Consider the following 72,089-nt stretch of genomic DNA (forward strand, 5'->3'; position numbering starts at 1 on the left):
TGCCGACATGCCTGATGATTCGAGGTTGTCATTTGTTATAGGTCTTGAAAGTTCATGTTAACAATTACATCACGATTCAACTGCATATCTAAAACGTGGTCTCTTAAATGGACAAGCAATAGGAATATTTACCTGTCTACAAACGCATAAACTGTGCCCTTCTAGCAACGCAAGTTTAGGTGATTGCTCGCACTACAACTTCACTAGTTTATCTATGCCAAAATGAGCGTAAAACTTGGAGTGGATTGTACAATTTATTGAGTTTTCATTTTATCTCACATAAGACTTTGCTGGTGTCCTTGATTTCTTTGAAAAGTGACAAAGCAGGCCCATAGCCAAGAAACGAAAGTAGTGCCCAAGACCCCCTTCCCCCTAATCGTTTGAATTCTTGTTGAAAGGGTGTTCTTTTACCAAAAAAAAAAGCATTTCTCTAGTAATGTAGAGACCTCCATCAAGACACCCAGAAAATATTTCTAACTACGGGCTTCAGACAAAGCGACATAAATCAAAAGATAAAGCCATAAGGCAACCAGTTTGAACCCTTTGGGCTGCTGTGCACTGCGTAAAAACGGGATCAGTGAACTTGTTTAACAATAAAACAGGCCACCGATTTATTAATTCAAGTTTGAAGTTCACGAAATCTTGTTTAAATGAATTCGCCAAACTGTTTGTACGCAGCTGTTAAACAATTCAAATAAATGGTTCTAATAGTTTATTGAAGTAGTTATTTTTATATCACTGTCAATTCTTATGGCATCTGATTTACCAAATATTTGGATCACAACAGTTCTGTTACACTTTTGGCAACGAAGTTATATCTTATTCTCCTTTTAGCAACGTTCTATGAAAGCTATCTTGCCAAAGCCTTCAGACTTTATCCCTATACCAATACAGTTCTGTTTCTGCGCTTCGGAGAAAATTTGATATAAGGGTGACACGTTCGTCGTATGCAATGCATGGCTTAGTACAACTTCTTTCCCTACAATGCTACGTGATAAACTGATAACTCAGCAGTGAACGTTGTTCTTTGTTTATGGATTATAACATTTATGCTATCTTCATTTTCCTGTTATAATGCCTCATTTTTTAGGAGAAAATAAACAAATTGATAATTTACCGGGGGGTCGTTTGCCTGTGAGACAATAAGTTTATTTCTTGTGAAGGAGACATGTGTTCAAATTATCAAGTAATATTCTTTGAAAAAAAAAACAACCTTATAACTTTACGCGGCTGAGAAAACATAACTGCAACTGCTTTCACGATATTTACAGGTACTAAGCCATGGCACACAACGTACATTGGTGAAGTCTTTTTTTTTTACATTTTCTGGCCACTCGAACAATTTGTCTTACCCGAATCATAATATACCCTGCCACACTTATGAGAATATGTTATAGTAGAACAATTTGATCTCCAGAGAGAAATTAAGCCACATGTGACCTTCAATAGGGGAGCAGCTCTGCTGAGGTCTTTACTGTAACGAAAATGCAAGTGCGTGTAATATATACCGCTAGCCTACCACCTCTAAAAGAAAGGCTAGACATGAAAGGCTGAACTGGTTTGTAAAATCTATTTATGCGTGCATTTAAAATGAACGCATTAAGGATCACGCATATTTAAGGGGGTATGGAATAGCATAACTATAGTTCAAAAAAGTAATTATTTGGTTTCATTACCAAAAAGTAACAGAAGTTCTGATGAACATAACGATGTATTCACAAGCTTGTACGAGCACGGGGAGCCATTTGAAAGTAGCACCAAAAATCATCTTGGTAATATACGTGGAGAGACTGGATAAATGTGTTTATTTCCTGTCCTTTTTACGCTTTGGTTGAAAACTTTCCCGCTAAGTATGTTTTGGTAGCATAGCTATTGGATTTACATTGTTTCTATAAGAAACTGTGTGTTTTTCTCACAGTTAATTTTCTGAAGAGAACACAAACTTGATGTACTTTTTCTGTAAAAGTCTGCCTCTGATTCTAATCACACGTTTTGAGATTCTACTTAAATATATCGAAAATAGAAAGAATTTGAAATGTTTAATAACTGTGCGACCTCTCATTAGGAGAAATACAAATTTATTTGTAAAGCCCTCTGGTAACACGGGGCAAATAAATGCAATTATAACTTAAATCGTAAATATAGGTAACTTATACTTTAGGCAGTAATTAAAGCGCTATTATGGGAAATAAGCAAGCAAAATTTCATGGTCATGTACACTGCTTTTGCTTTATGTGAAAGCATACATTATTTTTGGCACGCATGCTAAATCTTTGCTACTCAAGTGCTAAATATATATATAAAAAGCTACGAGAAATAATACTACGCCAAGTGAAGTCTGAATTCTTTTTTATGAGACATGTGAATTTTTTCCATACAATAAAAAGTTGTTGATGAGAGACCAAGCTGACACCGCAAGAACCCATTTACTCTGCCATACCCCCTGAAGTGTGGTCCGGTGACTCTAACTTGTAGAGCTTATGATGGCAGTTACGCAATAATACTGTCTTAGAAAAAAGTTTTCAGTGCATTTATTTGCTCTTTGCAGGTTATTGGCGAGATCGTTTGGGATCATACGATGGCCTTCTTCATTTCATGGCAGCACTGAATGCTGCACTAGCCATTATCTGGGCTGCAAAGCTTTGTTTACAAAGACGACAAAAGCCACTTTTACAGCATAAATAAATGTAATCTAGACAAAACTGCAATTTCTCGCTTTTTAGGGCGGAACCACACCCTTTCACTTCCATTGATGAGGCATAAAATGCAGAGTGGGACTTGAACATTCTTCCCGAGTAGTTTAGATAACTTGCAGGAATCTAAATCTATAGTCCTCTCCCGTATTGCATGGCGATTGAGTTAAGCTGAAGAGATCACGCACGTTCCATAGCTTAGCTAAGCGTTGCACTGCAATGGTAAGTGTATAAAATTCTCTGTGCTTACAACGCCAGACATTTGCGTACAATACTATGTCTGAAATGAAGTTAGCATCACCTTCCTAATAACAGCAAAAACTTTGTAACCCTTGGACAACACATAAAAAAGCCAAATATCGAAATAAATCCTATGGTTTATTAGAAGAATATTTTTCGGTACATGTATCAAGAGATACCGTCGATGACAGCGAAAAAAACAACAACAAATCGCTGGGCTATACTCAAAACTTTTATTCATATTCTTGAAACTAAGCGGTCAGGACAATCTACGAAAGTGGACATAAAAGGTGGTCGTTACTTGAATTGAGTTACGCAAAGGGTAAAGAAGTGAAGCTGTATGCTATTAAAGCCTAATTTGCTTGCTTCCCCGCTGTTGCTGAGCTTTAGCTAAGTGATGCTAAGTCGTTTCTTAGTTGCTTCGCAGCACAGGGAGAGTCCCGTTTTAACACTTGCAGTCACACACGCTGCAGGGATGTCGAAACTCCAGAAATAAAACTCGTGCTAAAACCGAGTGTTCTCACCTTCCAACAGATGTAGAGGCACGTCATTGTTCGCATGGTGCTGCTATCGCATCGGGGTCTCTTAGCAGACATCAATGTCTTTTCCATCTCCGAATCTTCACTCGTTGTACTCACCGCCAAAGCATTAAATACAGAAGCTTTAAAGATTTTTTTACACCAGCTCAAGGTCTTTTTTTTACAACCAGACTAACCATACGGCTTTGAAAAGACTTGTTATATCATTTTAACGCCTACTGAAAACAGTAATTGCATCTTTATTTACCATCAATGCTTTCCGCATGCATTTTCAAATGTATCCGAATGGTTGGTACCAGTATGGTGGTTTTTGTTTTCAATTCGTTAGCGTTATTCCAGGTCATAGCCAAACTCACTGCAGTATATAGAGTCAGATCACCTCTTGCCACACGTATGACCGCTTAGTCATGAAAAATGAGATGAAATGGAAAAAGCGCCTGACAGATTGCCGCAACGGAGAGCACTGTGCAGAAGGCTGTTGTCATGTTTTTTTTTTTCTTATCCCACTTTGAACCAATTGTTCCATTCCGTGTAAGAAGTGAGTGCCCTCCGAGTCTGTCGGTCATCGCTGAGTAACTTAGTCGCTAAATGCAGCACAATATTTCCAACCCATGCTTTGCGTCTACTGTATGGCTACTGCGAAACTCCAAGGACTTCAATGTTTGATCGTTGTAGATAGTGCAGCCGGAAACCTCTCAATGAAGTGTTAAACCACTGCTTGCAGCTTAGAACCAAAAGCATTGGATAACAATGTTCTTGTCTCCTCCTGCGGCGTCACCCTTTCTTCCGCCTCCACCATTTATGCACTAGTCAGCGGGAAGGCACAAATGAGGTTCGGCAGTTGTTTTTTATTTTGGCATTTTGTTGCTACAAAGAGGTAAGTTATGTTTCTCTTGTGTTGTCTTGCTATTTTTAGTCAGATTTCTTATTTCGCTTTTAAGGCTTTGACATGCACTGCTGGTCTATTCATTGTGCATGGTGTGTTTCGATTTACAAGTATTTCAAAGGCTGTTGTTGCCTACACCTTCCTGAAACTTTTGTATGTACAGTGCTCGGCATTATAAACACTGCGCTCCGGGAGCGTAGACACAGCCAGTGACGGGTTAGATGAAGGTGAGAGCATTCATGATACAAGGTGTCTATTTCTGACAGGCAGCCATTCATTTTTATTCTCAGAGGCACCAGCGAATGCATCATTCAATGGCTGATCCATCGATGGCTCAACCCTTCTTGCCGCCGCATATTATGCGCCACCTAGACGCTTCAAAAACTCGGATACAATGCCTCGTTGAAGGCGAAGAGGTCCTGAATGCCTAACATGGTGGTGGTGGTGGTGATGGTGGTCGTGGTGGTGGTGGTCGTGGTGGTGGTGGTGGTGGTGTTGCAGCAGGCGGGGTTAGCCTGGCCTGCAGCATGCATGGCCGGCTACTGCTCCGCCTGAGCATCTCCTGAATTTGGAAATTATTACCACGTGTCAGACAGTCCAGTGTCTCACAGGAAGACCAACGAAATTCGTTGCACGTTCCTCCTAGTTTCAGGAAAGATGACGTCGTCAATTGTCCGGGGCCTATGACTGCCTTTTTGAAAGCTGCGGATCATTGCTGCTTTGCACATCAAACTGTAGGCAAAGCCAAATGAAACGTTCAATACCCTCGATGTCACCGCAGAAGGCAGAGAACGGGGAAGCGTATCTCCCAGTCTTGAATGACCAGGCCGGAGTGTATGCAGAGCCGGTTCTTATGCGGTACAACAGCGTCGCTTGTTCACGAGAAAGTCCATGAATTACACATGCTTGGTGTGGAAACTTGTATATCGCCTTGAAATGATTGCGTGTCACATCTTTGTTGTTCTGGTAAGTTTTGGGAGTTCTTACTTTTGGAACACATGTCCGTGCTTCGCATGCAGGGGCATGCGAAGCACGGACAGGCCTTTTCATTGGCTTCAATGTCAACGTGGGATGGGATCCACTGACACTTTATATTAAAACTCTTGCAAATTAGTTGTTTAATTGGTGCCAGAAATTGTCTGGTGAACTTTTCTTGAGATAGGCCACGATGCAGTTATTGTAGCGCTGATTTGGAGTCCGTCAGCACTACAACATCTCGTGCAGAAAAGGATCGCAATTTGCGCAAAGCCGCCGTGATTGCAGTGCTTTCTACCGTTGTGGAAGGTACCACGGGATCCAAGCGGCTCGATTATGACACGCCAAGGCAGGGTATATAGCCGCTGCGCAGCTATCCGTTTGTGTGAACACTGATCCGTCGGTGTACCCTTGTAGGTGGCCGCGGTACATGGTGCTCAAGTGGTCTAGCGCAACAAATTTTGCTTCCGCGGCTGGAAAGGTGCGCTTCTCTGGTAACTTTGGTAGGCTGAAGTTACACGCAACATCCACACAGGACTATGGCGGGTCCATAAGGCACTGTTTAGGGAGTTTCAAGCCTAAATATTGAACTGTGTTCAGTGCCGCGTTGAAATGTGAGCCAGTTCTTGCTCTTAGCCGCTGGAGAAGCGCGGTGCCTGTGAAGGACTCGCCCAGTCTTGACAGCTGTGTCAATAAGGCCTGAGACGCCAAAAGGCGGAGCGGAAGAGACTCGGCTTCATTGGTGACCTTCGTGTTTTAAGCCGCCTGAGGAACTCCCATCGCCAAGCGAAGACCCTTTCTGTGCACTGCGTCTAGCTCGGAACTGGCTCGGTGATGGTCATATCAGGGGCAGCTGATAAAGAATGCAGCTTGTTATAAGCACAATATTCAATTTAGGCATGGACATAGGATTCTTGCCCCAACGTACCCCTTCCATGTGACGAAGAGCGTTGATCCTTTGCACTGATGCAGTGACTATACCATCATCGCACGTCGCCATAATAGTTTGTTGTCGATAGTAATGCCCAGGAAACGGACACTTGTTGCACAACGAATTGAGTGGCCTCGAATATTCAGCGACAGACGTATTAACTTCCATCTCGCTCCCGGGAAGAGCATGAAGGCCGATTTTGCGCTGATATAGATAGTCAAAATGTCAGCAAGTAGCGCTCAATGATTGAAATAGCGCTCTGTGCTATCCGGGCCAAACGTTTGTGCTGGTACCCTAAGATCAAAATGCAAATGTCAGCAACGTAGATGGATATTTTAACTGCTTTCAGAGCTTAGTGCAGAGTGTCAGGAAGGCTGGCCATGGCAGCATTAAAAAGCAAGGAAGACAGAACACTTCCTTGTGGGACGCCGAGGGAAAGGCGTCTTTCTTCGCTCGTTACAGTTCCAAGCTTCTCCCGAACACAGCGGTGGTCTCTGAGAAATTCATGTATGAGCCGAGGAGCATTTTTCGACACACCCATGGCTTGGAGCCCGTTCACGATGCCTGCCTGAAGCACACAATCATATGCCTTGGCAACGTCCATGAAGACGGCGAGTGTCGAGAGTCCGCTGACGTGGTGGTGCTCGATGTGGCTTAATAGGCCCAAAACACTGTCCTGGGCACTCAGTCGTGGGCGAAATTCCGTCATACACGATAGTCATCGTCTTCCTTGTTCAAGGTACCAAGTTAATCTTGTACGTATTATTCTTTGCATCAACTTAGATATGCATGATGTAAGAGATACCAGTCAATATGATGCGAGGCTCGCAGGATACTTTCCGGACTTTAGGACTGGCACTACCCATGCTGTCTTCCAATCAACTGGGATCTCTCCCGTGCTCCAGACATGATTAAGTATGTCCAAAAGGTCCCTTTTTGGCTCATATTGCAGATTTGTCAGAATTTGATTGCTGATCAGATCGGGAGCCACGGCACAGCGTCTTCCTAATTTGCTAAGTGGCATATCCAGCTCTCGAAAGATGAATGGCGTATCCATCGTGTGAAAAAACTTTGGTAAAAGAGGAATCACTGCTCCTGCTAGTCTGCCACATGTGTACACGTCTGCGAAATCCTCTGCAAGGGTTTGCAAATGTTTCCCTTGTTTCAAAGCGAGTGCTTCGAATGGCCTGCGTGAGCGGATGTTCCCAAAAAGACTATTTATTACTGTCCATATCCTTGTCAAGGGCATAAAGGTTGATAAACTGTCACAGAAAGTGGTCCACTAAATTCGTCCTAATTTTTGTGTATGGCGACGGATCGCAGCGTTTATCCTCCTATATTCGGTTTTAGCAGACGGATTTCCTTTTGTTCTCATCAGTTTCCGCTCCGCTCGTCTACGTGCTGCGCAGAGGTTCTTCAATTTCAAGTCAGGAGCAGGAAAATTATCGGGCAGTTTCAGCAACGAAGTTGCCGCTCGCTTGCTTTGCAACATATCTGAGAACAGCTCACCAGTGGATTTGTCCAACGCTTCTCTGTAGGTGTCCCAGCGTGTTACATTGCAGAATTGTCAACCAGCAGTTCGAAATCGCAGGATATTGGTGAAGATGGGGAAATGGTTACTGCCCATCTTGTCTTGAGCCATGGTCGATGATACCAGAAGGTCCGTGGAGTGAAGTATAAGGTCTATTGCACTCCGTGAATCTGGTGGCCTGAAAATTGTAGGTTTGTCATCGTTCGCCACACACAAGTCGGTAGCATCCGTAGCTGCAAGAAGTTCCTTGCCTCGAAAATCTACACTGTTATCTCCCCACAGTGGGAGATGCGCGTTAAAGTCACCACAGATTATTCGAGGAGCGGTACATAGAGTGCAAACGTCCTTTAGGAAAGCCTCCATGGAGACCTTCTTTCATGGGCTTATGTACACCGATACCACACTAAGTTTTCGGTTTCCCAGGAACACTTGCACAACAGCGACTTCCAGTAAATTGGAACAGAGGTCTTGCACTGGTAAGTTGACGTGAGGTATTTCCCACCTTATGTATATTGTTGCGCTTCCATTTGCAAATGACGATATGCTCGGGTTGCCATGTTGGGTGTACCCTGGGAGCGTCCTTGCATTCGATGCAAGTTGCCCTCCACTAAAGGCGTGCCTCGCGATAATTACGTGGCTTGTCACTGAAAACCCCAAGTAGTGTTATAACATTCGGTATTTCCTTTCATGCCCTCAGTTTTGAGCGGTTACTTGCCAATGTAAGATTTCGCTAAGTTATCACATCGCCAGTATTTTGGACGCATTTATGGAAAAAAGTCAAAGCTTTGCCACAAAGGCGAAGCAATGAACGCGAAAGTAACAAATCAGAAGGTCACTAGCCGCATGGCAAACAAAGGGAAACGTGCTCCATGTTTCTCAAGTGGAAATGACGCACAAAACGTACTCACATGTACAGATGAACGCGAATAAGCGCCTCAGTTGTTACTTCATTGTGTCTGAAAAGAGCACCCTTTTTGCAAACGGAGATTGTGCAGCTATCGCAAAGACCTTTGTGCGCCCAGTAACTACAACAAAAACCTTTTAAAAAAGACCCAACAGTAGCCAAGACGTACATGCACATGCTATGAGCACCGCTGCCCCACCGGTGCTCCGATACTCTTTGAAAATTCAAGCTGGTGGACGCCGGGCAGCGTGAAAGTCTACGGAACTTGCGAATATGTGGAGCTAGCGAACCGACCGTGAGTGCACCTTGAGCGTGGAGTGCAGTTGTGACTCATGACTTACATGACATGCATGCCATCACTTCTACGTTAGGGTCTGTCACTTATGTTCGCAATTATATATATATATATATATATATATATATATATATATATATATATATATATATATATATATATATATATATATATATATATATATATATATATATATATATATATATATATATATATATATATATATATAAGGGAAAAAAGTGTATACCTAAGGGCTCGTTTTTCCGTGTTTTAACACAATATTATTGAGATCTAACAAACAGTAATGCCAAAGAATGTACAGGGGAAGTTATTAGAACCAATGGAATGTAAATAAGAAGAAAGAAAAGTGGATGAAAAAATAACCAGCCGTGAGCAGGAATATATATATATACATATATATATATATATATATATATATATATATATATATATATATAAAGAGAGAGAGAGAGAGATACGCTCAAAGTCGCCGAAGTTCGTTAAGAAATGCTTCGTTCGCATTTAAAACTGGGACACTGCACTTCCCTTCGTCACGTTCGCATATAACGCTGCCTCACAATGTACGATGAATTGCTGCCCATATTTTCTTATGTATGGCCGCACACTGACTTTTGTCCCCGACACCAACCTATTGTCCACGTCTTCTGTTTTGTCGTCATCCCTCCCAGAAAAGTTCGTTGCTCGCGTCGCCCGTGGCCACGATATTGCCCGCGCCAACGCAGCTATTATTCCAGAAAGGGAAAGTCGATAGTGATGCGAAACGTAGAGTTCGCACAGCTCTATGGATCTTACATACTGCACTTAAGATGCACTGGTACATTCGACTGTACATTTAATTGACTATTATTGATTGATTGACATGCTGGGTTTAATGCCCCAAAACCAGCAAATGATTATAAGAGACGCTGTAGTGGAGGGCTGCGGAAATTTCTACCACCTGGGGCTCTTTAACGTGCACTTCAATCCAAGAACACAGTATTTAAGCGTTTCGCCTTTATCTAAAATGCCGCCACCGCCACCGGGATTCATTACCGCAACCTGCGAGTCAACAGTCGAGTGCCTTAGCCATATAGACCACTATTCACAACTCTAGCAATTCATGCGGCACCTTGGGGGAATACAGGAAAGCTGCGTACTGAGGTCCAAACAGTCTAAGCGCCAGTCGTATACGGTAGGAGCTTGGTAGGATGGTGCCACCCATGAAGAAAAAACGAACGGCCACACATATTTATTCTTTCCAGGTGAGAAACCAGTGTTACATGCTAACTGGAACCTATTAAATGACCATTGTATCCAGTGACTACATGTCGCTGCGGTGCCCGAAGTACGTAAACGAATTTCGCACAGAGGCAGTGCGCCATGTGCATTACACAAACAACCTGAACACTTCAAGAACGCCGCTCGTGCTTGTGGGCCCACTGGTGCCGACTCGAATTAGATGCTCCGCGTCAATAACCACGTCCCCTTCTACAAAGCAGCGAGAACTGCAATCACGCTGCAGAAAACTTAACATTTGTGTTAGCGACAGCGGACGTGGATATTTCCGTGAATCCGCCAGGCTGCGAATTTGCAGTGCCCTCTCATGTTCATTTCAGTTGCGAATAGCGTGCTAGGTGCGATAGGTGGCGGGCTAAGAAAATGCAGACGGGGGTTGACGTTTTTCACATTCTGCTCCGGTAACCTGGCGCTCATCTGACTTAACAGTCAAATGTACCACTAAGCTAAACTGCGAACGCTTTAAATATGCTAAGATATACTAAGTTAGACTACCACAGTGAACCCACCGAGAGGTCATTGCAGTATTAAATAACACAGTTCTCGATCACATGAGCTGACACCACGAAGGCTTTGCAGTTACTACTGCAACTGCTTGTGTGGTCAAAACATTTCCTCAAGTAAACATGAAACATGTATTATACAAGTTCCATCAGCCAGGTTCATGGTAAGGGAACAATTGTTCTTTAGTGGCTATGACTTGTCATCATATCAAATACATAGTGTTCTCCGAATTCCTCATTTAATCTTTGTTTTTGCAAAATGCACTGGCGTACTACATGAAAGGCGTGAGATATCTTGTTTTGTTTTCGACCGGAATATGACGAAAGGATGTGCATAGACAGAGTATAAATGTTTTTATTAGTCGCAATATTTATGCCTGACTAGTAAGGCAAGTTTTGCACAGCTTGGTAGGGTGGTGTACGGAACACTGCATTTTTTTGCCAGCTTTAATACAGGAGCTTTTTGTGCTTACTATTACTATGAGCGAACCTTTCCACTGAAACCTGTGCTGAACAAAATGACCGCCTTTTCAACAAAGAGTATACAAGCTCTTTCTTTATTTCTTCACACAGTTTTGTAGGGTGGCGTTAAAACATAGCAATCTGTTTAATGCATCTCATAAGGAAGCGCAGGAAAATACGCCGTGTTGAAACAAGTGCTCCTAATTCTGGCCATATGACAGCCGCTGAGGAGTCAGAAGAGAGCAACATTAGGCAACGAACTGAAGCATAACTGCTAGCCGGCCTAACTGGAACGGCTTCATCTTTTAGCCACTTTGCGCGAAAAAAGCAAGGACGAAGAAATGAACTGTAAACACGTTGCCGCTTGTACGCCAATCATTGGTTGGTTGTTCCTCAGAGTCCTGGCGCAACCCACCACGGGGGATCAGCCATGAAACGGACGGTGCCTCATTTGTGAGATGAAATTGTTTTACGAGCTGGATTGTTTAGATAAGAATGTTTAAACAAAGAGCTAATTGGCAAACGATAGATTAGAAATACAATTAATAGAGGTAATACAAAAAAACGAACAAGTGAATATGGTTTGAAATAAAGTAAATTTATGCCTCAGCTTAACATTCTATTCGCTTTGTTGCCTTTAGAAAATTGCATACGGCCTCGCAAACGTTCCTGTGGCTAAATCCCTTTTCAGTTGCTCCAAACCAAAGGACCACCGGAAGGGATAAATTTAGAGCCGACCTACGGAGAACCTTCCTCTAACAGTCTCTTCCTTTATTTTGTATATAAGCTGCATGTTAGGAGGAAATAGTGAAGAGATTCACTCTCGTTGCAGTGGAGGCAAAGGGGAGACTGTGCCAGACCAGACCTGTTTAGATAAAAGTTCAGGGGGAGGGGGGGAACTCGGCATCTTAGTCTCGTACTTGATATGTCCGCCTTTCTACAGGAGCACTATCGATTTTTTCTGGTGTACTTAAAATGAGAAATATCAGATGTTGTCAAGCGAGAACTGATCTGACATGACAAATTTTTCAAAGCGTGCCACGGCGATAAATGCTAGCGTCGGCAATATAGAAATTATGGGATTATTATGTGAGGCCACTGCGAGTGCATCTGCATATTCATTGAAGGTTAAAAATTTATGCCCTGGTATCCACACCAAGCGAATGAGTCGTAAATATCTTAGGGCAAGGGCTTAAAATACTTTTAAAGCATTGGACATGTTAGGCGCAGTGAATGAACTACACACAGGCAAGCAGTCTGAAAGAATAATAGCATATGTTAATGATTGCAGTTTTTTCGTAACGCTAAGAGAATTGCAAGTAATTCCGCTTGATAAATAGGTGTAAAATCGGGTAAACGAATTGAAAAAGACCAATCCAACACTGAAGATGCAATTACAATGTCTGCCTTCTCTTCACGAACTGAAGCATCAGTTGCTATTACAATCTTTATGTCTAATTTTGCCAAGTGGTGTTTCAAAAGTCATTTAGGTATCTACTGGGAAGAGTTTTGCAATTATTATTAATTGTGTTATATAATATAAAGAACATTGTGTTTGTTCACAATGTTCTTCCTCGTCCGTTTTTGTCCCACGCAATGTGGCTATACTCGGCAACGAAAAGCTACGGAAGCAAAGCTGCTGCACATGTAGCACTACGCCAAGTAGTCCGTTTTGGCGCGCGTCTCGTAACGTTGTGGAAAGTGAGGGGGGTGCACAATCAGCGTTTTATGTAGACGCAGAAGCCGCTCAGCGTTTGAGGTGAGCGTGAAAAGGCGGGACTTCATAACGTGTTCAAAAACGCGATGTAACAAGAAATAAACTAAATGGAAAACAAATATCTAACTGATGTGAGCTGCGTCCTGTCTCAAATAGGTCCACGTGGAAAATAAAGAGGGGATATTTATATTTCACGTTGAAAATAGGGGCGCTACTTTGGAACTACCTACACTGACGGCTAGATACATGCGATTTGGCTTTGTAGCTTTGCCTTTAGTGCCAAGAAAAGTTGCCGCTGCGTATAGAAGATGACTTTGAAAAAGTCAATACGTCACGCGCAGGCACTTGAATGTGTATATCAATTTCAGGAGTGGTCAAACCTGAACAATGAATGGGTGTGGCCCTACTCCCCATATACTGGCCACTGCGTCTTGGTGTGAAGATATCTGATTTTTTTTCTTTCATGTAGTGCAGGTTTCTTGGTATAGCTGATGGGGTAAGCTAGCAGTGCTTTATGGCATAACGCACCAAAAACGTCCAGCACTATACATCTTCTCCCAAATTATTTTTCGCTTCTCCACAATCTTCACTGCTTATACTTGTACTGCTAAAGCTACGTATTGGCAAAAATGTTACATTACCCAGTGAAAATATGTTGTGACAATATAAATTCAAAAGAACTTGCGAATAAAAAAAACTCAGTCCAGCGCTTCAAGAAACAGCGGAGTTCACATGCGCGGTAAAGGGGCGCCTTCGAACACATCAGTCAAAACATTCTTTTATCGCACGCCACCTTGCCACTTAGAGTTGCACAAAAATAGCACAATGGGTTGACGCTAGCAAAAACACGAGCCATCGTCTTGGTAGTGTCCGCCTCGATGCATCAGCGATACAGTGTACATGCGAAAAAGCAGCCGCCAAGAGGTGATTGTATGCCACAGACGACAACAAAGCACCTTTTTGAACTCAGCCACTTCACGTATATATGAGAGCTCGCCCGCCAGCAAGAGCGCACAAACGCTGCTTCTGCCTCCATCGAAAAGCCGATCACTGTCGTTGACAAAGATGCCGATGCTCAGGCTAAGCCTCTTTGTTTTATTGGGATGGGCAGGACCTTGTCTGGCCCATGGTTCAAGGTGTGGTACAATGTTTTTCTTCTTTCTATTATGGATATGCTGTACATGTGTATATTGCTTATATCAGTACAATGACTGCTTGGGTTGCAGGCGTTATGTGGTTATCAGCGTAAATACCGTAATCATCACCCAGAACTTGTAGCCGTATCATGTAAGGCGAGTAACCAAGCAAGAATCTGCAGCATTTTATGAATACATTTACACGTATATCTCTACCACGGTCTTTGAGTCTTGTTAAACTTTCATAAACATTATTCACGATTCTGTACGACTTGGACCGGCAAAATACACGGAAGGTTGCCCAGTATTCTGAAAGCTGTTTGACCCACCACTGGAAAAAAGTCATAGAGAGCTAAACACACAGTAATCAAGGGGTCTCATTTCATGAAAGTTGTTTGTAGGTCAGATGCTACTATACGGTGAATTAAAAATTCATACTAGCAGTTTAATACCTTTCGTTGTCGGCGACTACTTGTAAAACGGTCAGAAATGCGTCTGTTAAATTTGATATTGCATTGTTGAACCTGTTACTGGATCCGCTATGTGACTCCTACGCTTACCTAAAGTATTATTGGTCTCATGAACCTTGAACAGACGCTTATCTTCGTTTTATGAGTTGTTGTTACAAATATCTGACCCTATTTCTTCATTTACCTTTTGAAACTATCTTCTTTATAAGAAGATACAGTAACCTATATGTCTGTGTCCATTCTTTTTGTCGACATGTTTATGAGTGAGTTAAAAAAAACTGTTGAATACAAAAATTGTTCACGGGCAGCATACTTTTTTTTTCTTCCTAGCAATGGCCCTGCCCGTCAAGCACCCAGAACGGTGTCGGTACCATTGGTCAACTACAACAATGTAAGCGTACACTAACAACCCTTCTGATCAGCGATGACTCTCATAACGCTTTGTTAAGCAATGAGTCGAGGTGGTCCTTGGTTTCTCTTTTTTAAGGGCCTTAATATGACTGCGTTATTACCCTTCGTAGAGAAGAAGTCGTGAAAGCTGTGTTGCGATTTCTCTCAATCATTAAGCTATCTAACGTCCGAATGCAGCTGTAATTTTGCTGGCACTCACTACATACAATCGGCAATTCAAATGCAAGGCAAGGCGGGGAAGATGGAAGCTTGCAATGAGGAATTCTAAAGCAGGGGGTGGGTGTGCTGGAGCACAGGTTTTGACAAGGGCACACATGTCAAAACGCACCGACTTCCTGATTTCGGATTTATCATACAATCGGGAACTGAGTCCATCACTCTTTTGATTGTACAAGTTTTCAATTGGTGCATAGACACGGGAAACACGAGCCAAAAGCGTATGGTTCATTGCCAATCAAAGACGTTGTCAGCGGACCGAATTCGGCCCAACGGACCTTTCGCTACAGAAGCCTGTGGCTTCACACAAAACGTAGTTTCGGGGCTTTGCTAATTCGGGACTGCGGATTATTTTTTCCGAATTTTTCAATGATTACCGCTTTGCACGGGTAAGTTACCAAGATGAGACTGGTGCTGAGTATTTTTTTTTTGTGAGGAATCGCACGCGATCACTATCAGTTGAAACCTTACCTTGGAACCAAAACTCTCTGTTGAAGAATCGCCATCTAGATTTCAGTCATAGCGAAAATAAATATCGACAATTTCAGCGCCATCTGAAGTCAAGTCTCACTCAGAGAGGACTATTGTAAAAGACGTCCTTTGACATGGCAGCATTGGGTGACATTTTTGTGAAACGCCCGTCCGTCCATCCGTCCGTCTGTGATTTCGTGCGTGCGTCCGTCTGTTCGTGCATCCGTCAACTATATGAAATCGTCAAGTATATGAAAACCACTAACGCCCTCTAGTGATACGATTTTCGTGGACATATACACACAACGCCATCTATATTGAGGAATTTATAAACTACAGGTGGCTACATAATTCTACTACTAATAATAATACTTTTAGTAATAATTAAACTACTACTACTACAACAGAGGAGGGAATGACCCAGGGTCTAAGAAGCTTCGCCCCTCAAAAGGCGAAGCTGGGTGTTCTGAGGGGCTAAACGAAACCTTCTTGGCTTATGCTAGTTTTTTCCTTGTAGACAAAATACAGTGTAACCACACACCATCACAGACCATGCAAGAATGTCCAAATTCCAGTCCCAGAAAGTAACATGCAAACCTAGCTGTAGCGGTAGGTGAACTGGCCTTTCATCACTCGTACTCGAATAGGGCCACATCGGGCCAACTCGGCATGGCGGCTGTGACATCTGCCTCGTCGCTAGGCGGTGGCTGCTCCTGACGGCATGCGCGGCTACGTGGTGGGCATGGAGGTATTTTATTTTGGCAGGGGATAGACGTATTTCGTTTTGCTTTAACATCTTAGCCCTTAAAAGTGTTTAATGTCAAGTTCTCTTGAGCAGCATTATGTTGGAAAATGAGTCATGCCTATTGCCCACCTTTTTAGTGTCCCATAGTATATATTCGTTAAAAAACAAGTGACTTGACACTCTATATAATCTACAACCGTTTCCTCAATCCCGAAAATGCCGCTGTAAATAGAAACCTACTGTTCGCCTAACGGCAATGACGTAGTTAACCAGAAAGTTGTTGTGGCCCGTCCCACTAACGCTATTGTAGTTTGAATATTGTAGTGTAGGACATTTTATTTATAAAAAATGAAAACTAGCTTTAGATGCTTTTTTGGCCTACATTGCAGCTCACATACCTCACAAAGCTCAAGCTGGGTACGCCACCACAGGAATTCTTGGTCATGCTTGATCCGGCGGGTACAACGTGGGTTCCTGCCTACTTCTGCACGCAAGGGGAGCCCTGCTGTATGTATTTCAGAGCCGCATTGTACCGAAGCTTACTCAATCTTTCTCACAGCATATAAACAAGTAAATTTTCAGAACTACATTATTTTTCCAGAATGAGTTAGTGAATGTTTTCTGTACAACGCACAACGTTATTTGCGTAAAGAAATTCTACATTGCACAGACGTCCGCCGTGATGGAGCAGTGGTTAAATCTCTTGGCTGCTGACTCTAAACATTTCGGGTTCGATCCCAGGAACAGCAGTCGCATTTAGATGTAGGCGGAATTGTAGAGGCCCATACGTTGCGCGATGTTAATGCATGTTAACCTTAACGCCATATGGTTCAACATTCCGGAGCCTTGCACCACTATATTATATTATCATTAATATTATTATAATATTACTATTGCTAAATAAGCACACGATGCTGAATCAATTAAACTGCTTCTCATCTGTGTTAAAGAACACTATTAGGCCTGCATGTGGCCACTGGAATGCCACAAGAAGTGTGCTTATAGCAAGTGAAAACAGTGCTTTTCCTCAAAATACGTCTATCTAAGCAGATGATTAACTTGAGAGTTAAAAATCGTTATCACAGAAATACAAAGAGAAGCAGCAACTGACACGGAATTACATGACATGACTATCACATGACATGGCAACACCGTCTACGAGAAATTCGCGTTAATGCACGATAACACAACTTACGGGAAGTCCGCTGAGCGCGCGTTCATGTACACCGGAAAAAAAAAACGAAATAAGAAAGTACACTATACACCATAGCTTTGAAAAAGGTCGCTACGGTGAAGGTAAAGGAGAACCCCTCATCACCCCTCCACAATAATCTTTGCTGAAACCTATAGTTCCTTAAGGGGGTGGTGAACTGCTCCAGTATGGTTTTATCTGGTGTCTCCTCCCAGATTGCTACATGGTAATGCACTCAATGAAGCACGACATGGTGCACGTTTGACTGTATTATTTCTATATAGGATATATATTTTGTGTGTAAGAGAGCAATTCTCTATCGTAAAAGATACATATACAATAAACAAAACGAAACGTTATTATATAACATGTTTTTACCACAAACGTACTATTTGTAGGCATCCCCCCTAATGTTTTCTTCGATGTTTCACAGTTTTAGTGAGCGTATATGCCTAATTATTTGTGCAAAACATCCGTTTCTGGTTTGGTCCGTGTCGCTGTCTCTTCTGCTATTCTAAACCGGGAAGGCGGCTCAGACATGTGTGTATAGTAGTACATATTTCGAACAAAATACTCCTAGAAATCATACCTAAAATAAGGTCACAGAGCGTTGCATGAACAGCTGGGGTAGATGGATGGATGATGGATGAAAAACTTTTATCGGGGTCCTGAAGGATTCCACCCCCCTTTTGTAGGGGCAGGATCGCGGGCCGCTCCCACGTTGGGACGGGGAGGCCCAGCCTCACCGCCGCATCGTAAGCCTTCTGGACAGCCTTGAGTTGTTGTATGAGAACCGGACTCGTGAGCATTGAATGAAAGGAGTTCTCAGAAAAATCTTCATTTTTGCTTTGTAAAGAGGGGCACCTCCAGAGCATGTGTTTAAAATTACTGCGATTTTGGCACCCCGGACAAAGTTCTGAAATATCGAAGTAATGGCTATAGGTTACGAGGCTAGGGTATGTTCCCGTCTGAAGCATGCGAATAGAGATTGCGTGTGTAGAAATAAAAAAAAATATCACTGACAAAACTATTGCTCAATATTTTTATTGTGAAGCGTGCTCTAACAATAACATATCTAGAATATCATAAACAAAATGGACAAACTTGAGCAGCTATTTCGCGTCAGTATCGCATATGGGAATGAGGGAAGAAACGGTAAAGGGAAAAGCAGCAGCTGTAAAAAAAAACATACCGTATAATACTATACATTAGCGGCGAGATGGATCGAGGCTAAATGAGGGTGATAATATAGGAAGTATAAGCTCATCATCACAGATTGCAAGTGTTACGAGTGCCTGTAACAGTGGAATCATGCTGCTCCAAGGTGCGAAAACATACCTGATACATTAGGTACGTCTTGAAATAATCACAAGTCTTATCTAACTTCACCTATTGCACTGCTTCAGTTGGACACAAGATGTATGACTGGAGTGAGTCGACGACGCACAGTAGTGACTGGGAAGATGGTGCCACACCCTTTGGAAGGTGAGTGTACCCACGTATTCCTAAATGAGGCCTGACGTGATATTTTAGTGGCGAAGCTTCTTAAGGTGGCACCCGTTTGTCCCTCACCATAGTACGTAACATGTCTTACGCTTTGACCTGCAAGGTGGTGCCGGTGGGAGATTTCTCCTGTGCGTTGTTGAACAATGAAAAATTCACAGCGTGCGCGTTAACTAAAAGCCGAATTCTCCTGTCTCTCATTCTCCATTAGCAGCCATTGGCGTGTAGATTGAGCACTATCTGACAAGAAAGCGTTGCAACGTTATACTAGCTGGACGTAACCTCCTTGACATTAGAAAGGTTTAGCGAGCGTTGGGCCACAGTGCCATGAATACAGTGAACTAGTATATACCATGAACTCAAGGTGGTTAAAGGTGGGAAGTAGACCCGAAGCGCAAGCCGTAAGAAAGTGTGCGTGTGCCACCTCTCGTTTAGTCCTTGGAATGTCCGCTAGATGGCGGTGCTTTTATACGCGGAATATATGATGAAAAGATGCGAGATGGTGGTACTTGGAGTGTTGAATAGATGGATGAACAGACACACAGACAGATACATGGACGGACTCACGGATGGCTGCACCGACGGATGGACGCTTGGACGGACGCAGGGGTGGATGCATGAACGAACGCAGGGACGGACGTACAGATGGACGTGCGGACGCACGAACAGACGCACGCACGGACGGGCGAATGGACGCATGGATGGTCACACAGACGGATGCATGGACGGATGGAAGCAAGAACGAATGAACGAACGAATGCTTCGCCCCACTCTCCATCATTCACCCCGTGGATATGCTGCCATTTTTTTTTCAGCTAAAAGAGCTTTGCTCATGTTTGAGAAAGCTGCTATTACAATTACACAGGGATGGTGAAAACATTCTGAACACGTAGATATAGAAGCAGGACACAAGTTCATTCATAAAATGACGAACGAAGCACTTATATACAAGGCACAAAAATAAAGAGCAATGAGGGACATTCTGTTACTTTTTTTCATTTGGAGAATAAAACGAATGGCCAGGCTAACCTGCAAATAAAGGGGAATCAGGAAGTGTCACAACGAAAATAATCATGATATGAATATAGGCGGGTAATATCAAATCGGCGATGTCACTAAATGATAACTAAGAGATAACTAAGTATACATCAGTTGCAAGAAGATTCACGTTTTCGCAAACTTTCAAGCATTGATATTAAATTGAACGCGAATGCAGGACTGCTGACATGTGCTCTTCTTCACCACCGGCGAAAGTGCAGACAATAAAAGAAAAGGTGTCGCTTGCGAAATGTGTTCTGTTCTCTTCTTTTCTATCTGTTTTACTGTGCAGAGGTAAAGACCCATAGTGCCTCGGCTACTCCATATCAATGAGTTCTGCAGTGGATAAAAATGAAAGAAAAATTCCGAATGGTACTCAATAATGAACAAACAAAAAAACATAATATAGCACTGAAATCAGTTAAAATATCATGCGAATGTACACTTTTCTTGCAGCAGTTCACACAGTCATATTATGTTCACACGCACATCTTTTTTTTTCTACTGTCGGTATATGCACGAACACATAATTTCATATATTTAAACCCCTTGCTGTTTGTCACAGGCGCTTGTCTAGCCCGTGATCTCTACGAATAAGTCTGTTAGGAAGATGTTCGCCTTTTTCTGACGATGCTTGCAAGGCCATGGTCCGAGTAATTTTTTTAATGTAAGGGCCATCTGTCCAGACTTGCAAAATTAGTTTTTTTTTCCTTTCATTCGCGTACTTGACGCACTCCAAAAGAATATAATGAACATTTTCTTCTGCATGACCACAATGGCATTCCGGGAGTTATATTGATGTATTTTGTGCAGGAAGCTGTTTGTGTTTGCTACTTCAGGTCAAAGTCTGTGGACTAATGTCTCTAAGTGGTGTGGGAGATCTGTCGCTATTGAACATTATGTATCTTACTTCGAAAATTTCCACAATTTCCACAAAAAGACGCAAAAAATGGGCGTCCCGAAATAGGCTCATCACCTATGAATACTGTAAGAACACCTCTGCGAAATGCTACTCATTCCTTTGATTGTTTTGAATATTCGTAAATAACTGTCAAAGACAATTTCTATAGGATTTGTTTCCAGTAGGTCGTACGAAAGAATAATGTGTGATTTTACAAGCAGATGGGCTTCATGCACTTAAAGCATGCGTGCGTTCCTCAGCATCGTTTGCTCCTGCATGTGCAGTAGCCACTCAAGTTAACAACTGGTACTGAATAGAGGAATATGGGTCGAAGAAATTGGGACAAAGATGCAAGTTTACAGGGACAATGTGTAGTTTCCTGCTATGCCGTTTGCTCAAGAAGTTACGTACAGGATTATGAAGAACGTAGTGATGGCGTAAAAAAAACGTATAAATCGAGGGCTGTCATCCCCTATACCACGTAAAATATTTGGAACGCAGTGTAAGCTACGAATGAACAACAAAACATTTTCGTTTGCGTATAAGTACGCACTGTTGTGTTGAGAAAGCAAAAGTGCTCATTTGTCAATGACTAAACATACCATGTCCCGTCATATAATGCGGTAGCCGTTAACATTAACTGGTCTCATGCCACACTTCAAAAAAAAAAAAAGAGTGGCAGGCAGTGAACGGGCTTCATTTTTTCGGTAGACGGTCGCTTGCCACAACAGCCACGCTTTCGGTGAAACTGCTAAACTGCCTTTGTTTTTCGTTCAAAGAGTTCAAGTTTGCTCGAAATAAAGTATATATATTTTTTCTTTGTCATCTATGAGAACACATTCTCCCAGCCTCAACTCAGACACACTTTTGTTTTTCTGCAGGGGCAACGTAACCGGCTACGTATTTCGGGATGCTCATGAACTCGGCGGCGTGTCCCTCGGAAATCTTCAGTTTGTGAATGGAATAGGCTTCCACGGGGTGCCCAGCTTTGTGGACAAGCCATTCGACGGCGTCTTCGGGCTGCGTCTCAGCGCAAACTCTACGCTTTACGAAATGGCCAAGTCGGGTGTAATCAGCAGTCCAAAGGTGGGACTTTACTTTAGCACCGACGTGACCGCTCCAGGGGAAGCCCTCTTCGGAGGTGCAAATGAGCAGCACTACCAAGGATCAATGACCTTCATGGATGCTCTCGACAGTGCCTTTCAGATTCATCTAAATGGGTAAGTACTTCAAGAAAGGCTATCTATAGTTCTCCTGCAAGATATTGCCCGGATAGAACGAGCGTTACAAAAATTCCAGCTGCATTGACATCAGTTGTCACAATCATGCTGATCACTCTCAGTTGTTGTGTGTGTGTGCGTAAAACCATGCACTCATTTCGAAGTCAAATACACACATATTCCAAGTGCGGAACACTTTAGGTGGCTGACTTGTCATGCATCGCACACACATGAGGTGTTCAATACAAGCTACAACAGGACTACCTACGCTCAAACCCGAATTATAATGACCGAACAAGGCTTAAGATAACTACCAGAAATAGCTAGAAAAGTCGCAGTGACTGAACTAAAATTGCACTTTTCTTTCTAACCAAGTATCAATAAAAACGCAGATATAAAGTGGCTGGTCGGAGAGAAGGGCTACGAGCATCGTGGGCTCGGCTAGCTCCAACAGAGCCCTTCATTGGAGGACCCGCCAGCGAAATAAACAAAATCAACAGACTGCTCGGTGCCAGGAAGATCGAGGATGGAAAAGTAAGTAGCTGTGCATCAGCGTGATGTAAGTGAGCAAGAAGGCGAGAAAGCGAAGAGAATTTGTCCAGATATTGAAGAACGTAAAGTTTCGAAAAAATGTTACTTTTGAGCACCGCTGAGCTTCATTTTAGGCAAAGAACAACTTCGAAAAACCTAGACTTGCGATACTTGCAAAAATTGAGTGCCGTCAGTATGTAAAAGTCATATCATGGGAAGTGTGCTGTAAACGCAGGTGCATACATTATGCGCTGACACGTACGGTTTCCCATGCACTCTTTATCTAGCACGATAATATTTTACCTAGACCAAAACGTATTCGTTAATTCAACAAAAGCCTGGAATTAATTGAAGGCATTCACCAAGAAGTGTTTTAACTTTTATGGTGTATTTTAACTTGTATGACGTATCTGCTGAACATTTAGGAGTAAGTACTCTTAGATATATTGTCGTAACGTACCTGATGCTGAGATGTTGATTCCTATGACATGTTTCGTGGCCACGCAGCATTCTCACTACCTCTTCATTAGCCAAACTAGTAAAGTCAAGATTTAAAGTACCTTTCTCAAAAATAGTTCTGATGAAGCATTACAGAGAGTTCAATATTGATCTTTATCGATTGTCTTCAGATGCACACCAAGTTACAATAAAATATTGTTGCTTTTCGGTGTGGCGTCTGGTGCTAGCGGGATCGTTTTAAAACGTTCTCAAAACCATCCTTTAGGTAATCGATATAAAACAGGTGTAATTTCATTCGATAAACGAAAAGTGGTAAGAGTGTTTAATTTATGCTAGGTCACCTGTACATTCCGTTCACCATCGGGCCTTCCTGTGTATCTTTATTATCTCTACTTGTAATATTAACCTTACTATGCAACATAATATAATCCTAACAATTACACTGAAAACTTGCCTAATCGTACTATGTAATTTGCAACAGTGCAAAAACGTTAAACTCAAAATTGTTTTGTTCTCCACTGACAACGACCAACCGCAGTACGAGCTCCGCTGCAACGTGAGGCCCTCTGACGTCACCTTCATATTTGGCGGACTGGAGATCGTCCTGAGGCCTGAAGACTACGTTTTAAAGGTATGTTTCAACTTCTCTACCTAAAGAACCGCAGAAAGTACCTACTAGACTCAAATTTAGAGAGAGAGAGAGATAAAGATACAAGGAAAGGCAGGGAGGTTAACCAGACGCACATCCGGTTTGCTACCCTGCGCTGGGGAAGGGATAAAGGGGAGAAAAGAGGTTGCAGAAAGATGAGAAGGTACCCACAATCACGAGCACACTCAGGGAGCACACATAGTCTACAGGTGGTCGCTCAGGTTTGTTGACTTTAGGTAAAGTAGCAGTGCTTTAATTGCTTTCTGCGCAACTGAGGCAGATGCCCAAGGTCCTAGTATCTTTTGCACACAAAATGGTCCGGGGTCAAGTCGATTCAAAACCATCCGTAGCTGGCATCGCTGTGTGTCGTAGCAAGCGCAGCTGCACAGGACGTGTTCGATGGTCTCTTCATCTCCGCAGTAGTCGCATGTAGGAGTGTCTGCCATACCAATGCGAAAGGAGTACACTTTTGTGAATGCAACACCCAACCAAAGGTTGCATAACAGTGTCGCATCGGAGCGGGAAAGTTGTGATGGTAGCTTTAGCTTGAGCGAAGGGTCAAGTTCATAAAATTGACAACTTTTGGAAGCTGGTAGACGACCAGAACGTGCGTGGGAGATCTCGAGCCAGCAGGTAAAGTTGTCTTGCTGCATCATTCCTTGATAGAGGAATCGGGACTACACGGGTTTCTTCATGGGCTGAGCGGGCTGCATCATCGGCTAACTGATTTCCGGTAATACCGATATGTCCAGGCAGCCATTGATATATAATATCATGCTCTCTTGCTAGAGCTTCATGATGGCAATGTCTTATTTCTTGTACCAGTTGGTCATGGCTCCTCCTACGCATGGCAGACTGCAAACTCAAATTTAAGCAGACGATAAAGCAGGAGCGTAAATGCCGATTTGAATCTCATAATTTTCAAGTTCTCCGATGTTCACAAATGTTCAAGTCATCAGCATTCGACAGCAGGCTAAGCCGTACCTGTTACTATATGAGCGAATTAAACAGCTACATTAAACTCCAATGTATAAGCCATGCAATTTCAAATCACATTGAATGTTTAGAGCCAGAAAATTCAGACTGTTTTATTTAATGGCGTTTTAATGTTCATGTAGACTTACTATCAGTGTAACCAATTGGTCTGAGTTGCTAAACGCACAGCAGAATTACGCGCACGTTGCTACCAAGAGGATATGTTCGCAAGATACCGTTCCAACCGACCCTATATATAACTCTATGAAGAGCGTCAGCTTATACATTCTACTGAGAATAGAATCAATTAGTTGATTAAATACATTTGAAATGACAACGAAAAATGTTAAGGTCAAAGGTAAAGTTTCATTAAATTGCCTATACCACAAGAGTGGCTATACTTGGGCTAGTTGGTATTGCATTATTTAGGGCACTCTATCCTGTCTTCTTTCTGACACATTCCAGGCACCCTAGAAAAATATATTTCTTTCAGAAAGGGCAATACGAAACTTTTCCGGCTAAGAGCCTCAGTATTCTTATGCAGCGCAGGTTGCCACAACGATGATACGACGGTGTTTTCAGGGGTATACATCTATCAAACCATATACACTATTACAGCGCAAAAAAGTTCGAAGGAAGATGTTTATGACCGAGGATAGTCGCTATTTTTTGAAGAATATGAACATTATAATAGGGAAGAAACTTTGGGGTTTATATGGCGCCTAACCAGAAAAGTATATCGCTCGGAAAGTCATTGAAACGCAAGTGTTGGGCTAACAAGATTGACGGAGAGCGCTTTGCATTACATACCAAATCTGGGAGATGAGTTTTTTAGCAGATGATTGCAAAAGTCGCCAGGACTGCGTGGAATGCGCAGCACAGGAGGGAAAAAACTGGAAAACGGGTCTTTCTATTGCCGTTTTTCAACACTTTTTAGGCAACTACTTTAAGCACGCTTGCATAGTTTCAGTATGTTATAAACAATCATAAGTTTTGTGTTGTGGTGAATTGTTTATTACGGCATTGTTCTTCATTCTTCGGAAAAGCATGGTACCCGCTACACACTTGTAAGGCGTTATGCGCACTCTGTCCATGTTGTGGCTGAATACGAGGAAGAATTATGCCTGAGGATTCTGTAAGAAGTTGGAGCATTCAATGACACACTCGTTATGCAATTAACATTGCGTGGCACCTAGTTGTTGCATTACTGTTCGGAAACCTTTTATTACACATATTTACGCAATACGACATAAAGCCTGCATAGCGTAAGTTAGAGGCGAAGAGTTAAGCACCCGCGTAAATAAGTTTAGATAGTTGAATTCCCATGGCGTTAAAAAACCTCCCTCCATCAAAAGTGAGTTTGTAAGCAACCGGCAACAATTGACCACATTTCCTACATTGTTGGCAAGAGGTTCACTTTTAAGATGTTTTACAGAAGGCAATGAAAAAATAATTTCTGTTAGAGTGCATCGCACACTGCATAGTGCTCTGGAATGGCAGGATTTCAATGTCAACCTGACAGGAGGCAAGTAAGACAACATTTCAAAAAAAGTAAACGAAGGTTTCTCGAGGTAGCATAAACAAATCAATGTGTTACTGCATGCCCATATCCCTAATATCAGGGAATTTTCATGCGTGGTGTTCTTTAGGAGTGCTTGACGGCCATGGTAGCGTTTGTTCTGTCATGTTTGTTGTGTATTGTATTGTGATTATGTTGTTTCCTTGTGTGTGATGGCCAACCGGAAATGAAGGAAAAAATGGCATAGGTTAGTGGTACAGTACTGGGCAGCCACGCACGACGCAGTGTTTGCATCCCGTTTCAGCCTCGGTGTTCTTTATTTTATAGTGGAAGCAGCTTTTGTGCGGGGCTGTGTCCGCCCCTCGGCGACCATCCACTCCCCCAACTACGCATGCGCCAACTCTCTCCCCTCTCCTAGCGTGAGCGCGAGGAGGTAGGGTGGAGGGGATGGCCCAGCAGTGCCTCTACTTCTTTTTTCCTCTCCCGTTTATCTCTGCCATAGCTGAGCGCTCGTATATAATACTAGGCACGCTCGCTTCGTGCACTCTCCTAGCAGCGGCTGGTGCTGACTCCACGGCACGCACATGATTCTACACACAAACGAGAGAAGGGGGGGGGGGAATAACAAAAGCGGTACAGAACACATACACCCAAATGAAACACATATGCACAAATACTAATTGAAACAACAAATAGAAACACAAGTGAACACCAGCACTGCTTCTCACACCCACGTTGATTCCTTTAGTCGACGATGGCGTAACTTTTTTTTTTCTTTTCACGAGATAGTGATTACGGGCAACCGCGGTGGTCAGCAACTACGGCACCCGACTCGGCCCTTGTTGTAATTTTATTATGGTTTTTACTGTAAAAAGTGCAGCTGCGAACCCCGACGCGTGTTTGGGTGCTGCCAAGAGGCTACAACCAGAATCAAAGAGGTCAAAGAATGGGTTTCTGTACAGAAGTTATTACATTTTCACACCTTACATATAACAATATGGCTTAAAGGGCATGGCTACACATTTTACAAGTAGCCATGTAGTGACTTTATGATAGGACTTTACGGCCTCTTAAATCGCCAGCCGCCAAAACTTTTATAACCCGTCTAATACGGGCGCAGCTACAAATGTTTGCGACGCACTGTGATTCTTTCTCCTCTTGTCGAGATGAACGCGTATGACACAGGATGAGAAGGTACGCCATGTGCACGTGAGCGCGTTAAACAGTTCTTTTTTTATATTTTCTTCGAACGCGTGGCTTTTCAGTGCGACTGCCACTCGTGCATGGGCACTCTGCGGCCTCCCGCGGCGACCGCAGTAACTCCCGAGCGCGCCATGCTCAATTGAGCTTACGATGTAGCACTTGGGTCTTTGACGCACGAACTTCGCGTATGCAACATCATTTCTAGAGAGATCAGAATTTAATATTGTACTGCAAATTTCAGGATGCGTTTAGCGCAATAATACTGGGCTCATGCGTACGCCAAAGCGTCTACTCCGATCGGCAGCTTTTTCTGATCATGCTTAAAAAGTGTTGCAGGGCACCTTTATGAAAGACATAGATACACGTCTCAGAAAATCTTTCATCATTGGAATGACATGAGCAGACGTTTGGTCATTCTGAAACACTTGAATTTACAATTTCTTCCAGGTCCAATTACAATCTGTGAGAAGTGGACATAGTTTACAAATGGGCTAAAAGGGGCAGACAATAGAATGCTCAGAGTCCTAGCTTGTTTTTACGCGGCTTGTGCAACAATCTTAACATGCTCCACAAACCATCAAGCCACAACTAGCACTGCTTTGGAAATAAAAGCGAATAGTAAAACAAGTCAAATATAATCCTTTTCCTTGAATGTTTTCGTGGGAGAGGGGGAGGAAGGAAAGAATTAGGCTGTTTAAGCATCACCGCAGCTATACGAGGCCAGCGAACTTGTTTCCCTTGGTAATATAAATCTCATCTTTTTCCAGGTGGAGACAACATCTGGAACTACTTGTTACAGCGGCTTCGTTGAAGCAGAAGAGGTGGCGAATGCCAGTTGGCACTTAGGTCTTGTATTTCTCAGACGAGTCTACACCGTGCTCGAGGCACCGCTAGAGCCCTCTGGTAATGGACGAGTGGGTTTCGCCATCGCGAAATAAATTTCCCAGCTTGCCACTCGGAACATCTTAGCTAAATACCGAATATACAAAACTTCTCTTTTGTATGCATTTGCTCCTGTTGCCTGCAGTGCTCTGCTAACAATCTTTCCAACATAAAGACCGGCTTACATTTTCTTGTAAAAAAGTTTTTACAACAAAGAACTTTTTGTGAATAGCTGCCCAGAAGATGGCAGCAGCGTATTGTTATTTGCTGTTAAGTGACAATTAATTGTCAATTGACAATTGCTAAGTGACAAGGTGCCCGCGGCAACTTGTAAAGCCACTGTTCTCAAGTGTTCAAATTTCAACGGACCCCACGAAGCTTCCTCAAAAGATTGCGAGAAAATTAGAAAAAAAAGATAGCTGTATTGAGGCAAATGGTGAAAGACCATACACCGCATTTCGAAACCACCGCAACCTTCAGAAAGCGACGCCGTCGATGTCGAAGTTCGCCAAGAAAATGCAATGCCTCAGCATCCGCAGTGCCCATTTGAAACCCCGCTTCATCACCTCCTTCTCTACCCGGTTTGTACATGGCTGGTATGAAGTAGAACGCAGTGAAAAGCATAATTTCTGCGGATTCCACTTGGACTACAATACCAAAACCACAGTCACAAGAATCAGTGATGTTCGATGCCAACCAGACTACCATGAACACAACTGACGCAGTTTGGCTTCCTTTGCCGAAGTTGCAGAGACATGCTAATTCACAGCGCACCTCGGCATTGCCAAAAGACAAGCCTATCCTAATAGTTCTTTAGTCACTGTTTGACACACTTCAAGCGTTCTTCGGCAAGCTGAAATTACAACACACTGTGGCCGTACAACAGGTGCTGGACGTTCTACGTCCAGAGCTTGCAAGCCTTCAGTAGGCACCATGAACCGACGATTTACGGTGGAATGTGATACTCCTGAAGTCTTGCGTCCACTACTATTGAACGCAGCAGTATAGTTTGAGCTCACGTGTCCATTTTTTTATGTTCTCTTCTTTTTATCTCTGTCTTTTCATCTCTCGATTCTCTTCACCCGGTGTATGATAGCAAACGTGACGCTCCTCTAATTGAATTTTCTGCCTTTCTTTCCTCTACCTCCTCTTTCTTTTCTGAACCAACAAGTTCACGAATATTTTTCCGCAAATCGTCCAGAACGCGTGATAATTTGTCGTCAAGAAACAGGCGTCCCCTTTTATAGTGCTATGCACAATTACGCTAGAAGCGTGAGTTGAGGGCGGAAGTCCTTAATGGGGATGTCATGCTTGAAAAAACATGCTTTCAGAGCAAATCGTTATTACGAGCGTAATTATCAGTCTTGCGAAAAATGGCAAAGCTGGCGATGAGGCGTGCGAGGATTGGAACAGCAATGGTGGATGACTTTGAAGTCGCATCAAATGTACTATCAACTTCAAATGAAACCCACCCAGCGGCAAGCCATCGCGAGAGTGTAGTGCACGCCATCCAGTTATCGTCGTTGAGAGGCGCGCGCACACTGTTCGGCAGCTCTGCCCATATATATGCGTGCCTGTCCGCGGTGATACCTTGACGACACGCACTATACCATCGCGAAGGCTTGCGGCTGTTCGGGCTTCGCCTTACGCTGAAAGTGCGCTGTTTTATAGGTTGTTCTGGATTGCTTCTCAGCAGAGAAAGTTTTGATTCAAATCAGAAAAAGTCATAGAAACGAGTCCGAAGTTCAGACGCAAGAGGCAGAAGCTCCAGCTGGAACCGAGCGTTCGTGCATGCCATAAGCCTGCGAGCAGTACAATGTCCACCTAGGGCTAATATGTTTAACATCCTGCCCCACCCAATAACAAGCACCAGTCCACCATGGCCAGGATATGCCTGGGTTACTTGAGACAGAGGCCCAACACACAGGCTCTTCCTGCCATGTTGCACGATTACGACAACGTCTACCGTCATACTTTGACTTGAACTTCAAGTGTACCCATATACGGAGGTCACGATACTTCTTTTTTGCAGCCCTCTCAAAGCTTGGGGCCCTGATGGTAGCCTAGCTTCACGATAGAATCAGACCGAGCATTCTGAGGCCATGTTGATGAGCCTTATGAACTAGGTTCCGGATGAAAAGGCAGTGACTTCCCGACGGCTTTAGCGTGGACGCAGCCAGTGAGGGTTTCGATGAAGGCGAGGGCATTCATGATACAAGGTGTCAATTTCTGATAGGCAGCCATTCATTTTTGTTCTAAAAGGCACCAGCGAATGCATCATTCACTGGCTGATCAGTCAATGGCTCAACCCTTCATGCCGTCGCATATTATGCGCCACCTAGACGCTTCAAATACTCGGATACGATGCCTCGTTGAAGGCGAAGAGGTCCTGAATTCCTAGCACATCACTTGTAGCGTGCGATGTTCATGCACGTTGCCCTCCACTAGAGGCGTGCCTCACGATAAGCACGTGCTTTGTCACGAAAAACCCCAAATAGTGTTATAACATTCAGTATTTCCTTTCACGTCCTCAGTTTTCAGCGAATACTTACCGATGCAAGATTTCAATATGTTATCGCGATGTCAATATTTTTGACGCATTTATAAAGAAAGTCACAACTTTGCCGCGAAGAAAAAGCAATGAACGCGATAACCACAAATCAGAAGGTCATGAGCCGAATGGCAAGCTAGGCGAAACGTGCTCCGCGTTTCTCAAGCGCAAATGACGCAAGAAGCGTACTCAAAGGTACAGATCAACATGAAAAAGTGTCTCAGTTGTTACTTTGGTGTGTCTGAAAAGAGCACCCTTTTCGCAAACGTAAATTGTGCAGCGAATGCAGTGACCTTTGTGCGCCCGGTAACTACAATAAAAACCTTTTCGTTAAGACCCAATGCTAGCCATGATGTACATGCACATGCTATGAGCGCCGCTGCCCCAATACTCTTTGAAAAATTTCGCTGGCGGCTGCCTGGTGGCGTGACATTCTACGGAACTTGCAAATATGTGGAGCTAGCAAACCAACCGTGAGTGCACCTTAAACATGGGGTGTAGTTGTGGCTCATGACTTAAGTGACATGCATGTCATCATTTCTACGTTAGGGTCTATCACTTAAGTTCGCCATAGATAGATAGATAGATAGATAGATAGATAGATAGATAGATAGATAGATAGATAGATAGATAGATAGATAGATAGATAGATAGATAGATAGATAGATAGATAGATAGATAGATAGATAGATAGATAGATAGACAGATAGATAGATAGATAGATAGATAGATGAAGATAGATAGATAGATGGATAGATAGATAGATAGATAGATAGATAGATAGATACGCTCAAAGTCGCCGAAGTTTGTTAAGAAATGCTTAGTTCGCATTGAAAACTAGGACGCTATACTTCCCTTCGTCACGTTCGCATATAACGCTGGCTGACAACGTACGATGAAGTGCAGCCCGTATTTACTTGTGCATGGTCTTGCACTGGCTTTCATCTTCGACACCAACCCTTTATTGCCGTCTTCTGTTCTATCTTCATTCCTCCCTGAAGAGTTCGTTGCTCGCCTCGCCAGTTGCCACGTTATGGCCCGCGCCAACGCAGCTATTATAAAGGAAAGGGAAAGTCGGTATTGATGCGATACGTGGAGTTCGCACAGCTCGAAGGATCTTACAAACTGCACCTAAGATGGACTAGTACATTCGACTGTACTTGTCTGTGATTAATATTGATTGATTGATACGTCGGGTTTAATGTCCCTGAATCAGCAAATGATTATAAGAGACGCTGTAGGGAAGGGCTACAGAACTTTCGATTACCTGGGGCTCTTCAACGCACACTTAAATCCAAGCACACGGGTTTCAAGCATTTCGCCTTTATCGAAAATGCGGCCGCCGCCACCGCGATTTGTTCCCGCGTCCTGCGAGTCAGCAGTCGAGTGCTTTAGCCATATAGACTGCTATAGCGTGCTGGATGATCTAGGTGACGGGCTAAGAAAATGCAGACAGGGGCTGAGGTTTTCCACATTCTGCTACTGTAAGCTGGCGCTCATCTGACTTTACAATTGTACCAACAAACTCAACTGCGAACGCTTTACTAATGCTAAGATATCATAAGTCAGACTAACAGAGTGTACCCACTGACAGGTCATTACAGTCTTTAATAACACAACTCTTGGTCACATGAGCTGAAACCACAAAGGTTTTTCAGTCCCTGATACTGCAACTGCTTAAGTAGTCAAAAAATTTCCTCAAGTAAACCTGAAACATGTATTATACAACTTCCAACAGCCAGGTTCGTGGTAAGGGCAGAATTCTTCTTTAGTGCATATGACTTGTCATCATATCTAATGGGTAGTGTTCTCTGAATTCCTCATTTATACGTTGTTTTTGCAATATGCACTGGCGTACTACATGAAAGGCTTAAGTTACCTTGTTTTGTTTTCGACCGGAATATTGTTACGGGGGAATAAAGTATACACTGGTGAACAAATGTGAACTGGCGAATATATTGGCGAGCTAATGCGTACGACGCTGCTGCAGTCCGAGCACGTTCCCGTTCAGCACTTCGTCGTCGTCATCCTCAGGCATCTACTTAGCCCGTGACATTACCCGCCGGCGGCAGAAGCACCGTCCCGGTGCGATCAATTCTCGAGGCGTGAGAAGTATGGCTTAAGCCGTGAGACGTGCACTATATCGGTTGGGACTGAAGCTGGTACTGACGTAGTATGGAGTGAAACTATGTCATAGGTCACGCTGGTGACCTTGCGTATGACGCGGTAGGGGCCAACGTAACGGGACATCAGTTTTTCGCTGAGACCAACACGATGTGATGGTAACCACAGCAAGACGAGTGACCCCGGAGAGTACTGTACGTCGCGGTGCCTGCGATCGTAAGCACTCTTTTGGTTAAGCTGCGAGGCACATAAACAATCCCGGGCGACTTGGCGGGCGATGTCAGCTCAGGCCAGGGCATCACGAGCATAAGCAGTCGATGAGGCGGCGTCAGATTGGAGCATAGTGTCCATGGGCAAAGGCGGGTCATAACCGAACAGTAGGTAAGAAGGGAAAAATCCAGCTGTATCATGACGTGAACTGTTGTATGCGAAGGTAACGAAAGGTAAGTGGATGTCCCAATCTTCACAAATCCTTGGAGACGTACATCGCTAACATATTCGTCAAGGTACGGTTGAGGCGTTCCGTGAGGCCGTTGGTTTGCGGATGGTACGCAGTAGTGAACTTGTGGTGGGTAGAGCAGGATCGCAGGAGCTCGTCGACTACTTTAGATAGAAAACAGCTGCCGCGGTCGGTGATCAACTGACGAGGAGCACCATGACGCAGAATGATGTCATGAAGAAGGAAATCGGCTACATCAGTAGCGCAGCTGGTGGGGAGGGTGCGTGTAACGGCATACCGCGTTGCGTAGTCGGTAGCATTAGCAATCCACTTATTACCGGTGGCCGACACGGGAAAGGGTCCTAGAAGATCGAGGCCGACTCGGAAAAATGGCTCATCTGGTACTTCAATGGGCTGGAGGGTACCAGCAGGTCTCAGAGCAGGTGTCTTGCGGCGCTGGCAGAGGTCGCATGCCGCAACGTACTGTCGCACAGAACGGTAGAGGCCAGGCCAAAAGAATCGGCGGTGAATGCGGTCATACGTGCGTGACACCCCTAGGTGTCCAGCGGAGGGGGCATCATGCAGCTGGGCCAAAACGTCTGAGCGAAGATGCACAGGAACAACGAGTAAAAGCTCAGCACCATCAGGGCGGGTGTTGTAGCGGTGCAAGATGTCGTTGTGGAGAACGAACAGTTGTAAGGAGTGGTCAGGGTGGGGAGAGTGGAGACCATTGATAATAGCACGCAAAGAGGGGTCGCAGCGTTGTTCAGCAGCTATGTCGGTGAAGTCGGTAATTGAAAGAACGAGGGCCTCTTGCTCATCTTCCCTCGTGTCAGGGGGATCGACTGGGTAACGGGACAAGCAGTCGGCATCCTTGTGAAGTTGTCCGGATTTATAGAATACGGAAAAAGTGTACTCTTGTAAGCGCAGCGCCCAGCGACCAAGGCGTCCCGTAGGGTCCTTGAGTGAGGAGAGCCAGCAAAGCGCATGGTGGTCCGTAATAACTGAGAATGGTCGGCCATACAGGCATTGTCGGAATTTCGCAATGGCGCAGACGAGAGCTAAGCACTCGCGTTCTGAGATGGAATAATTTTGTTCCGATCGCGACAACAGACGGCTTGCATACGCGACGACGCGGTGCATTCCTTGTTGCCGCTGCGCGAGCACTGCGCCTATGCCGTGGCCACTGGCGTCAGTACGAAGCTCCGTGTCAGCAGATGGGTCGAAGTGTGCTAGGACTGGTGGATTGGTGAGAATGTCAACGAGCGACGAGAAGGCGTTTGCTTGCTGTCGGCCCCAGGTGAATGCGACATCCGTTTTGAGGAGGCAGGTTAGAGGACGGGCTTCTTCAGCGAATTTCTCGACAAAACGACGGAAATAGGAGCACAGTCCCAGAAAACTTCGGACGTCCTTGGCTGAGCGGGGTGTGGGGAAGTCGCGAACTGCTCGGACTTTCGCGGGGTCTGGTTGAACGCCCGCAGCGTTAACAAGATGGCCGAGTACGCAGATTTGGCGTTGCCCAAAGCGGCATTTGGACGAGTTAAGTTGCAAGTTGGCACGTCGAAAAACATCAAGCACTGCGGACAGACGGGTAAGATGGTCGTCGAAAGTAGTCGAAAAAACAATAACGTCGTCAAGATAGTAGCAGAGGTAGATGGTCCACTTCATGCCTCGAAGGAGAGAGTCCATCATGCGCTCAAATGTCGCGGGGGCATTGCATAATCCAAAAGGCATCACCTTGAACTGATAAAGTCCATAAGAGTCACGAAGACCGTCTTCTCTCTGTCTTTGTCGTCCACAGCGATCTGCCAGTAGCCTGAGCGAAGGTCTATTGAAGAGAAATATTTGGCACTGTGCAAGCAATCGAGTGCATCATCTATGCGCGGTAGGGGATAGACATCTTTCTTGGTAATATGGTTGAGATGGCGGTAATCAACACAGAATCTCCAGCTATTGTCCTTCTTTTTAACAAGTACAATGGTTGAGGACCAGGGACTAGATGAGGGTTCGATTATGCCCTTATCAAGCATTTTACCGACTTCTCGCTGTATAATAGCACGCTCCGGGGCTGACACACGGTAGGGTCGTCGGCGAATGGGTCGAGCGTCACCGGTGTTGATGCAATGGGTTACCACGGATGTCTGGCCCAAATTACGGTTGCCGAAGTCAAAGATGTCCTGATAAGAAGCAAGCACACGGCAGAAAGCAGAGACTTGTTCAGAGGTGAGCTTGTCAGATAGCATTGGCTTGAAAAGGTCGGAACAGGAACGTGACGAGAACGACGTTGATGAAAAATCGGGTGGCGAATCGGTGGTTAGAGCGGAAACTGTGTGGTCGACCAGTGGTGTAAGATGCGCAAGTGACATGCCGTGAGGAATAACTTGCGCTGAGAGGCCGAAATTGAGGACGGGAAACGAAGTTCGGTTGTCCTTAACGGTAACCACCGTGTTGGGGAGTGCAACATTGCGTGTCATGGCAACGTCAGAAATTGGGGCAGCAACATAATCACCATCGGGTACTGCAGGATATGGCGAGAGTTGGACTTGGACTGCGGCTTGCGGCGGAAGTCTAAGGAAATCGACAGTGCGTAGACGAGGTGGGCTGGTAGAGACGGTCTCCGAAAAGGATGGTAGTTCGAGCTGAAGAAGACCTTTGGACCAGTCAATGAGCGCAGCGTGTGAAGTCAGAAAGTCGAGTCCAAGGATTAGGTCATGAGGGCAATTTTCTAGTACAGTGAACAGAACTGAAGTTTAATGCTTAGAAATTGTTAATCGCGCAGTGCACATTCCAAGCACAGCAGGAGTACTCCCATCCGCAGTACGAACGGTAGGTGCAATCGCAGGCGTCAGAACTTTTTGGAGGCGGTGGCGGAGGTCTGAGCTCATCACAGATATTTGTGCACCGGTATCGATAAGAGCAGTTATAGGTAAACCATCAACGAGAATTGTAAGAAGGATGCACAGCTGGTCGGGAGTAATCAGAGGATTTGCAGTCCAAGTCGTGTATGCAGCGTCACCTCCGGGGGCTGCACCGGCTAGTTTTCCGAGCGACGGTCGTAGGGAGACCGAGAACGGCGGGGTTGGGGCGAGCGGGACTGACGACGCACGGGCGATGGCGAGCGGCTGGTCCGACGTTCTGGATTATGCTCTGCACCTGTCTCAGCACGGTAGGACGGGGCATAAGGTGCACGTTCAGAGCGAGGCCGCCAACCATCGAAGCTCGGTCGAGGTGATGAGGTCCAACGGCTGCGGCAATGGCGAGCGATGTGTCCTATCCGATGGCACGTGAAACATATCGGCCGATCATCATGAGTGCGCCATTCAGCTGGGTTTCGTCGTGGCGCGAACGTGCGGTTCGGAGTGGCAGCCGCAACGACTGGAGCCGAGCTGGAAGTAGCAGGGGCATTTTGATGAGGTGGCGAAATGCTCATATTCGCGATCTCTTGGCGAACCACGGCCTGAATCATTGAAACAGCACCGAGGTTGTGTCCTGGCGCGCTGACGCTAGACATAGCGGGAGCCATAGCCTCGAGTTCCCGACGGACTATTCTGGTGACGTTTTCTGGCGCTGGTGGTTGGTGTAGTGTGGGCAAATCTTCGCAAGAGGACGTAGCCGGCGTGTTGGGAAGGCGGTCAAATCGGTGAACTATGCGCCTACTTTTTGCCTGTTCGAAGCGACGACATGCTTCGATGACTGACTCCACCGTCGAGCAGTCCTTGCACAGGAGAAAATTGAAGGCGTCATCCGCAATTCCTTTCAGGATGTGTCCGACTTTGTCCTCGTCGAGCATGTCCTTGTCGACCTTGCGGCACAAAGCCAACACGTCCTGGATGTACGCGATGTACGGCTCTGTGGATGTCTGGGCACGAGTTGCAAGCTCTTTCTTTGCGGCCACTTGAAGTCCGATGGGTTTCCCAAATAGATAGCGCAATTTCTGCTTACAGACGTCCAAGCTAGTCACCTCTTCTTGATGTGCCTCGTACCAGAGCTTTGCCGTGCCATGCAAGTAGAAGATGATGTTCGCCAACATAAGCGTCGGACCCCGATGGTTGCTGCTGCTGACGCGCTCATATTGAACCAGCCAGTCATCGACGTCTATGCCACTTGTGCCGTTGAATAGACCTGGGTCACGAGGTTGCACCACAACGATCGGCTGCGGGGTTGACGGATCTTGTTGACATTGAGTAGCCTGGTCAGTCATCGTGGTAGCTGCAATGCGCCGTCCGCTGTGAAGATCCAGCTCGTTGGGCTGTATAGCGAGTGGTACCCCGCACCTTCCACCAATGATGTTACGGGGGAATAAAGTATACACTGGTGAACGAATGTGAACTGGCGAATATACTGGCGAGCTAATGCGCATGACGCTGCTGCAGTCCGAGCACGTTTCCGTTCAGCACTTCGTCGTCGTCATCCTCAGGCATCTACTTAGCCCGTGACAATATCAGGAAAGGCTATGCATAGACAGGGTAGAATATTTTACTAGTCACAATATTCACGCCTGACTAGTAAGGTAAGTGTTGGACAGCTTGGTAGGTTGGTGTGGGGAAAATGGGAGTTTTTTTTCGCGAGCTTTACTACAAGAGGTTTCTGTGCTTACTATTACTATAAGCGAACCTCTTTACGGAAACTTATGCTGAAAAAAAAAAAACGACGGGCTTTTCAACAAAGAGTATACAAGCTCTTTCTTTATTTCTTCCCACAGTTTCGTTTGGCAGCGTTAAAACATCGCAATCTGTATAAAGCATCTCGTAAGGAAGCGCAGAGAAATACGCTGTGTTGAAACAAGTGCCCCTCCTTTTGGCCATATTGATTGATTGATTGATTTGTGGGGTTGAACGTCCCAAAACCACCATATGATTATGAGAGACGCCGTAGTGGAGGGCTCCAGAAATGTTGACCACCTGGGGTTCTTTAACGTGCACCCAGATCTGAGCACACGGGCCTCGACATTTCCGCCTCCATCGGAAATGCAGCCGCCGCAGCCGGGATTTGAACCCGCGACCTTCGGGTCAGCAGCCGAGTACCTTAGCCACTAGACCACCGCGGCGGGGCCATTTTGGCCATATTCGAGCCGCTGAGGAGTCAGAAGAGAGCAACATTAGGCAACGAACTGAAGCATAATTGCTTGCCGGCATATTGGAACTGCTTCATCTTTTAGCCACTTTGCGCGAGACAAGCAAGGACGAGAAAAGAAGTGTAAACACGTTGCCGCTTGTACGCCAATCATAATGCACTAGTTTGTTCACACTGCTCTCCTTCATCTTTTTAGCGGCGAAGCTCCTTATAGCGGCACCCGTTCTTCCCTCGTAGTCGTAGCCGTAGTCGTAGTGTGTAACCAGTCTTACGTTTTGACCTGCAAGGTGGTGCCGCTGGGAGATATTTTCTGTGAGTTGTTGAACAATAATAAATTCGTAGCGTGCACTTCAAACTAAAAGCCGAATTCTCCTGTCTCTCATTTCTCATTAGCAGTCATTGCCATTTACATTGAGCACTATCTGATAAAAAAGGGTTGCTATGTTATACTCGCTGGACGTAACCTCCTTGTTTTTAGAAAGGTTTAGCGAGCTTTGGGCCGCAGTGCCATGAATACAGTGAACTAGTATACACCATGAATTCAAGGTGGTTAAAGGTGGCAAGTAGGTACGAAGCGCAAGCCGTAAGAAAGTAAAAGCCGAATTCTCCTGTCTCTGATTCCCCATTAGCAGCCGTTGACATGTACATCGAGAAGGATATGACAAGAAAGGGTTGATACGTTATACTCGCCGGGCGTAACCTCCTTCGTTTTAGAAAGGTTTAGCGGGCGTTGGGTCGCAGTGCCATAGAAACAGTGAACTAGTATATACCATGAAGTCGAGGTGGTCAAAGGTGGGAAATAGACGCGAAGCGCAAGCCGTAAGAAAGTGTGCGTGCGCCACCTCTCGTTTAGTCCTTGGAATGTCCGCTGGATGGGGGTGCTTCTATTTCGGGAATATATGATGAAAAGATGCGAGATGGTGGTACCTGGAGTGTTGAATAGATGGATGAACGGACACACGGACAGATGCAAGGATGGACTCACGGATGGCTGCACCGACGGATGGACACATGGACGGAAGCAGCGGAGCATGCATGGACGAACGCAGAGACGGACGCACAGATGGACGTGCAGACGCACGAACAGACGCACGCAAAACGGGCGAATGGACGCACGGACGGTCACACCGAGGGACGCATGAACGGACGAAAGCAAGAACGAATGGACGGACGGATGCTTCGCCTCACTCTTCATCATTCACTCCGTGGATATGCTGCCATTTTTTCGGTTCCACGCAAAGTGGCTATGCTCGGCGACGAAAAGCTATGGAGGCGGAGCTTCTGCACATGTAGCACAACACCTGGTAGACGGTTTCGGCGCGCGTCTCGTAACGTTGTGGAAAACGACGGGGGTGCATCATCAGCGTTTCTCGTAGACGCAGACGCCGCTTAGTGCTTGAAGTACACGTAAAAAGGCAGGACGTTCTCTCGTGTTCAAAAACGCGATGTCACAACACATAAACTAAAAAAGTACGTAGTAGTAGTAATAGACTTTTATTCAGCGACACTTTACAGGCCGAGCATTTCGACCGCCTGTGTGACCATCGACGCTGTTCTTCTTCCCCTTCGGCATCGATCCAGTTGAGCCAGGAGGTCATGGAAAGGAATGGGGGAGGGTAATAGCTGGATTGCAGAGCAGTTGGGGAGTAAAACAGGCATTGTGACAAGTCAGCATATGGGGAGGGGCAATTAGGACAGCAGAGGTCAGACCTGTATTTATAAAGGTCCCAGAGAAGGCAAGCGGGTTAGGGGGAGACAGAAGGTTAGATGGGCAGATGAAATTAAGAAGTTCAATGGTATAATTGGCAGCAGCTAGCACAGGACCGGGTTAACTGGCGGAACATGGGAGAGGCCTTTGTCCTGCAGTGGACTTAGTGAGGCTGATGATGGTGTCATAAAAAAGGCGTGAGGAGGTTATCAGGCAATAAATTTGGATGTGACGCAGAGTTCGAGCCTCGAGCACAGTGAGCAATGGATGAGGGGAGGGTAAAGACGCTTGTCGAGCCGAAGCTGGAGATATACCTCCTTGATACTTTGACTCAAGGAGATCTCCCATGGTTATTCGCAAAGCTCTCACTCTCTTCTGAAGGTGTGGGCCAGAGAATGAACGGTTCCCGGTGCAATATATCGCGGGCAAGCTGATGAGCTAGCTCATTGCCGTAATACCTGAATGCCCAGGATTCCAGCTGAGGAAGACAGTGGAGGGTTGAAGAGCAGAAGCCACTTGCCCGACCTCCTGATGAAGAGCAGGTGGCAACGTGTTGTTCTGTATGAGACGGATGGCGGCGTGAGAGTCTGAGTGTACTCGGGGAGATGGAAAGGATCTCGAGTGAAAGTACATTTGGCGGGTGCAAGTATCGCCCGCTGGTGTGCATGTCAGGTGCCGAAAGGTGTGGCTGGTAAATAAAGTAGCCACACGAGCCCCGAGGATCCGTGTATGAGGCATCCGTGTAGGCAACTCCCTGTGTAGTGAGAAGAGGAGAATGATGTTGTGCTACTGCATGACGCCGGCCGGCATGATGAACGGAGGTCATATTGGAGGGGAGGGGAAGGACGCGAAGGTTAGAAGCAGCGGTGCTAGCGGCAGAAGGCAAGGTGGGAACGGAAATGGGAATGTGAGGAATACCGGCTTAGGCCAATAGCCATTGGCCTTGACGAGTGCGAGAAAGATGGGCAATCTGATAGTCGTGGTGCAGAGAAATAACAGAACGTAATGGATGGAAGAGTCCTGGGACAAAGAGCTTAGTAATAAAGGTAGTGACTGGGACGTTGAGCTGCCTTGTAGAGGCTTAATAGAGCTCTTTCGAGTGTGTTGAGTTGCGTTTGGGTGAATCGAACGTAGGGTACAGAAAACAAGAACTTGTTAAGGGCTAGCGCATGTGCAACCCGGCACGCATGAGCCTCGTGGAGCCCCAACTTCCGAGTGACAACGCATCGTAGGAGGTGAGTCACCAAGTGGCAAGTCCTCACAGAGTGATGTAGGGCCTGCGCGTTCTTTGTCACGTGCAAAGGAAAGCCAAGAACTTTGCATTGCTGAACAGTGGGGATGAGAGAGCTAGAAACATGTAGGGAGATGAGGGTGTTGTGGGAGCGCTGGTACGCAGACTGGTTTAGCGAAAGTAGTTCCCATTTCTCAGCTGCTAGAGACAGGCCATCAGAAGCGAGAAAAGAGGTGATAATGTCCACACCACGTTGCAAAGTATCCCGCACGTGGCCGGGACATCCCGACGTACACCAGAGCGTGCTGTCGTCTGCATAAAAAATATGGTGGAGGTCAGGCATTTGGGACAGTTGAGATGCAAGGGAGGCCATAGCCATAATAAATAGAGTAGGAGATAGTACGGCACCTTGAGGAGTGCCGCGGGTGAGAGACTATGGGTTAGACAAATGAGTATCGGCTCTAAAGCGAGCAACTCGACTGGAAAGAAAGGATCGGATGTAAGCATGCATGCGGGAGCCACATGACAGAGAGGAGAGCTGAGTGAGTATGCGGTCATGGCTCACGCCATCGAATGCCTTCCGTACATCGACGCTTACAAGAGCACGGATCTGACTACGAGAAGGTGAAAGAAAAGTATGCCGAAGAACAAGGAACATGTCCTGTGCACATGCGTGGCGTCGGAAGCCAATAAGAGAAGGAGGGAAAAACTGTTTCGCCTCAATAAATTCAGGCAGTCGAGTCAAGGCCATTCGCTCAGGAGTCTTGCCGACGCATGACGTCAAAAAGATAGGGCGAAGGTAAAAGAGAGATGGAGTCTTGCCCGGCTTTCGAATCATGCAAATTAGAGAGGATGTTCAAGAGCTTGGAAGACAGTCGCTGTTCGATGCTTCGTTGAATGTGTGTCAGAGAAATTCCTTCGCGTTGCCGGGTAGATTACGTAGTGTAGTATACGCTATATTATCCTCACCGGGAGCCGAGCGGGTAGATTGAGTGGCTAAGGCGGCTTCCAGCTCTCTGAACGTGAATAGGTGGTCAAGGTCTGGGTTAGCTTCGCCACAGTAATCTGGGTAGGAAGGTGTGAGGGGAGGGAGGTGGGAGATACAGAGATTTTAAGTTGTCAAGAACATCAAATGGAGTCCCTTGAGTGAGAGTGTCAGCTAGTGTGGGAGCAACGGCAGGCTTGGCATCTAAAAGAGACCTAAACAGAGACCATGTACAGCGCGAGTGCAGTGCGGAGTCAAGGCCGTCACACAGCGTGTTCCAACGAGAGTGCTCGAGGTAAGTGCCGTAAGCGATAATTTCAGCCCACAGAGCATCAATGTGAGAGGAAAGTTGGACGTTGTGTGGCTAGGAGTGGAGGGAGCGTTTCAAACGTTGATGACGTCGCCATAAACGGAGGAAGTGAGGATCAGGGTCAGGAATGGGGAGTTGAAAACGAGCGCGACGACTACAAGATGTCATTGCTGCGGAGATCCGAGACGTCCAGTCGTCATAAGTTTTAAAGGAATTACAAAAAAGGTCATTACGAAATGCTTTTCATTCAGTGTGAGCGACTTGTTGTTCCCGCCTGTTGTGGGAAAGAGGGGTGGTGATGTGTATGAGAAAATAATCACGGAAAACGTTTTCGGCGGACACCTGGCAGTGAAAAGGAAGGAAACTCCTCCGAGAGAAAGTGAGATCAGGTGTAGTAGAGCACTGTAAAACAGTGCCCGCTCGAGTAGGGGTGTCAGGGGTATTAAGTAGGGTGAGATGACGTTCCTGGGCGAGGCAGTGTAGAAGGCGACCTGGTTTGAGTGTTTGTGGGTAACCCCAGAGCCTATGAGGCGCATTAAAGTCACCCCAAAAGAGGATATGAGTGGTCGATTGGTCGATGGAAGGGAGTGCAGGAATTTGCCATGAGCACTAAACAAAGAGGACGTGACAGGGGGGTAGTAAAAGGGCATCAGAGCGAGAGAAATACGGGTAGATGGTTGGTAATGGATCACACCAACTAAATATTTAAGGAGGAAGGAGGCTACGTCTAGTGGTTCAACGAGAACATAAACAAAATGGTTCATAAATAAAGTGGTTCATAAATAAAGTGGTTTATTGCGTACATAAATGGACTCAAGTGGCGTTCCCGTCGTAGCGTGATATGCATGGTAGCCCGGGACGGCAAGGGCCGTCCGAGTCTCCTGTATAAGGAGAAAATGGGGTATTGTGGGGCGGGTGAGAAGATATTAGTGGCGAGGGTTCCTATTATGACGAAAGTTGCGGCAGTTCCACTGCAAAATCTCGAGGTCCTTTTCGCACGCCATCTCTTTGAAGTCTTTAATGTGGAGGAAGCGCCTGCGCGTGCATGTTCCTTTTTTTTGCCGGGGGAAGTGACTTTTGCAAGGAGTTAGGCATATAGGTGAAAGATTCCAGTTGCTTGGATTTGGTTTCGAGGGTCGTAAGAATCCGGAAAATTGAATTTTCCAGCTAGACCAAACGAGTATGATGCGCAGTGGTGGTGTGTTTGACCATGTCGGCCAATTTGGTTAGGTTGGTATGTGGGGTTCAACGTCCCAAAACCACCATATGATTATGAGAGACGCCGTCGCCAATTTGTTTACATGGGAGCTGGAGGTCGGGGCGGTGAGTGTTGCGAGTTGCTTATTTGTCACCGTAAGCTGAGAGGTAAGAGAAACTGTGGTAGTTGCGAGTGTCTGCATCCGTGCGAGTATTTTCTGTTGTAGCTCATCTGAGACGCGCTGTTGCTCACGCTGGTTGCGCTCCAACATAGCCTGTCGCAGATCGAAGGCGCGGCTCTCGTTACTCAAGGATAGTGAAGGTGTGTTCGATGAAGTGCACATGGGAGGTGTACCCTTAACCTGAGCGGCGTATGAGCCCGGAGGGATGTTGCGGGAGGTGAAAGGAGCTCATGCGCTGAAGAGGAGGGCGGTGAAGGCTGGGTGGCTCGGCGCATGGCTGTGCAACAAAGAAAAGCTGCTTTGGCGCAATAACGTTGCTTAGCTAGAAGGTGGGGGCAGGTGGAGTCGAGAAATGAGGGGGTGTTGACTTGGCAATGGCTGCACTAGAACGGGCACAAACGTGAGCATAGGGATCTGCTGATAAAGGAGACGCACAGCGGTGACACTTGGCCGAAACGCTGTGTTGGGGTCATCGATGAGCACGGTGTCCTATAGCAAGGCACGACTGCAAGTAGGGGGCTTAGATTTATGTGGACGGCATCGGAAAGAGACGCGTTTAAAATACACAAAGCGAGGGATGACGGTTCCAGCAAATGTTATGAGGACGGATTCAGTGGAGCCCATCATACGCGCCGCGAGTATGTCTGAAGTAAAGGATTCGAGGTCATGCAAAAGTGGAGATGGTGTGAAGTGACCACCGACGTTGTGTATGACGCCGAGACATGATATTGGGAGACTGGGGGCGTAGGGCTTAATGGTGATCAGCTTACCATTAAGTTCCTGACTTGTAATAGACAGTAGGAGGTGGGCAATGAGGGGCGAGTGCGTTTTCAGAAACACAAGGCTCAGAGCAGGTTTGGCCTGAAGGGTGACCTCCGCACTGGTCTTGGGAGAGCGATTTGCGGTGGCTATGATGGTAGAAAATAGGTCATAGAGAGGCAGTTTCGGCGTGAGTGTTCCAGGTGGAAGTTGGATTTCGACGGGGATAAGCTCGGAGCGGGGGCGGGTGGTCGAGACAGGTTTTAGGTTGGCACTAACGGTGTTCCAGCTGCCTTCAGGGGATGGCCTGCGATGATGCCGATGGGCCACGTCGGCACTCTCTAGTAGACTTTTTCTGAAATAAATCTTTTTTATCACCACCACCCCCTGCGATGGTCTGCGACGCCGTGAAGTCCATTTCCCTCGATGAGTCGTCAGCTGAAGAGATGGAAGGCAAAACTTCGGCGAAGGAAAAAACGATGCTCGTCGAAACGCGCTTGGTGACAGACTCGGAATTTCCAGTGGGTATTCCAGACGCAGATAGGGTCGGGAGAGCAGCAGGCGTGGTAGATTGCAACGCCAACGCTGCATTACGGCTCTCAAGCTCCGGCGTTTGCGTGGCTATCAAGCTGGAAGTAGCAGAGACGCCACCAGCGTCGCACGTTGCTGGACCGTGCGCGCTCTTGATTGATTGATATGTGGGGTTTAACGGCCCAAAACCACCATATGATTATCAGAGACGCCTTAGTGGAGGGCTCCAGAAATTTCTACGACCTGGGGTTCTTTAACGTGCACCCAAATCTGAGCACACGGGCCTATACCATTTCCGCCTCCATCGAAAATGCAGCCGCCGCAGCGAGGATTCGAACCCACGACCTGCGGGTCAGCAGCCGAGTACCTTAGCCACTAGACCACCACGGCGGGGCGCTGTGCGCGCTCTTGAGTAATGCTGCCTGTTGCTGTATTTTGTCGGCGTGAGGCTGGTGACATTGCCAGATGTTGACAGTGGAGGCACGCCTGTATTAGCGGTACGACTGGAGGATGCTGGGCTTACCGAAAGGGTGTCAGTTGTCGTTGGTGTCGAGTGCTGGGCGGGACGCTGCATCGCGGAGGAGCAGGCGCGGCGCGTTAGGGTTAGCGCGGCGCAGCGCCGCTTCGGACATTTGAAGGAGCCTTGAGGGCCAGCCTCGGGTCGGATAGGGGCCCGGATGGTGTCGGCGTGTCCCGCAAGTCTCCTAGAAGGAATAGTGAGCTTGTCCAAACACGGGCGGAGCTCGGTAACGGGCCAAGAACACGAGAAAGTGGAGCACTGTATGCAGCCAGCCAAACAAGACCGTTATTTCTACAATCGTCGAAATACAAATATGTCACTGCCGTGAGCTGCGTCCTGTGTCGAATAGCTCTAAGTAGAAAAGAAAGGAAGCACATTTACATTTAACGTTGAAAATACGGGCGCTACTTTGGAACTACGTACACGGGCTGCAGGATACACGTAATTTATCTCTGTAGCTTTCATTTCAGCGCCAAGAAAAGTTATCGCCGAGTATAGAAGATGACTTCGGAGTAGTCCCCATACGTCACGCGAAGGCACCTAACAGTGCATATCAATTTTAGGAGTAGTCAAATCTGAACAATGAATGAGTGTAGCCTTACTCCCCATATACTGGCCACTGCGTCTTGGTATGAAGATATATCAATTTGCTTTTACTTTTCGTCAAGTTCAGGGTTCTTGGTATAGCTGATGTAGTAAGGTAGCATTGCTTGATGGCGTAACGAACCAACAAAAGTCCAGTACTATGCCCCGTCTTCTAAATGACCTTTTGCTTCTCCACACTTTTTCCTGCTTATACTTGCACTGCTAAAGCTACGTATTGGCAAAAATGTTACATTATTGAGTAAAAATATGTTGCAAAAATATAAAATAAAAAATCATGATATAAAAATTAGTCTAGTGCTTCAAAAACAGCGGAGTTCACATGCGCGGCAAAGGGGCACCTTCGAGCACATCAGTCAAAACATTATTTTATCGCACGCGACCTTGCCGCTTAGAGTTGCACAAAAATAGTACAATGGGCTTACGCTGGCAAAAACACGAGCTATCGTCTGGGTGGTGTCTGCCAGGATGCATCATCCATTCAGTGGGCATGCGAAAAAGCAGCCGCCGAGAGGTTAATGTATGCCATTGACGACAACCAAGCACCGTCTTTGAACTCGGCCTCTTCACGTATATATGAGGGCTCGTCCGCGAGCAAAAGCGAACAAACGCTGCTTCTGCTTCCATCGAAAAGCCTAATACCATCGTTGACCAGGATGCCAATGCTCAGGCTAAGCATCTTTGTTTTATTGGGATGGACAGGACCCTTTCTGGCCAGTGGCTCAAGGTGTGGTACAATGCTTTTTTTTCTCGATGATGGATATGCTGTACATGTGTATATTGCTTATATCAGTAGAATGACTGCTTGTGTTACAGGCGTTATGTGGTTATCAGTGTACATACCGTAAGCATCACCCACAACCTGTAGTAGTATCATGTAAGGCGAGGAACTCCACAGGAAAGCATCTCCAGCATTACATTAAAACATTTAAACGTAAATCTCAATCACTCTTTTGGAGTCTAGTCTAAATTTCATAAACATTAATCACGATTCTGTACGACTTGGAAAGGCGAAATAGAATGAAGATTGTCCAGTATTCTGAAAGCTTTTGACCCACTACCGGAAAAAAAGTCATAAAGGGGATAAACACTCAATAATGAAGGGGTCTCTTTTTATGAAAGTTGTTTGTAGGTCATGTGCTACTATAAGGTGCAATTAAAATTCATACTGGCAGTTTATTATCGTCAGTTGTCGGTGACAACTTGGAAAAATGGTCAATTACTGCGACTGTTAAATTTGATATAGCATTATTGAATCTGCTAATGGATGCGCTATGTGGCTGCTTAACTCACCTAAGGTATTATTGATCTCATAAACTTCGAACAAACGGTTATCTTCGTTTTTTGAGTTGCTGTTACAAATATATGGCTCTATTCCATCATTTCCCTTTGGAGAGTATAGTTATAAAAAAAATGCAGTAACTTATATGCTTGTGTACATTCCCTTTGTTGATATTTTTATGAGCCACTTCAAAGAACTGTTGAATACAAAAATTGTTCACGAGAAGCATACATTCTTTTTCTCCTCTTCTTCCTAGTAAGGGCCCGGCCGGTCAAGCACCCAAAATGGTGTCGGTACCATTGGACAACTACAACAATGTAAGCGTACCTTAACGTTCCTTCTGATCGGCGATAATTTTCAGAGCCCTTCGTTTTCTTAAGAAATGTGACGAGGTGGTCATCAGTTTCCCTTTTTTAAGGAGCGAAGCTCTTTAAAGCAGCACCCGTTTGTTCCTCGTAGTCGTAGTCGTAGTCGTAGTGTGTAACAAGTGTTACATTTTGACCTGCAAGATGGTGCCGGTGGGAGATTTCTCCTGCGCTTTATTGAACAATAAAAAGTTCGTGGTGTGTGCGTTAACTAAAAGCCGAATGCTCCTGTCTCTCATTCCCCATTAGCAGCCATTTGCACGTACATTGAGCACTATCTTACAACAAAACGTTGCTACGTTCTACTCGCTGGGTGCAACCTCCTTTGTTTTAGAAAGGTGTAGCGAGCGTTGAGCCGCAGTGCCATGAATACAATTAACTAGTATGTACCACGAACTCAAGCTGGTTAAAGGTTTGAAGTAGATACGTAGTACATTATAGATATAAAAAATAAATGCTAGTTTCAGACGCCGCTTTTTTGGCCTACATTGCAGCTCACATACATCACAAAGCTCATGCTAGGTACGCCACCGCAGAAATTCTTGGTCATGCTTGATCCGGCGGGTACAACGTGGGTTCCTGCCTACTACTGCAGGCAGTAGTAGGCATACGCAAGCGGAGCCTTGCTGTATGTATTCCGGAGCCGCATTGTACCGAATATTGCTCAATCTGGCTCACAACAATAAACAAGTAAATTTCGCAACTGCAATTTTTTTTTTCAGTATGAGTTAGCGAATGTTTCCTGTACAACGCACAACGTCATTTGTGTACAGGAATTTTACATTGAACAGACGTCCGCCGCGGTGGAGCAGTGGTTACATTTCTCGGCTGCTTACCCGAAGATGGCGCGTTCGATTCCGGGAATTGCAGTCGCACCTAGATAAAGGTGAAATAGTAGAGGCCCATTCACCGCCTAATGTCACTGCACGTTAAAAATAACATTATATGGTCCAACATTCCGAAGCTCTGCACTACGGCCTCTCTCATATAGTTACGGTGGTTTTGGTTTGTAAGCCACATATCATGTATTATCATAAATACTTTATCATTATTATTATTTTTTAATTTGGCAGATACGCTCAATCATATATTCTGCTCCCCATCAATGTTTATGAACATGATTCAGCCTGCATGTGGCCAAGACAATGCCACACAAAGTGTATAGCAAGTGAAAAAAATGCTTGTCCTCAAATAAGCCTATCTAAGCAGATTATAAACTGACCGCTTTAAAATTGTTATCACAGAAATACAACGAAAAGTAGCAAGTTGATCATATGACATGGAAAGACCATTCACAAGAAAATCGCGTTAATGCACGATAACACATTATACAGAAAGACCGCTGAGCGCACGGTCATGTACTGTGAAGAAATAAAACGAGATAAGAAAGCACAATAGACACTTCGGCTTTGAGAAAGGCCGCTGTGGTGAAGAGGAACGCGACCCCCCTCCCCCCCCCCAAGAATATTTGCTGAAACCTATAGATCCTTAAGAGGGTGGTGGACTGCTCAAGTGGGGTGTTACCTAGTGTTTCCTGCCAGATTACCACATTGTAATACACTCAGTGAAGCACGACACGGTTCATGTTTGACTGTGTTTTTTCTAAATATGATGTATCTCTGTGCGTAAGTGAGCAATTTTCTATTGTGAACGATACATATACAATAAACAAAATGAAATGTTATTATGTAACATGTTTTTAGCAAAAGGTAGCATTTGTAGACATCTCCACTTAAAATTTCCTTCGCTGTTTCACAGTTTAAAGAGCGTATATGACTAATTATTTGTGCAAAACATCACTTTTGCTAGATCGGCCTGTGCCATTGTCTCTTCTGCTATCTTAAATCAGTAAGACGGCTCAGAGAGGTGTGTATAGTAGTACATAATTCGAACAAAATACTCCTAAAAATTGTATCCAAAATAGTGTCACAAAGCCTTGCGCGAACAGCTGGGGTAGAAATAAAAAAATATCACTGACAAAATTCTTGGTTATTATATTTAGTGTGAAGCGTGCTCCAACAATGATAACATTTCTAGAATATGATAAACGAAATAGACAAACTTGAGTAGCTATTTCGCATCAGTATCGCATATGAGAATGAGAGAAGTGGTAGAGGGAAAGGTGGCAGCTGCAAAGAAAAAAAACCAAGATACCGTATATTTCCTTACACGCTAGTCAAGATGGATTGAGGCTAAATGAGGGTGAGAATATAGGAAGTTGAAGCTATCATCACAGATTGCAGGTGTTACGAGTGCCTGTAACCGTGACATCACGCTACTCGAAGGTGCGAAAGCTTACCCGATACATTATACAGGTCTTGAAATAATCGCAAGTCTTATCTAACTTAATCGATTGCACTCCTTTAGTTGAACACAAGATGTATGACTGGAGCAAGTCGACGACGCAGAGCAGTGACTGGGAAGACGGTGCCACACCCTTTGGAAGGTGAGTGTATCTGCGTGTTCCTAAATAACGCCTGACGTGATTTTTGTTTTCATTAGGAAGATCATTTATTATGTTTGAGAAAGGTGCTCTTATCATTACCCAGGGTGCTGAAAAATTTTCAGGACGTAATTGCAGAAGCAGGACACAAATTTTTCTATAAAATGGCGAGTGAAGCAGTGATACACAATGCACAAAAGTAAAGTGAATTGAGGGACATTGTGATACTTTTGTTTTATTTTGTGCATGAGGAATACAACAAACAGTCAGGCTAACCCGCAAATAAAGGGTAATTAGCAAGTGTCACAACGAAAATGATCGTGATATAAATATAGGCAGTTAATAATATATTGGTGATGCCAGGTAAGGTAAAAGTGATGACTAGGAATACTCACTCTCAAGAATATTCACGTTTCGCAAACTTTGAAGCATTGATAATAAATTGGACGCAAGTGCAGAACTACTGACATGTGCTCTTCTTCAGTAACGGTAAAAGTGCAGGCAATAAAGGAAGCGGTGCAGCTTGCGAAATGTGTTTGGTTCTGTTGTGCTCTGTTTTAATGTGCAGAGGTTATGGTTCATGGTGCCTCGGCTTCTCCATATTGATAAGTTCTGCAGCAGAAAAAAAATAGAAGAATAATACCGAATGGTACTCAATAATGAACAAACGAAAACATAATAGCACACTGAAACCAGTTGAAATAGCATGTGAATGTACACTTTGCTTGCACCAGTTAACACAGTCATAATATGTTCCCACGCACATCTTTCTTTTCTACTGTCAGTATACGCACGAACACATCATTTCATATGTCAACCCCTGGCTGTCTGTCACAGGCGTTTATCCAGCCCAGTCTCCACGAAGAATCTTGTTAAGAAGATGTTTGCCTTTTTCTGAGGATGTATGTCAGGTCATGGTCTGAGTAATTTCTTTAATGTAAAAGGCCGTATGTTCAGATTGTTAGTTTAATCCTTACTTTTTTTCTTTAATTCGCATATTTGACGCACCCCAAAAAAATATGGTGAATATTTTCGTCTGCATGACCCCAATGACATTGTGTGGAGTTAGATCGATGTATTTTGTGCAGGAAGCTGTTTCTGTTTGCTACTCCCAGTCGAAGTCTGTGAATTGATATCTCTACGTGTCATGGGAGATCTGTCGCTATTGAAAACTTTGTTTGTGACTTCAAAAATTTCCACAAGGGCTGAAAAAAAAGATACAAAAAATGGGCGTCCGGAAATAGGTCCATCAGTTGTGAATACCGTAAGAACAGCGACGCAAAATGCTACTTATTCCTTTGATTGTTTTGAATATTCATAAATGACTGCCAAAGACAATTTCTCTAAGATTGGTTCACAGTAGCTCGTACAAAAGAATAACGCGTTATTTTACAAGCAGATGGGCTTCATGCGGTTACTCCATGCATACGTTACTCAGCACCATTTGCTCCTGTATGTGCAATAGCGGCTCAAGTTGACAACTGGTACTGAATTAAGGAATATGGACAAAAGACAATGTGTGGCCCGAAAGTGCAAGTTTGCAGGGACACTGTGAAGGTTCCTATTATGCCGTTTGCTCAAGAAGCTGTGTAGACGATTATGGAGATTGTTGTGAAAGGTTAAAAAACGTATAAATTGAGGGCTGTCATCACCATTACTACGTAAAATATTCGGAACGCAGAGTATGATATACGACTGAGTGTGAAGTATTTCTAGAAAGTTTGCACACAGAACAGCAAAACGTATTCGTTTGCGTAGAAGTACGCACTGATGCGCTGAGAAAGCAAAAGACTAAACTTACCTTGACCCATCATATAATACGGTAGGTAGTAGTATTAACTGGTCTGATGCCACACTTGAAAAATTGAGTGGCGGGCAGTGAACGGGCTTCATTTTTTCGGTAGACGGTCGCTTGCCACAACAGGCACGCTTGCGGCGAAACCGCTAAACTGCCTTTGTTTTTCGTTCAAGGAGTTCAAGTTTGCTCGAAATAAATTATATTTTCTTTTTATCTTTGTCATCTGTGAGAACACACCTCCCCCGTCTCAACTTACCCGCACTTTTGTTTTCCTGCAGGGGCAACGTAACTGGCTACGTATTTCGGGATGCTCACTAACTCGGCGGCGTGTCCCTCGGAAATCTTCAGTTTGTGAATGGAATAGGCTTCCCCGGGGTGCGCAGCTTCGTGGACAAGCCGTTCGACGGCGTCTTCGGGCTGCGTCTCGGCGCAAACTCTACGCTTTACGAAATGGCTAAATCGGGTGTAATCGGCAGTCCCAAGGTGGGACTTTACTTTAGCAATGACATGACCACTCCAGGGGAAGCCCTCTTCGGAGGTGCAAATGAGCAGCACTACCAAGGATCAATGACCTTCATGGATGCTCTCGACAGTGCCTTTCAGATTCATCTAAATGGGTAAGTACTTCAAGAAAGGCTATCTATAGTTCTCCTGCAAGATATTGCCCGGATAGAACGAGCGTTACAAAAATTCCAGCTGCATTGACATCAGTTGTCACAATCATGCTGATCACTCTCAGTTGTTGTGTGTGTGTGCGTAAAACCATGCACTCATTTCGAAGTCAAATACACACATATTCCAAGGGCGGAACACTTTAGGTGGCTGACTTGTCATGCATCGCACACACATGAGGTGTTCAATACAGGCTACAACAGGACTACCTACGCTCAAACCCGAATTATAATGACCGAACAAGGCTTAAGATAACTACCAGAAATAGCTAGAAAAGTCGCAGTGACTGAACTAAAATTGCACTTTTTTTCTAACCAAGTATCAATAAAAATGCAGATATGAAGTGGCTGGTCAGAGAGAAAGGCTACCAGCATCGTGGGCTCGGCCGGCTCCAACAGAGCCCTTCATTGGAGGACCCGCCAGCGAAATAAACAAAATCAACAGACTGCTCGGTGCCAGGAAGATCGAGGATGGAAAAGTAAGTAGCTGTGCATCAGCGTGATGTAAGTGAGCAAGAAGGCGAGAAAGCGAAGATAATTTGTCCAGATATTGAAGAACGTAAAGTTACAAAAAATGTTACTTTTGAGCACCGCTGAGCTTCATTTTAGGCAAAGAACAACTTCGAAAAACCTAGACTTGCGATACTTGCAAAAATTGAGTAACGTCAGTATGTAAAAGTCATATCATGGGAAGTGTGCTGTAAACGCAGGTGCATACATTATGCGCTGACACGTACGGTTTCCCATGCACTCTCTATCTAGCACGATAATATTTTACCTAGACCAAAACGTACTGAATGGAAAGCAAAGCGAAACATGCTCCGCGTTTCTCAAGCACAAGTGACGCTCGAAACTTGCTCACAGGTACAGATCAACGCGAATAAGTGCCTTAGTTGTTACTTGGGTGTGTCCGAAAAGAGCACCCTTTTCACAAATGGAGATTGTGCAGCGAATACAGTGACCTTTGTGCGCCCGGTAACTACAACAAAAACCTTTTAGGGAAAGCCCAACGCTAGCCAAGACGTACATGCACATGTCATGAGCGCCGCTGCCCCGCCGCTACTCCGATACTCTTTGAAAATTTAAGCTGCCGGCCGCCAGGCAGCGTGAAAGTCTACGGAACTTGCAAATATGTGGAGCTAGCAAACCGACCGTGAGTGCAACTTGAGCGTGGGGTGTAGTTGTGACTCACGACTTACATGACATGCATGTCATCATTTTTACGTTATGGTCTGTCACTTAGGTTCGCCATAGATAGATAGATGCATAGATAGATAAATAGATAGATACGCTAAAAATTGTCGAAGTTCGTAAAGAAATGCTTCGTTCGCATTTACAACTAGCAAACTATACTTCCCTTTGTCACGTTCGCATATAACGCTGCCTGACAACGTACGATGAAGTGCAGCCTGTATTTACTTGCACTGGCTTTCATCCTCAACACCGACCTTTTATCCCCGTCTTCTGTTCTATCTTCATTCCTCCCTGAAGAGTTTGTTGCTCGCCTCGCCAGTTGCCACGATATAGCCCGCGCCAACGCAGCTATTATAAAGGAAAGGGAAAGTCGGTTTTGATGCGATACGTGGAGTTCGCACAGCTCGAAGGATCTTACAAACTACACCTAAGATGGACTGGTACATTCGACTGTACTTGTCTGTGATTAATATTGATTGATTGATACGTCGGGTTTAATGTCCCTAAATCAGCAAATGATTGTAAGAGACGCTGTAGGGAAGGGCTCCAGAACTTTCGATTACCTGGGGCTCTTCAACGCACACTTAAATCCAAGCACACGGGTTTCAAGCATTTTGCCTTTATTTAAAATGCGGCCGCCGCCACCGGGATTTGTTCCCACGTCCTGCGAGTCAGCAGCCGAGTGCCTTAGCCATATAGACTGCTATAGCGTGCTGGATGATCTAGGTGGTGGGCTAAGAAAACGCAGACAGTGGCTGAGGTTTTCGACATTCTGCTATGGTAAGCTGGCGCTCATCTGACTTTACAGTCAATTGTACCAACAAGCTCAACTGCGAACGTTTTACTAATGCTAAGATATACTAAGTCAGACTAACAGAGTGTACTCACTAACAGGTCATTACAGTCTTTAATAACACAACTCTTGGTCACATGAGCTGAAACCACAAAGGTTTTTCAGTTCCTGATACTGCAACAGCTTAAGTAGTCAAAAACGTTCCTCAAGTAAACCTGAAACATGTATTATACAACTTCCAACAGCCAGGTTCGTGGTAAGGGCAGAATTCTTCTTTAGTGCATATGACTTGTCATCATATCAAATGGGTAGTGTTCTCTGAATTCCTCATTTATACGTTGTTTTTGCAATATGCACTGGCGTACTACATGAAAGGCTTGAGTTACCTCGTATTGTTTTCGACCGGAATATCAGGAAAGGCTATGCATAGAAAGGGTAGAATATTTCACAAGTCACAATATTCACGCCTGACTAGTAAGGTAAGTGTGGGACAGCTTGGTAGGTTGGTGTGGGGAAAAGGGGAGTTTTTTCGCCAGCTTTACTACAAGAGGTTTCTGTGCTTACTATTACTATAAGCGAACCTTTTTACGGAAACCTATACTGAAAAAAAAAACGATGGGCTTTTCAACAAAGAGTATAAATGCCCTTTCTTTATTTCTTCACACAGTTTCGTTTGGCAGCGTTAAAACATAGCAATCTGTATAATGCATCTCGTAAAGAAGCGCAAGGAAATACGCCGTGTTGAAACAAGTGCCCCTCATTTTGGCCATATTCCAGCCGCTGAGGAGTCAGAAGAGAGCAATATTAGGCAACGAACTGAAGCATAACTGCTTCATATTTTAGCCACTTTGTGCGAGACAAGCAATGATGCAGAAAAGAAGTGTAAACACGTTGCCGCTTGTACGCCAATCATAATGCACTAGTTTGTTCACACTGCTCTCCTTCATCTTTTTAGGGGCGAAGCTCGTTATAACGGCACCCGTTCGTCCCTCGTAGTCGTAGCCGTAGTCGTAGTGTGTGACCAGTCTTACGTTTTGACCTGCAAGGTGGTGCCGCTGGGAGATATTTCCTGTACGTTGTTGAACAATAAAAAATTCGTAGCGTGCACTTCAAACTAGAAGCCGAATTCTCCTGTCTCTCATTTCCCATTAGCAGCCATTGGCATGTACATTGAGCACTATCTGATAAGAAAGGGTTGCTACGTTATACTCGCTGGGCGTAACCTTCTTGTTTTTAGAAAGGTTTAGCGAGCTTTGAGCCGCAGTGCCATAAATACAGTGAACTAGTATACACCATGAATTCAAGGTGGTTAAAGGTGGGAAGTAGGTACGAAGCGCAAGCCGTAAGAAAGTAAAAGCCGAATTCTCCTGTCTCTGATTCCCCATTAGCAGCCATTGACATGTACATCGAGAAAGATATGACAAGAAAGGGTTGCTACGTCATACTCGCCGGGCGTCACCTCCTTCGTTTTAGATAGGTTTAGCGGGCGTTGGGCCGCAAGGCCATATAAACAGTGAACTAGTATATACCATGAAGTCGTGGTGGTTAAAGGTGAAAAATATACACGAAGGGCAAGCCGTAAGAAAGTGTGCGTGTGCCATCTCTCGTTTAGTCCTTGGATTGTCCGCTGGATGGCGGTGCTTCTATTTCGGGAATATATGATGAAAAGATGCGAGATGGTGGTACTTGGAGTGTTGATTAGATGGACGAACGGACACACGGACAGATGCATGGACGGACTCACGGATGGCTGCACCGACGGATGGACACATGGACGGAAGCAGGGAAGCAAGCATGGACGAACGCAGGGACGGACGCACAGATGGACGTTTGGACGTACGAACAGACGCACGCAAAACGGGCGAATGGACGCACGACCGGTCTCACCGAGGGACGCATGAACGGACGAAAGCAAGAAAGAATGGACGGACGGATGCTTCGCCCCACTCTTCATCATTCACTCCGTGGATATGCTGTTATTTTTTTGGTCCCACGCAAAGTGGCTGTGCTCGGCGACGAAAAGCTACGGAGGCGGAGCTTCTGCACATGTAGCACAACGCCTGGTAGACGGTTTTGGCGCGCGTCTCGTAACGTTGTGGAAAACGACGGGGGTGCATCACCAGCGTTTCTTGTAGACGCAGACGCTGCTTAGTGTTTGAAGTACACGTAAAAAGGCAGGACGTTCTCTCGTACTCAAAAACGCCATGTCACAACACATAAACTAAACAACTCCCAAGCATTTCCCCGAGGGTGAACATGGTTAAGTGCGAATACACGGGGTGATGCTATGAGGGGTATTTATTAATTCGCACTATTATATTTATTAATCACACTATGGTGACTTTATGGTGTAAGGGTTCCTGGAAATCGCAATTTGATCACACGGGGGAGTTTACGTTAACTCACTGGCGAATGCCAACTTTACTCCCCCTCGCGACCCGCTCTCGACGGGAGACTGAGAGGGAAGGCGGGTGCGCGAGAGAGAGGGGTGCGCGCGCAGCTGCAGCGAGTGAGGAGAGCGGAGGAGCGAGCGAAGGGGGAGGGGGTATAAGGCGCGTTACTGACACCGATATCAGCGTCGCGTCCGTGGCTTATTCGGTAGAACGTCGCGCTGCGGCCCGCCAAGTCCTCTTTCCTTTAAAGATGGAGAAAAGACTGCGGACGCCGCCGACGGCAGTGGATGGTTTGGGGTCGCTTATAAAGTGTATTCACACTTAAAAAGTACGTAGTAGTAGTAATAGACTTTTATTCAGCCACAATTTACAAGCCGAGCATTTCGGCCGCCTGTGAGACCAGTCGACGCTGTTCTTCTTTCCCTTCGGCATCGATCCAGTCGAGTCAGAAGGTCATGGAAAGGAATGGGGGAGGGTAATAGCTGGATTGCAGAGCAGTTGGGCAGTAAAACAGGCATTGTGAAAGGTCAGCATATGGGGAGGGGCAATTAGGAGAGCAGGGGTCAGACCTGTATTTATAAAGGTCCCAGAGAAGGCAAGCGGGTTAGGGGGAGACAGAAGGTTAGATGGGCAGATGAGATTAAGAAGTTCAATGGTATAATTGGCAGCAGCTAGCACAGGACCGGGTTAACTGGCGGAACATGGGAGAGGCCTTTGTCCTGCAGCGGACTTAGTCAGGCTGATGATGGTGTCATAAAGAAAAAGGCGAGAGGGGGTTATCAGGCAATGAATTTGGATGTTACGTAGAGTTCGAGCCTCGAGCACAGTGAGTAATGAATGAGGGGGAGGGTAAATACGCTTGTCGAGCCGAAGCTGGAGATATACCTCCTTAATACTTTGACTCAAGGAGATCTGCCCATCATTATTCGCAAAGCTCTCACTCTCTTCTGAAGGTGTGGGCCAGAGAATGAACGGTTCCCGGTGCAATATATCGCGGGCAAGCTGATGAGCTAGCTCATTGCCGTAATACCTGAATGCCCAGGATTCCAGCTGAGGAAGACAGTGGAGGGTTGAAGAGCAGAAGCCACTTGCCCGACCTCCTGATGAAGAGCAGGTGGCAACGTGTTGTTCTGTATGAGACGGATGGCGGCGTGAGAGTCTGAGTGTACTCGGGGAGATGGAAAGGATCTCGAGTGAAAGTACATTTGGCGGGTGCAAGTATCGCCCGCTGGTGTGCATGTCAGGTGCCGAAAGGTGTGGCTGGTAAATAAAGTAGCCACACGAGCCCCGAGGATCCGTGTATGAGGCATCCGTGTAGGCAACTCCCTGTGTAGTGAGAAGAGGAGAATGATGTTGTGCTACTGCATGACGCCGGCCGGCATGATGAACGGAGGTCATATTGGAGGGGAGGGGAAGGACGCGAAGGTTAGAAGCAGCGGTGCTAGCGGCAGAAGGCAAGGTGGGAACGGAAATGGGAATGTGAGGAATACCGGCTTAGGCCAATAGCCATTGGCCTTGACGAGTGCGAGAAAGATGGGCAATCTGATAGTCGTGGTGCAGAGAAATAACAGAACGTAATGGATGGAAGAGTCCTGGGACAAAGAGCTTAGTAATAGAGGTAGTGACTGGGACGTTGAGCTGCCTTGTAGAGGCTTAATAGAGCTCTTTCGAGTGTGTTGAGTTGCGTTTGGGTGAATCGAACGTAGGGTACAGAAAACAAGAACTTGTTAAGGGCTAGCGCATGTGCAACCCGGCACGCATGAGCCTCGTGGAGCCCCAACTTCCGAGTGACAACGCATCGTAGGAGGTGAGTCACCAAGTGGCAAGTCCTCACAGAGTGATGTAGGGCCTGCGCGTTCTTTGTCACGTGCAAAGGAAAGCCAAGAACTTTGCATTGCTGAACAGTGGGGATGAGAGAGCTAGAAACATGTAGGGAGATGAGGTTGTTGTGGGAGGGCTGGTACGCAGACCGCTTTAGCGAAAGTAGTTCCCATTTCTCAGCTGCTGGAGACAGGCCAGCAATAGCGAGAAAAGAGGTGATAATGTCCACACCACGTTGCAAAGTATCCCGCACGTGGCCGGGACATTCAGACCTACACCAGAGCGTGCTGTCGTCTGCATAAAAATATGTTGGAGGTCAGGAATTTGGGACAGTTGGGATGCAAGGGGGGCTATAGCCATATTAAATAGAGTAGGAGATAGTACGGCACCTTGAGGAGTGCCGCGGGTGAGGGAGCATGGGTTAGACAAATGAGTATCGACTCTAAAGCGAGCAACTCGATTGGAAAGAAAGGATCGGATGTAAGCATACATGCGGGAGCCACATGACAGGGAGGAGAGCTGAGCGAGTATGTGGTCATGGCTAACGTCATCGAATGCCTTCCGTACATCGACGCTTACAATAGCATGGATCTGACTACGAGAAAGTGAAAGAAAAGTACGCTGAAGAACAAGGAACGTGTCCTGCGCACATACGTGGCATCAGAAGCCAATAAGAGAAGGAGGGAAAAACTGTTTCGCCTCAAGGAAATCAGGCAGTCGAGTCAAGGTCATTCGCTCAGGAGTCTTGCCAACGCATGACGTCAAAAAGTTAGGGTGAATGTTAAAGAGAGATGGAGGCTTGCCCGGCTTCCGAATCATGCAAATTAGAGAGGATGTCTAAGAGCTTGGAAGCCAGTCGCTGTTCGATACTTCGTTTAATGTGTGTAAGAGAAATTCCTTCGCGTTGCCGGGGAGATTACGTAGTGTAGTATACGTTATATTATCCTCACTGGGAGCTGAGCGGGTAGATTGAGTGGCTAAGGCAGCTTCCAGCTCCCTGAACGTGAATGGGTGGTCAAGGTCTGGGTTAGCTTCGCCACAGTAATCTGGGTAGGAAGGTGTGAGGGGGGGGGAGGTGAGAGATACAGAGATTTTAAGTTGTCAAAATATCAAATAAAGTCCCTTGAGTGAGATTTTTAGCTAGTGTGGGAGCAACGGAAGGCTTGGTATCTAAGAGAGACCCAAACGGAGACCATGTACAGCGCGAGTGCAGTGCGGAGTCAAAGCCGTCACACAGCGTGTTCCAACGAGAGTGCTCGAGGAAAGTGCCGTAAGTGATAGTTTCAGCCCACAGAGCATCAATGTGGGAGGAAAGTTGGACGTTGTGTGGCTAGGAGTGGAGGGAGCGTTTAAAACGTTGATGACGTCGCCATAAACGGAGGAAGTGAGGATCAGGGTCAGGAATGGGGAGTTGAAAACGAGCGCGGCGACTACAGGATGTCATTGCTGCGGAGATCCGCGACGTCCAGTCGTCATAAGTTTTAAAGGAGTCAGAAAAAAGGTCATTACGGAATGCTCCCCATTCAGTGTGAGTGACTCGTTGTTCCCGCCTGTTGTGGGAAAGAGGGGTGGTGATGTGTATGAGAAAGTAATCACTGAAAAGGTTTTCAGCTGACACCTGCCAGTGAAAAGGAAGGGAACTCCTCCGAGAGAAAGTGTAATCGGGTGTAGTGGAGCGCTGTAAAACAGTGGCCGCTCGAGTAGGGGTGTCAGGGGTATTAAGTAGGGTGAGATGACGTTCCTGGGCGAGGCAGTGTATAAGGCGACCTGGTTTGAGTGTTTGGGGGTAACCCCAGAGCCTATGAGGAGCAATAAAGTCACCGCGAAGGAGGATACGGGTGGTCGATTGGTCGATGGAAGGGAGTGCAGGAATTTGCCAAGAGCACTAAACAAAGAGGACGTGACAGGGGGGTTGTAAAAAGGACATCAGAGCGAGAGAAATACGGGTAGATGGTTGGTAATGGACCACACCAACTAAATATTTCGGGAGGAGGGAGGCTACGTCTAGTGGTTCAACGAGAACGTCATTGCGTACATAAATGGACTCATCTGGCGTTCCCGTCGTAGCGTGATATGTACGGTAGCCCGAGACGGCAAGGGCCGTCCGAGTCTCCTGTATAAGGAGAAAATGGGGTAATGTGGAGCGGATCAGAAGATATTAGTGGCGAGGGGTCTTATTATGACGAAAGTTGCGGCAGGTCCACTGCAAAATCTCGAGGTCCTTTTCACACGCCATCTCTTTGAAGCCTTTAAAGTAGAGGAAGCGCCTGCGCGTGCACTTTCCTTCTTTTTTTGCCGGGGGAAGTAACTCTTGCAAGGAGTTAAGCATACAGGTGAAAGATTCCAGTTGCTTGGATTGGGTTTTGAGGGTCGTAAGAATCCGGATAATTGAATTTTCCAGCTGGACCAAACGAGTATGTTGCGCACTGGTGGTGGTTTCGACCATGTCGGCCAATTTGGTTAGGTTGGTATGTGGGGTGTAATGTCCCAAAACCACCATATGATTATGAGAGACGCCGTGGCCAATTTGGTTACATGGGAGCTGGAGGTCGGGACAGTGAGTGTCGCGAGTTGTTTATTTAGAACCGTAAGTTGAGAGGTAAGAGAGGATGTGGTAGTTGCGAGTGTCTGCATCAGTGCGAGTATTTCTGTTGTAGCTCATCTGAGACGCGCTGTTGCTCACGCTGGTTGCGCTCCAACATAGCAAGTTGCAGATCGAAGGAGCGACTCTCGTTACTTAAGGATAGTAAAGGTGTGTTCGATAAAGTGCACACGGGAGGTGTGCCCTTAACCTGAGCGGCGTCGGGGGGGGGGGAGGTTGCGGGAGGTGAAAGGAGCTCATGCGCTGAAGAGGAGGGCGGTGAAGGCAGAGTGGCTCGGCGCAAGGCTGTGCAACGGAGAAAAGCTGCTTTGGCGCAATCACGTTGCTTAGCTAGAAGGTAGGCGCAGGTGGAGTCGAGAAATGAGGGGGTGTTGACTTGGCAATGGCTGCACTAGAACAGGCACAAACATGAGCATAGGGATCTGCTGATAAAGGAGACGCACAGCAGTGACACTTGGCCGAAACGCTGTGTTGGGGTCATCGATGAGCACGGTGCCCTATAGCAAGGCACGAGTGCAAGTAGGGGGCTTAAGTTTATGTGGACGGCATCGGAAAGGGACGCGTTTAAAATACACAAAGCGAGGGATGACGGTTCCAGCAAATGTTATGAGGACGGATTCAGTGGAGCCCATCATAAGTGCAGTGAGTATGTCTGAAGTAAAAGATTCGAGGTCACGCAAAAGTGGAGACGGTGTGACGTGACCACCGACGTTGTGTTTGACGCCGAGACATGATATTGGAAGACTGGGGGCATAGGGCTTAATGGTGATCAGCTTACCATTAAGTTCCCGACTTGTAATGGACAGTAGAAGGTGGGCAATGAGGGGCGAGTGCGTTTTCAGAAACACAAGGCTCTCAGCAGGTTTGGCCTGAAGAGTGACTTCCGCACTGGTCTTGGGAGAGAGATTTGAGGCGGCTATGATGGTAGAAAATAGGTCATAGAGAGGCAGTTTCGGCGTGAGTGTTCCAGGTGGAAGTTGGATTCCGACGGGGATGAGCTCAGAGCGGGGGCGGGTGGTCGAGGCAGGTTTTAGATTGGCACTAACGGTGTTCCAGCTGCCTTCAGGGAATGGCCTGCAATGACCTGCGACGCCGTGAAGTCCATTTCCGTCTATAGGTCGTCAGCTGAAGTAATGGAAGGAAAAACTTCGGCAATGGAAAAAAAAAATTGCCCGCAGCTTCCCTCGGGGGAACACTGAGGAGGATGCGGACCATATAATTGGTTAACGGGGTGTTAAAGTGCGAATTACTTGGGTCGATGGCTAAATTGGTTAACGTGGTTGTGAAATGGGGTGTTAAATTACGACTTACCTGGGTCGATGGCTAAATTGGTTAACGTGGTTGTAGGAGGGGGTGTTAAATTAGTGAACACGTACACACGTATGCGAAAGGGCGGCGCTGGTCGAACGGACGTCGATCATTGTGTTTATGGATTCGTTGGAATTCATTTCACCGCGACCTTGGACGTCGACGCGCCGTACAAACCAACCGACGAGCGGCAACTGAGCGAGCGAGCGCCGACCTTGAGTATATATACAGCACGACGGCGCATTCACTGTCAGCTGTTGATTGTTCTCGAAGCGCGACGCCACATGCGCGTCCACTGGAGAATCAGGAGAACTGTAGATGTCGAACGCGGTGTGTAGAGGAGGAAGGGATGCACAGATGGTGGAAGAGTGGGCGACGGCGCGACGGCGCATGCGCGCGCGTCAGCTGTCGAATGTTCGAGAAGCGGTGCGGACGGCGCACTACAAGGCGCGAGTATAAGATGCTCCGCATCTAAAACGGTGCTCATCGAAACGCGCTTGGCGACAGACTCGAAATTTCTAGTGGGTAGGCAAGATGCAGATAAGGTGGGGAGAGCAGCAGGCGTGGTTGATTGCAACGCCAACGCTGCATTACGGCTCTCGGGCTCCGGCGTTCGCGTGGCTATCAAGCTGGGAGTAGCAGAGACGCCACCAGCGTTGTATGTTGCTGGACCGTGCGCGCTGTTGAGGAACGCTGCCTGTTGCTGTATTGTTGTCGGCGCGGGGCTGGTGACATTGCCAGATGTTGACAGCGGAAGCACGCCTGTATTAGCGGTACGACCGGAGGAGGCTGGGCTTACCGAAAGGGGGTCAGTTGTCGTTGATGACGAGTGCTGGGTGGGACGCTGCATCGCGGAGGAGCAGGTGCGGCGCGTTAGGGCTAGCGCGGCGCTGCGCCGCTTCGTACTATTGAAGGAGCCTGGAGGGCCAGCCTCGGGTCGGATCGGGGCCCGGATGGTGTCGGCGTGTCCCGGAAGTCTCTTAGAAGGTATAGTGAGCTTGTACAAACACGGGCGGAGCCCGGTAACGGGCCAAGAACACGTGAAAGCCGAGCACTGTATGCAGCCAGCCAAACAAGACCGTTATTCCTTCAATCGTCAAAATACGAATATCTGATTGCCATGAGCTGCGTCCTGTGTCGAATAGCTCTATGTAGAAAAGAAAAAAAGAACATTTATATTTCACGTTGAAAATACGGGTGCTACTTGGAAACTACGTACACGGGCGGCAGGATACACGCAATTTATCTCTGTAGCTTTCAATTCCGTGCCAAGAAAAGTTGTAGCCGAGTATAGAAGACGACTTCGGAGAAGTCCCCATACGTCAGGCGAAGGCACTTAACAGTGCATATCAATTTTAGGAGGGGTTAAATCTGAAAAATGAATGAGTGTAGCCTTACTCCCCATATACTGGCCACTGCGTGTTGGTATGAAGATATATCTATTTTTTTTTTACTTTTCGTCAAGTCCAGGGTTCTTGGTACAGCTGAAGTAGTAAGGTAGCATTGCTTGATGGCGTAACGAACCAGTACTATGCTGGTATCCAGTACTATGCCCCGTCTTCTAAATTACCTTTTGCTTCTCCACACTTTCCCCTGCTTATACTTGCACTGCTAAAGCTACGTATTGGCAAAAATGTTACATTATCGAGTAAAAATATGTTGCAAAAATATAAACTAAAAAACCATGATATAAAACTTAGTCTAGTGCTTCAAAAAATAGCGGAGTTCACATGAGCGGCAAAGGGGCACCTTCGAGCACATCAGTCAAAACATTCTTTTATCGCACGCGACCTTGCCGCTTAGAATTGCTCAAAAATAGTACAATGGGCTTACGCTGGCAAAAACACGAGATATCGTCTGGGTGGTGTCTGCCAGGATGCATCAGCCATTCAGTGTGCATGCGAAAAAGCAGCCGCCGAGAGGTGATTGTATGCCATTGACGACAACCAAGCCCCGTCTTTGAACTTGGCCTCTTCACGTATATATGAGGGCTCATCCGCGAGCAAAAGCGCACAAACTCTGCTTCTGCTTCCATCGAAAAGCCGATTACCATCGTTGACAAGGATGCCGATGCTCAGGCTAAGCCTCTTTGTTTTATTGGGATGGGCAGGACCCTTTCTGGCCCGTGGCTCAAGGTGTGGTACAATGTTTTTCTTCTCTCGATGATGGATATGCTGTACATGTGTATATTGCTTATATCAGTAGAATGACTGCTTGGGTTACAGGCGTTATGTGGTTAACAGTGTACATACCATAATCATCACCCACAACCTGTAGTAGTATCATGTAAGGCAAGGAACCCTGCAGGAAAGCATCTCCAGCATTACAATAAAACATTTACTCGTAAATCTTTATCACTCTTTTGGAGTCTAGTCCAAATTTCATAAACATTATTCACGACTCTGTATGACTTGGAAAGGCGGAATACAACGAAGGTTGCCCAGTATTCCGAAAGCTTTCTGACCCACTACCGGAAAAAAGTCATAAAGGGGCTAAAAACTCAGTAATGAAGGGATCTCGTTTTATGAAGGTTGTTTGTAGGTCATATGCTACTATAGGGTGCAATAAAATTTCATACTGGCAGTTTATTACCTTTCGTTTTCTGCGACCACTTGAAAAAACGGTCAATAACAGTGACTGTTAAATTTGAAATTGCAGTATTGAACCTGCTGTTTAATGCGCTACGTGGCTGCTACACTCATCTAAGATACCATTGATCTCATGAACTTCGAACAAACAGTTATCTTCGTTTTTTGAGTTGCTGTTACAAATATATGACCCTATTCCTTCATTTCCCTTTGCAGGGTACCTCCTTTATAAAAAAATACAGTAACCTATAGGCTTGTGTACATTCCTTTTGTTGATATCGTTAAGAGCGACTTCAAAGAACTGTTGAATACAAAAATTGTTCACGAGCAGCATATATTTTTTTCTTCCTAGTAATGGCCCTGCCGGTCAAGCACTCAAAATGGTGTCGGTACCATTGGACAACTACAACAATGTAAGCGTACACTAACGATCCTTCTAATCGGCGATAATTTTCGAAGCGCTTCGTTTTTTTTTTAAGGCAATGGGACGAGGCGGTCATCGGTCTCTGTTTTTGTGTTTAGAAAAAGTGGTTAACGATTACGAGTACTAGGTACTCAACTATGGGAGAGCATGAAGCCATCCCAAGTGACGATAGTTCGTCAATAAAGGGGCGAAGCTCCTTAAAGCGGCACCCGTTTGTCTCTTGTAGTCGTAGTCTTAGTGTGTAACAAGTGTTACATTTGTACCTGCAAGGTGGTGCCGGTGGGAGATTTCTCCTGTGCTTTGTTGAACAATAAAAAGTTTGCGGCATGCGCGTTAACTAAAAGCCAAATGCTCCTGTCTCATTCCCCATTAGCAGCCATTGGAATGTACATTTAGCACTATCTGACAAGAAAGGGTTGCTACATTATACTCGCTGGGTGTAACCTCCTTAGTTTTAGAAAGGTTTAGCGAGCGTTGAGCCGGAGTGCCATGAATACAATGAACTAGTATATACCATAAACTCAAGGTGGTTAAAGGTAGGAAGTAGATACGAAGTGCAAGCCGTAAGAAAGTAAAAGCCCAATTCTCCTGTCTCTCATTTACCATTAGCAGCCATTGGCATGTACATTGAGCACTATCTGACAGGAAAAGGTTGCTACGTTATATACTCGCTGGGCGTGACCTTCTTAGTTTTAGAAAGGTTTAGCGAGCGTTTGGCTGCAGTGCCATGAATACAGTGAACTAGTATATACCATGAACTCGAGGTGGTTGAAGGTGGGAAGTAGACCCGAAGCGCAAGCCGTAAGAAAGTGTGCGTGTGCCACCTCTCGTTTAGTCCTTGGAACGTCCGCTGGATGGCGGTGCTTCTATATGGGGAATATATGATGAAAATATGCGAGATGGTGGTACTTAGAGTGTTCAATAGACACACAGACAGATGCATGGATGGACTCATGAACAGACGCAGGGACGGACGCACGAACAGACGCACGCACAGACGGGCGGATGGGCGCAAGGACGGTCACACAGACGGACGCATGGACGGGCGGAAGCAAGAACGAATGGACGGACGAATGCTTCGCCCCACTCTCCATGATTCACCCCATGAATATGCTGCCAATTTTTTTAATGACCCTAATAAGACTGCGTTGTTGTACTTCATAGAGAAAGAGTCCTGAAAGCTTTTTGTCAAGTTCTCTCACTCAGTCTGCTACCTAATGCTTGAACGTAGCTGTAATTTTGCTGGCACTCACTAATTACCAACAGTAATCCAAAGGCAAGGCAAGAAGGGGAAGATGGAGCCGAGGGTTTCTTCTTTCATGCTGGAGCCGAGGTTTAGACAAGCGCGCACATGTCAAAACGCACAGGCTTCCTGACTTCGGATTTATCATACAATCAGGGAACTGAGTGAATCACTTTTTTGATTGTACAAGTTCTTAATATGTGCATCGACTCAGGAAACACGAGCGAAAATTGTTTGGTATGGTTCATTCGCAGTACAGTAGATCAGGCACCTCAAATACGTTGTCCGGGGACCAAATTTGGCTCAACGGACCTTACGCTATACCAGCCTGTGGCTTCATAAAAATGAAGTTTTGGGACTTTGCTAATTTGGGACTGTGCATTATTTTTCTGCATATATGCAAAGATCACTGCTTTGCACAAGTAAGCTACCAAGATTGGACCGGCGCTGAGCATTTTTTTTGAGGAATCGCATGCGACCAATATCAGTTGAAACCTGATCGTGGAACCAAAACTGCATGTTTCAGAATCGGCATCTAGATTTTAGTCATAGCGAAAATCAATTTCAATTATTTCAGGGTGATCTGAAGTCAAGTCTCAGTCAAGAAGGACTCGTTTAAAAGGCGTCTTTTGACATCACAGCATTAGGTGACATTTTTGTCAAACGCCCGTCCGTCCATCCGTGCTTTCGTACGTTCATCCATCCAACTGTCTGTCTGTCCGTCTATTCGTCCATTCGTCAATTATACGAAATCGTCAAGTATACGAAAGCCACTAAAGCTCTCTAGTGATATTATTTTCCTGGACATATACACACAACGTCATCGATTGAGGAATTCATAAATTACAGCTGGCTACATGTTACTACTACTACTAATTTTACTACTAATAACAGATAAACTACTACTACAACAGAGGAAGGAATGATCCACGGCCTACGAAGCTTCGTCCGTCCAACAGGGAAGCTGGGTGATTTGAGGCGCTAAACGAAGCCTTCTTGGCTGATGCTAGTTTTTTCTTTATCGTAGACAGAGTATTGTGTAACTGCAGACCATCACAGACCATACAAGATTGTCCGAATTCCGTTCCTAGAAAGTAACATGCAAACCTAGCTGTAGCACACCCGGTAGGTGAACTGGCCTTTCATCACTCGTACTCGAATCGCGCCACATCGGGCCAACTCGGCATGGCGGCTGTGACATCTGCATCGCGGCTAGGCGCCGGCTGCTCCTGACGGCAAGCACGGCTACGTGATGGGCATGGAGGTATTTTATTTTGGCATGTAAAAGACGTATTTCATCTTGCTTTAACATCTTCGCTCTTAAAAATGTTTAATGACAAAGTCTCTTGAGCAGCATTATGTTAGAAAGTGAGTCATGCTTATTGCCCACCTTTTTAGTATCCCATACTATATATTCGTTAGAAAACAAGCGAAATAACACTTTATATAATCTACAACCATTTCCTCAATTCCGCAACTGCCGCTATAAATAGAAACCTACTGTTCGCCTAACGGCAATGACGTAGTTAACCAGAAAGTTGTTGTGGCCAGTCCCACTAACGCTATAGACGTTTGAATGTTGTAGTGTAGTGCATTGTAAATATAAAAAAATAAATGCTAGCTTCAGATGCCACTTTTTTGGCCTACATTGCAGCTCACATACATCACAAAGCTCATGCTAGGTACGCCACCACAGGAATTCTTGGTCATGCTTGATCCGGCGGGTACAACGTGGGTTCCTGCCTACTACTGCACGCAAGCGGAGCCCTGCTGTATGTATTCCGGAGCCGCATTGTACCGAATATTGCTCAATCTGGTTCACAACAATAAACAAGTAAATTTCGCAACTACAATTTTATTTTCAGAATGAGTTAGCGAATGTTTCCTGTACCACGCACAACGTCATTTGCGTAAAGGAAGTTGACACTGCACAGGCGTCCGCCGCGGTGAAGAAGTGGTTAGATTTCTCGGCTGCTGACCCAAAGATGGCAGGTTCGATCCCGGCAATTGCAGTCGCATTTAGATGTAGGTGAAATTGTAGAGGCCCATACACTGCACAATGTCACTGCATGGTAAAAGTAACACCATAAGTTCCATCATTCCGGAGCCCTGCAATATGGCCTCTTTCATTCAGTTACGGTGGTTTTGGTCCTTAAGCCACGTACCACTATTATTATTATTATTATTATTATTATTATTATTATTATTATTATTATTATTATTATTATTAAATTGGACAGACGACTCAGAATGATTTAAACTGTTCCCAATCTATGTTAAAGAACAATCATCAGCCTGCATGTGACCAATGCAATGCCACACAAAGTGTATAGCAAGTGAAAAAAAATGCTTCTCTTCAAATACGTCTATTTTAGCAGACGGTAAACTGAAAAGATTAAAATTGTTATCACAGAACTAAAAAGAGAGGCAGCAACTTGATCACAATACATGAAAACACCGTCTACGAGAAATTCGCGTTAACGCACGATATAACAACTTAAAGAAAGATCGCTGAGTGTGCGTTCATGTACACAAAAAAAAACGAGATAAGAAAACACAATATACACTTTTGCTTTGAGAAATTCCGCTGCAGCAAAGAAGACCTCGCTTCCCTCTCCCCTCCAAGAATCTTTGCTGAAACCTATAGTTCCTTAATAGGGCAGTGAACTGCTCCAGGATGGTTTTATCTAGTGTTTCCTACATGGTAATGCACTCAATGAAGCACGACGTGGTTCACGTTTGACTGTATTTTCTCTAAATAATATGTATTTTTGTGTGTAAGTTAGCAATTCTCTATCGTGAAAAATACATATACAATGAACAAAACGAAATGTTAATATATAACATGTTTCTACCAAAAGGAAGTATTTGTGAACATCTCCCTTTATTATTTCCTACTCTGATTCACAGTTTTAGAGAGCGTATATGACAACTTATTTGTGCAAGACATCACTGTTTTTGGTTTGGTCAGTGCCGTTGTCTCTTCTGCTATCTTGAATTACCTAAAATAGCGTCAGAAAGCGTTGCGTGAACAGCTGGGGTAGAAATAAAAAAAAGTATCGCTTAGAAAAATCTTCGTTATTATTTTGAGTGTGAAGCGTGCTCCAACAATGATAACATTTCTAGAATATGATAAATAAAATAGACGAACTTGAGTTGTTATTTCGCGTCAGTGTCGCATATGAGAATGAGAGAAGAGGTAAAGGAAAAGGCGGCAGGTGCAAAGAAAAAAAAACCAAGATACCGTATATTTCCCTACACGTTAGGCAAGATGGATCGAGGCTAAATGAGGCTGACAATATAGGAAGTATAAGCTTATCATCACAGATTGTAAGTGTTACGAGTGACTGTAACAGTGAAATCATGCTACTCGAAGGTGCGAAAGCTTACCCGTTGCATTCGATACGTCTTGATATAATCACAAGTCTTATCTAACTTAATCGATTGCACTCCCTTAGTTGAACACAAGATGTATGACTGGAGTAAGTCGACGACGCAGAGCAGTGACTGGGAAGACGGTGCCACACCCTTTGGAAGGTGAGTGTACCAACGTATTTCTAAATGAGGCCTCACGTGATTTTTTTTCATTAGAAAGAGCACTGTTCATGTTAGAGAAAGGTGCTCTCATTATTACCCAGGGATGGTGAGACATTTTAGGACGTAAATACAGAAGAAGGACACAAATTTTTCTATAAAATGACGAGTGGAACACTGATATATGATGCACAAAAGTAAATAGAAATGAGGAACATTGTGATACTTTTGTTTCATTTTGGGCATGAGGAATAACACAGTCAGGCTAACCTCCAAATAAAGGGTAATTAGCAAGTGTCACAAAGAAAACGATCGTGTTATAAATATAGGCAGTTAATAATATACTAGTGATGCCAGATAAGGTAAAAGTGCTGACTAGGTATACGTCACTTGCAAGAGTATTCACGTTTCGCAAACTATGAAGCATTGATATTAAATTGGACGCAAATGCAGAACTACTGACATGTGCTCTATTTCACTAACGGCAAAAGTGCAGACAGTAAAAGAAACGGCGGAGCTTGCAAAATGTGTTTGGTTCTGCTCTGCTCTGTTTTACTGTGCAGAGGTTATGGTTCATGGTGCCTCGGTTGCTCCATATCAATGAGTTCTGCAGCGGAAAAAACTAAAAGAATAATACCAAACGGTACTCAATAATGAACAAACGAAAACATAATAGCACACTGAAACCAGTTGCAATATCCTGCGAAAGTACACTTTGCTTGCACCAGTTAACACAGTCATAATATGTTCACACGCACATCTTTTTTTCTACTGTCAGTATATGCACGAACACATCATTTCATATATGTCAACCCCTGGCTGACTGTCACAGGCGCTTATACAGCCCGGTGTCCACGACGAATCTTGTTAGGAAGATGTTTGCCTTTTTATGAGGATGTATGTCAGGCTATGGTCTGAGTAAAT

At 45.4% G+C, this 72,089-nt stretch overlaps 3 protein-coding genes and 1 pseudogene across 4 annotated transcripts in view; all 4 read left to right on the plus strand.

The window, feature by feature from the left end:
- The window catches only part of LOC119168479 (monocarboxylate transporter 3), a 14,645-nt gene extending 11,937 nt beyond the window's left edge, over nt 1-2,708 (plus strand). The window contains exon 5 of the mRNA XM_075865491.1: nt 2,549-2,708. Within this exon, the coding sequence (XP_075721606.1) occupies nt 2,549-2,685 (137 nt within the window). The 3' untranslated portion in view covers nt 2,686-2,708. The remainder of the gene's footprint in view (nt 1-2,548) is intronic.
- An 11,254-nt stretch (nt 2,709-13,962) lies between these two features.
- LOC119167387 (lysosomal aspartic protease) lies at nt 13,963-28,572 on the plus strand. The gene is made up of 8 exons (XM_075866649.1): nt 13,963-14,108; nt 14,909-14,969; nt 16,811-16,928; nt 19,020-19,098; nt 21,937-22,275; nt 22,668-22,809; nt 23,804-23,896; nt 28,379-28,572. The coding sequence occupies exons 1-8, from the start codon at nt 14,038-14,040 to the stop codon at nt 28,547-28,549; spliced, it is 1,074 nt and encodes a 357-aa protein (XP_075722764.1). The 5' UTR covers nt 13,963-14,037; the 3' UTR covers nt 28,550-28,572.
- An 18,633-nt stretch (nt 28,573-47,205) lies between these two features.
- On the plus strand, nt 47,206-53,768 carry LOC142766031 (lysosomal aspartic protease-like; annotated as a pseudogene).
- Nucleotides 53,769-65,252: 11,484 nt separating this feature from the next.
- The window catches only part of LOC142765527 (lysosomal aspartic protease-like), a 15,970-nt gene continuing 9,133 nt past the window's right edge, over nt 65,253-72,089 (plus strand). The window contains exons 1-4 of one of the 2 annotated variants that reach the window (XM_075866651.1): nt 65,253-65,511; nt 66,317-66,377; nt 69,286-69,403; nt 71,090-71,168. In XM_075866651.1, the coding sequence (XP_075722766.1) occupies nt 65,441-65,511; nt 66,317-66,377; nt 69,286-69,403; nt 71,090-71,168 (329 nt within the window). In that variant the 5' untranslated portion in view covers nt 65,253-65,440. The remainder of the gene's footprint in view (nt 65,512-66,316; nt 66,378-69,285; nt 69,404-71,089; nt 71,169-72,089) is intronic. The other variant, XM_075866650.1, reaches the window with a different exon arrangement.

This window comes from Rhipicephalus microplus, chromosome 6, assembly GCF_043290135.1.
Source record: "Rhipicephalus microplus isolate Deutch F79 chromosome 6, USDA_Rmic, whole genome shotgun sequence".
Lineage (NCBI taxonomy): Eukaryota > Metazoa > Arthropoda > Arachnida > Ixodida > Ixodidae > Rhipicephalus > Rhipicephalus microplus.

What these genes read in the sequence shown, in the direction of transcription:
- LOC119167387 (XM_075866649.1), top strand. Translation starts at nt 14,038, where the DNA reads ATGCCGATGCTCAGGCTAAGCCTCTTTGTTTTATTGGGATGGGCAGGA. An exon ending in GGAAGATCGAGGATGGAAAA is followed by an intron (nt 22,810 to 23,803) that starts GTAAGTAGCTGT and finishes GACCAACCGCAG; the next exon opens with TACGAGCTCCGCTGCAACGT. An exon ending in CTGAAGACTACGTTTTAAAG is followed by an intron (nt 23,897 to 28,378) that starts GTATGTTTCAAC and finishes ATCTTTTTCCAG; the next exon opens with GTGGAGACAACATCTGGAAC.